This window comes from Balaenoptera physalus (genome assembly GCF_965194825.1).
Source record: "Balaenoptera physalus genome assembly, chromosome: 20".
In the NCBI taxonomy this organism is placed as follows: Eukaryota; Metazoa; Chordata; class Mammalia; order Artiodactyla; family Balaenopteridae; genus Balaenoptera; species Balaenoptera physalus.
This window is the reverse complement of record NC_138901.1, coordinates 61,664,705-61,736,187: the sequence shown is the minus strand read 5'-3', so window position 1 is coordinate 61,736,187 and position 71,483 is coordinate 61,664,705. Positions and strand designations below refer to the sequence as shown.

Here is a 71,483-nt window from a genome sequence, read left to right as displayed (position 1 = left end):
CCTGTGGTTGCCAAGTGGGAGAGGGGTGTGGGAGGGATGGAGTGGGAGTCTGGGATTAGCAGATGCAAACTATTATATATAGATGGATAAACAGCAAGGTCCTACTGTATAGCACAGGGAACTATACTCAATATCCTGTGATAAACCATCATGGAAAAGAATATGAAAAAGAATGTATATAGGGCTTCCCTGGCGGCGCAGTGGTTGAGAATCTGCCTGCCAATGCAGGGGACACGGGTTCGAGCCCTGGTTTGGGAAGATCCCACATGCCGCGGAGCAACTGGGCCTGTGAGCCACAACTACTGAGCTTGCGCGTCTGGAGCCTGTGCTCCGCAACAAGAGAGGCCGCGACAGTGAGAGGCCCGCGCACCGCGATGAAGAGTGGCCCCCGCTTGCCACAACTAGAGAAAGCCCTCGCACAGAAACGAAGACCCAACACAACCAAAAATAAATAAATAAATAAATAAATAAAACTAAAATCAATGGGCCATAAGGTGAAAAAAAAAGAATGTATATATATGTATAACTGAATCACTTTTCCATGCAACAGAAATTAACACAACATTGTAAATCAACTATACTTCAATAATAGAAATTAAAAAAAAAAAAAAAAAGAAGCACGTGTCAAAAGTTGAGTCTTCAGTTAACTTTTTTTTCTTTCCCTGGTTCCCCTCAGATTTGGCTGAACACGGATGAGCATCTCACACCCTGAGACCCCAGCTCCCGGCGCCCGGCATCTTTTCTCAGGAAGAATCAAACGGGTCCTAAAACATGGCGTGGCCTGGGCAAGAAGCAGTAAAGCTCATTCTTTCCCAAATCAACCTCAGCGCCCTGCCTCTGCCCCGCAGTCCTCCCTGCCAGCTGCTTTCAGTTTTCTGCACCTACAGGGTCCCCAGGCAGAACTCAGGGAGGGCTGGTTCTCACCAGGGTGGAGGGGGACGAAGTACAGCTGGGATGGGCAGGCAGTGGCCTCAGCCAGCAGCCTTCCCCGTGGGGTGACCGTGTACCCAGCCGGCCCACCGGGCTCTGCGGCCCAGCCGCTCTCCCGGTGACCGCGGGCTTGCATGGGCCTTGCCCCCAGCTCTCTGTGTATCCTTGATCTCAGTTTGCTTTTCTGGCCCCTGACCCTTCCGTCAGCCCAAACTTCAAGTGTTATCAGGCTCTTTTGTCCTCATCTCCGCTCTGTCCTGATCGCCTCAACTGGCTGTCAACACCACACAAACGCAGAAGGACAGGACATTTCATGTGGTCAATTGAGTGGTTAACAAGAAAAGAGGTTGCTTTTATTATTATTTTTTTTAAAGCGAGTAACTTGTTTAACTTGCATTGGTCAACCATTTGACCTAATCGACTCATTGGTTCCAATGGTCAAGCTGATAGAATTGGGTAAATAAATGGGAAAGAGCAGAGCGGTTCAAGGCCTCCGTCCTCCCCTCCTTCTGATCTGAGAGTGAGAAAAATTGCTACCAAAGAAACAGAGTTTCCAAGCTCGTGTTGTCAACAGGCCGTTTTTATTTCATGAAAGAGAGTCGTGTTCGGGGAAACACAACTTCATCTTCTCTGGGGTTTTAAAAACACTCTGTAAACCTCTTCTAGAAAACAAAAGCAAATTTCTCCTGAAGGCTTCCATGCTTTGGGTGGTTTGTTAGGTCTTTAAAAATTATCTCAGTGAGGAAATAAATAGGTCATCCTGAAACCACCTTTAAAGTCGTGGTTTTAAAAAACCATCAAAGAAAAATATAATAACAGTGGAGGGCAAAAAGTGGAGGAAAAGTCCAGAATTCCACTGGCCTCGTGCTTATGTGCACATATGTACACACTTTATCATATAGACTCACAAACAAGGCTTACGCATCAGTGATCTAAAAAAATTGGGACTTAATCCCCAAAAAGGAAAAATAGATTTTACTTTCATTGTAAAATTCCTTTTACAATGAAAGTAAAGGCATCTAAAAGCTCTGAATACAACCAGATTGATTATTTTGACAAAAGAGATTCATCAAAGTAATTGAAGAGTTGAGGAAATTTTTAAAAAATTTACACCCACATTTCAATTTTTCTGGAAGGTAATTTGACAACATTTATTAGAAACCTTAAAAATATTCATTCTCTTTGACCAAGAAATTGCAATTTTAGATATCTATACCAAGAAATTTTCAAAAATTCAGACACAGGCTAATCCTCAAGATATTCACTGCAGTATTGATTAAAGTAACACAGACCTAGAAGCAACTTACATTCCAATAGTAGAATTGGACATAAAAGCAAATTATGATATATTCATGCTATAGAATATCATTTGGCCATCAGAATTATCACGATGAAAAAATTGTAATAATGCTCCAAAAATAGTGTTAAATAAAATAGGATGTTACTGCACAGTTGGTATAATTTCAACTAAATATATGAGAAATACACACACATGTGACCTTGATATTCACAGATGACACATCCATGATGTTCACAGGGATGGGAGGTCTGGAAATTTTGTGTTTCCCCAACTTTACAGAGAACAGAATATTTCTAGTAAAATGAGCGTACTCATGGGTTGGTTGGCGAGACTCATTCACTCAATTAGTATGTGATTCAATCCTGCACTTCTGTAGTTTTACAACTCACTACATGCAATGCATTTTCAGGAATATCCAAGGATAAGGGAAACTAAATATTAAATTGATGACTCAAGGACTTAGCATATACATGTGAATAAAAAGGATTGGAGGGAAATTACCCTTAAACAAGGCATTTTTCTTGAGAGTGTTATTATTTATAATATATATAACATATTTAATTGCTATTATTTATGATAAATAAAATATATAAAATCACTATGCTTACTTATAATAAATATATATACTATATATAATAATCACTATGCATAATACATACTATATAATATGTTTCCTTATTGTCTCTAGTAAACTTATATCATTCCTATAATTAGAAAATAAATAATATGTTTTTAAATGTATCCACGTGTAAACCATTCCATCATAACTGCTCAGCCAGTCCAATGAGAGCAATCTAGCCACAATCAGGCTGCCAGAACCACCAAAAGTTCCAGCATGAGTTTCTCACCTGGTATCCTGCATACTTCAATAACTCTCAGGATGATGATAAAAATTGATAGGAATTACAACACCAAATTTCAAACTTTTCTTATAGTATATAAATAAATACTCAAGAAATCGTATACTCAGACTCCATTTATTTGGAATTTGAAATAATCTTCATCCCCAGATGGGGTCAGTCACCCCATGAAGCACTTATCCTAAACTCTTATAGGCATTTATTACAATTATAACCAGAATTTGTGTTTGTCTAGTGTCTGTCCTCCCCTCCCCCAAAAATGAGAGCAGAGAGGGTACCTGTTTTGGGCACTGCTGTATCCCTAGCAGGAAGTCGAGGTGGCACAGCAGACACTGCCAGTGGCCGACCCCACATCACCAGGGCCCAGATTCCTGCAAGCTGACAGCTCCCCATCTCAAGAAACTGCTTCTTTTTATTGAGGAGTTTGCTGGAGGTATGCAAACAAATTAATGCCCCCAGGGGTAACTCTCAACCAATGAGGGGTGGGAATAAATGCCCCGCCCTCCTGGCCTGTACATAGACAATTCTTTCTCGGGTGCCCACAACATGACTGAGCCCCGCCTTTCACTGCATGCCTCTCCCCCACTCCCACTTCCGGGGTGACCTCACAGATAAACCACCTGCACTGCATCCTTGCCTCAGGCTCTGCTCTGAAGTGAGCCCAATGGAGACACTTGGCTCACAGTTGGTTTTCAGTAAATATTTGTTGATTAGATGGACGAGCAAATAAATTCTCACTGTGCCTGGTTTGGGATTAACAGTGTCTGGCAAATCCTTTTCTCACAAACAGTGTGAAATTATTAATATAAACAAGCCTGTGGTAAACAGAATCAATACAAAGAAATTTAAGGACAAAATTGCCTCTCGTTTTCATAGAATGATTTGATGCTATGTATAAGTTATTTGTATTACTAAATAAAGCAGGTCCCCCCCAAATCCAGGCCATAGTATTGTAGCCATATTTTTCCTGGTAACGGAAATAACCATTTCATCCAGGAAGAAAGCCACCATTTTCAAAGGACTACAGTAGTCACAGTATATTTTTGATCTCCCTCCTTTCTGAGCAAAGAAAGGTCATGGATTAAACTAAATTTGGGGTAGGAATCACATAGGTCATTTTTGACTAGTTACACATCATTAGGAAAATACCTTCAGCACCCCTTTTCATGAGCCTCCTAGATTTCAACATCTGTGAACAGCTGGACAAGCCAGCTGAGCTGGGATCAGTTCTTATATGGCCAAATGTAAACAATCACTGGGACACTGATTAATTTCTCAAGACTCAAAAATAATTAAAATAACAATAATCTCTCACCCACACACTCCCCCATTTTTACAACCATTTAGCGGGGAGGCGGTGGAGCTCAACCGTGAAATTCTGTTCCCGTTACTGCCCTGTAGCTTGTAACAGGGTGCACCCTTGAGATTCATTAGGAGAAAAGATCCTCGTGTTAGCCTGTACCTACAAGCTGGGAGCCAAACATGCATACAAACCCCGGGGGGGTAAATGTCCCTGTGTGAACTTACGCAGGAGAATATTTAAGGGTAGATACCCCAAAGAATTGAAAGCAGGGACTCAGATATTTCACTCCCATGTTCATAGTGGGCAAAATGTGGAAGCTACCCCAGTGTCCATCGACAGATGAATGGGTCAACAAAATGTGGTCCATACACACAATGGAATACTATTCTGCCAATGAAAGAAGAAGATTTTAACTTGCTTCAACATGGATAAACTTGGAGGATGGGTGCTAAGCGAGGTAAGCTAGTCATAAAAGGACACATACTGTATGATTCCACTTTACAAGGTCCCTAGAGGAGTCCAAGCCATAGAGACAGAAGGTAGGATGGAGGTTGCCAAGGGCCAGGGGAGAAGGGGATGGGGAATTAGTGTTTAATGGGGACAGAGTTTCAGTTTAGGAAGATGAGAAAAGTTCTGGAGATGGATGGTGGTGATGGTTGCACAACAATGTGAATGAATTCAATACCCCTGAACATACCCTTTAAAATGATTAAAATGGTAAGTTTTATGTATATTTTACCACTAATTTTTTTAAAAAGAATATTTAAGCACACACCTCCACACTAGGGCTTAGAAACTCAGTGCTTCCAGGGACCAGGTGAGTGTCTCCGGTGGTGCAACTGACAGGCTGTCTGGGTCCGTTCAGGCAGCTATAACAAAATACCACAGCCCTGGGTAGCTTTTAAACAACAGAAGTTTATTTCTCAAAGTTCTGGAGCTGGAAGTTTGAGATCAGGGTGCCAGCGTGATCAGGAGAGGGCCCTCTTCCAAGTCACGGACTTCTTGCTGTGTCCTCACCTGGTGGAAGGGCCGAGCAGCTCTGTGGCGTCTCCTTTATAAGGGCACTAATCCCACACATGCATCCTTTCCCCATGTCTTGCCCTGTGCCTCTCTTCCATCCGGCAGTTCCTATGGGAAACGATATCCTTTTATAATAAACAGGAAATTTAGTAAGTAAAATCCTTCTCTGAGTTCTGTGAGCTGCTCCAGCCATTTAAGTGAATCCAAGGAGGGGGTTTGTGGGAACCTCCCATTTCTAGCCCGTTGGTCAGAATCCCAGGGGACAACCTGGACTTGTGATTGGCATCTGGAGCGAGAGGTAGGACAGTCTAATAGGACTGAGTCCTCACCTGTGGACATGATGCCATCTCCTTGGCGGTGCTGGAAAACCCACACCACACACCGGAATGGGTACCAGAATCATTTTACCTCTCAACAGAGTGTCACCCGCATGAGGTCAAGGACCACATCTCAATCCCCCACTGTCAGAATATCGTTGGTCATCAATAAATATATTCTGAATAAACTTATTAATTAAAACCTTTTAAAAGGCAGTATGCTTTAAAACTCTTTAGTAATTACATATAACTTAAGTAATTGTAATTGTACTCATAATTTAGTACTTTTCTCTTTAAAATTAAATGGTTCTGAATCATGGATTGATCTAATCCTGTCTGTGCACCCAGCTTGAGGAAAGCTCATTTTAACTTAACTTGAACCTTTATTTTGACATGAATATTGTGAAGAAAACTTTAAGGCTTCAGCACTAATTGTGTGTCTACTAATAAACTTCGATCGTGGAGTAATCTGTCATCAGAAGAATTTGAAGGAGAATACAATGTAAAAAAATCCACCAAACGAGTTGAAACGGAATGCTTTCTGAGGCGTGGAAAGAGGCAGGTGACTCAGGGGGGCTTCATTTAGGTTAGAAGCCTTGAAGAATTCATTGGCGTGCATACCTTTCGTTTATAAAAATAACCATCTTGAAAAAAGAAAGAAAAAAAGTAAATCAAGAATTTAAAATAAGAGAAAGCAGTGCACGGATAGAGGTGAACACAGGGTACTATTGGTGGCCCGTAAAAATATGTCATGGGGGGCGGGGGGCAGAAAGACTGTCCACAAAAAAAGTTTAAGAGTCTAAAGAAGTGAGTGAAATAATTCACTACTCAGAGGCAATCACTACAATATATTCTTCTTGTATGACACATATTTTAATGTGTTTTAAATAACTGAGGTAACGATGAAGATACAATTTCACATCTTACTCTTTTCCACCTGATACTGCAGAAGAACCATTTTTCCCGTATAACTATGGCTAAAAAAGAGAGAAAGCAATTCTTTGAAGTCTTTATAAAGGTCATAACCTTTGATTCTGTATTCACTTACTAATCCTGTTCATATCTAGACTAAGGAAATAATCCAAAATGGATAAGTATTTATGTACAAAATTTTCATTGAAGCGTTATTTATAATAGTAAAAAATTAGAAACAGGCACAAATTCCAATAACAGGAAAAAGGCAAATTATGATAAATCCATAAGATGGACTACTTTGAGGTCACTAAAAATTATGTTTTCTAATAATGCATATTGTTAGGAGCATGTTTAATGAGTACAAATTTTCTGTTGAATAAATAAAGCAGGATACAAAATTATATATTTTTATCGTCTTTATGTTATACACACATAAATTTATATACAACTATGCACAGAAAAAGTTGAATATATGATCCTTTAGGTGTTCACCACGCTTAACTCCAGGTGGTAGGAATGAAGTGATTTTTATGTTCTCATTATATTTTTCTATCGTTTCTAAATTTCATGTAATAAGTAGGCATTAATTTCTTTATCCAGGTGGGGAAAGATAATATTTTAATAAAGTCTCTTGATTGAGTTAATGCACAAAAGTCATTAGAAATTTTTTTAAAAACTTGGATAATTCTACACTATACATGAATGATAACTGTAAATAAATCATATTTGTATGACAGTCCTTAATTAGGTGGAAATAGTATTACTTAAAAAAACTTTCTTGGGTTAAGTTTTAAAGCTTTTGATTCATAAATTCCAAGCTAAGTACTAGAGCTGTCAGGCCCTTCAAATCAATCACTGTGTATCTGGACCTTTTTTTTTTTTTCTTTATGACAGTTTTGAAATGTTATTTCACCAACTTAGGGACTGGAGATGATCAAGATGATAAAGAACTGGATTTTACAAACTCTTCAAGTCAAAATTTATTTTTTCAGGGATGTATTTATGTTTCTTGCCTCCAAAACAGGGCAGTCCATTCAAAGAACACCCTGAAAGAAGGAAAGATGTTAATGGCCCATGAGAAGTTTGAAAGGATTTCCTAATCTGTAGGAGAGCTTCAAAGTAGGCCAACCCACAAGGCCATGGGCGAGAGCAGAGCCAGGAACGGGGTCTATCCGGTGAGCTGGCCACGAAGGAGGGAGCAGCTCTTGGCCCCAGGGATGCACTATTTTTGCTTTTGAGCAGGCGAGATGAGGGGAGGAGATTTAGGAAAGAGAACCTAGAGTTTAGCTGGGGGCATGTTTTTATCTGAGATGCTCAGGGAGACGTCCAAATAGGTGCCAGGTAGGCAGCCGGCTGGAGGAACCTGTGGCTCTGCGGCTCAGAGGCAGCTGGACTGCGGTGAACTTGCCTGCGGTACCATCTTCTGCTGGCCCCTCCGGAACCCTCTCGTCCCTCTCCCACACACTCCATGCACGGCCCCACTGATCAGCCTGCAGTTCCCAACTGGCCGGATTCCTACCCATCTAGATCTTTGCCATGATTCTCTCCCTCTGCCTCCCGACCACCCTCCAGCCAATCACCTGGCTGCATCCTACCGGATGGATGGGTTTGACCCTTCCCTTCCCCCACCCCCAATCAGGCTGGTCCCCGATGTCCTGCTTTCCCACAGCTCCTCCTCATGGCCCCCTTGTCACACTGCGTTGCATCTTCGCCTCCCCCAGGAATTACTTGAAGCAGGACATGTGTCTTATTTAGGTTGTGTCCTGAGCAGTGGTAGGCACTCAGTAAATATTTACTGAATGAATGAACTCATCTCTGCCCCCAGCTTCTTCTTGCTTCAAGTCACATGGAACAGCGTATCCCAAACATGTCTCTGAACTTCCCTCCCGTCAGACGACTCCCCTTCCCAAGAATTTCCAGAGTCTTCTGTTGCTGACTGCTTCCCATGGAGACGTGGTGTCCTCCATTGCTACTTCTTCTGCTAAATATATCAAAAGAGAAAGCACACAAGGTCTAGATGTTTTGAGGCCAGGATTCCATGGAAGAATGATAACAGCTTCATCTTTATCTTTATAAAGATATAAAAGAGCCTCTAGCACCTGCACAAGTATGAAGGCTGAAGGAAGGCTCATCAGTGCGTTCTACGCACCCTTCTCAGGACACTACGCCCTGGGGACCTCAAACCCCTTTCAGTTCCCAGAAAACAGACTGTTGGATGGGAACAGACTATCCCAAGCTCTCAAAGGAGGAATGCAGGCTTGAGCCCACAGATATGTTACTACAGCAGATCTTGTGCTATCTCGTGAGTACTTTATCATCTTTCACCCCCAGTAATAATAAACAAGAGTGGGAATGAAAAAATAAAACTAGATGATAGTGATGGGCACTGTCGGTTTAGATGAGCTTTTCATAACTGAGAACGTGACCCCCGGGGGAATCTTCCGCCTTGAATGGCCCATCAGTGCCCTTGAGGGAGTCGGTTGTGTATTCAGTTGTGAAGGATAGGAGAAATAATTACGGATCCTATACAGAGTGCTGGAAATACATTATTGAACGTGGAATCGAGAAGGGAAGTTGCATTAGGGCTTTAAAGGATTCTAGCTCTCTTTTTAAAATCCCTTATGATATATAAGTCTATCATCCCACTCTTAGGCGGTTTCAGGAACATGTTAGCGATGATAGCTTGGGGGCTGCCCGACAAAATAGGACACGGCAGAGTGAGGGAAGCCAGACAGCCACGGCCACTGTTTGCAATGCTGTGAGATCGACATTCCCTTAAAGGAGACCCAGAGTTATAAGGGGTGACCGCTTAGTAATGGACTTGGTAAAGATCATGGGACAGGGGAAAAGGTACCTGAATAGGAATCCAAGCTCTCCAGTTTTAAAAGGAAATGAAGTCTATGCCCTAACACGGTGGTTCTCAACCTTTAGTAGGAATCAGAATCATCTGGAAAGCTTCTGAAATGCGGAGTTTCTGACTCAGTAGGTCTGAGATGGGGCCTGAGGATTTACATGGCTATCGGCTTCCCAGGGGACGCTGACATGGCCCAGGACACACACTTGGAGAACCAAGGCTCTCAATCTTGGCTACATGTTAAAATCACTTGGGGAGGGCTTCCCTGGTGGCGCAGTGGTTGAGAATCTGCCTGCCAATGCAGGGGACACGGGTTCAAGCCCTGGTCTGGGAAGATCCCACATGCCGCGGAGCAACTGGGCCCATGAGCCACAACTACTGAGCCTGCGCGTCTGGAGCCTGTGCTCCGCAACAAGAGAGGCCGCGACAGTGAGAGGCCCGCGCACCGCGATGAAGAGTGGCCCCTGCTCGCCACAACTAGAGAAAGCCCTTGCACAGAAAAGAAGACCCAACACAGCCAAAAATAAAAAATAATAAATAAATAAATAATTTTAAAAAAATCACTTGGGGAGCTTTCTATTTAATTTCATTTTATTTTTTAATTTTTTCAGCTTTACTGAAATATAATTGACACTTAACATTGTGTAAGTTTAAGGTGTACAACATCTTGATTGGATATGTTTATAAACTGCAAATTAGGGACTTCCCTGGCAGTCCAGTGGTTAGGACTCTGCGTTTCCACTGCAGGGGGCACAGGTTCAATCCCTGGTCGGGGAACTAAGATCCTGAATGTCACGCAGTGTGGCACGGCCAAAAAATAAATAAATAAAAATTAATAAAATAAAATAAATTGTAAATTGATGACCACCGTTGTATTAGCTACCACCTCTATCCTGTGCCGTAATTACCATTTCTTTTTCTGCGGTAAGAACGTTTAAGATCTGCTTTCTTAGCAACATTCAAATACACAGTACAGTATTATAAGCTATAATCACTGTGCTATATGTTAGATACCCAAACTTTTTTTTTCTATTTTTTGGCCACGCTGCGTGGCATGCGGGATCTTAGTTCCCCTGACCAGGGGTTGAACCCGTGCCCCCTGCAGTGGAAGCGTGGTGTCTTAGCCACTGGACCACCAGGGAAGTCCCCGATACCTAAACTTTTAACTTATAACTGGAAGTTTGTACCCTTTGACCAATATTTCCCCATTTCCACCATCCCCCAGCCCCTGGCAACCAGCATTCTGCTCTGTTCCTCTGCGTTTGCCATTTTTAGATTCCACATATATGTGAGATGACACAATATTTGTCTTTCTCTGTCTGACTTATTTCACTAAGCGTAATGCCCTCAAGGTCCATGCTTGGGGAGCTTTTTAAATACACCAGTGTCTGGGCCTCATCCCCTAGAGATTCTAATGTAATTGGTCTAAGGTGTGTTAGAGCTTCAGTAATTTTTAAGACCTCTCTCAGTCATTCGAGTATTTGCCCAAGCTTGAGAAATACTGCTCTAAACTGTGCCATCAGGTTAATGAGTAGATTTTAGGTCCACTTTATTACCTTTCTGTAGAAAAAGCAAAAAACTGATGGGGTGAGGGGCAAAGTCAGGTCAGCACTCAAGGCCCACACATATATCACCTAGTGGCATACTCCTAGGTTTGAAGAAACAAGTTCTATAAACTGCAGGCTTCTGAAAACCGGGTGTTAACAAGAGACTTGTCTCTAGACTGACCAGCAGCAATCTTCCTATTTGGAGGGGCATTCTTTTCACTACCTTTCCAAAATGCTATGCTGGACTCAACACCAAAAAGCATGAGCAATCATTTCCTCTTCAAGTCTCTTCCAGCCTTCATGGCAAGATGCACATCTCAGGTGAGTGCTAGTCTTCAACAGGAGTGACCTTTGCTGGGAGCAGTGGATAGCTTATGGCCAACGTGGCTTGAGTTATATATAACTAGAGATTACTAGCGTCTCTTTGTTTTCACTGTATCTACGTTTTTTATTATTACCTCCTCTTTATGGCAAGAGGTAATGGCTATTCACCTAAAACTGTAATATGTTTCCTTTTTAAATTGAGTAAAAGTTTCAGTTACATAAAATGAATTAAGTCCTAGACACCTACTATACACCACAGTGTCTATAGTTAACAATACTATGTTGAATACTTAAAAATTTGCAGAGTGGGTGGATCTTGTGTAAAATGTTCTTACCACAAAAAAAGTAAATAAGAATGGTGGGAGGAAACTTGTGAAGGTGATGCATATGTTTATGGCATGGATGGTGGCATTGGTTTCATGGGTGTATAATTATTACCAAACTCATCCAGTGGGATACACTAAATATGTACACTTTTTGTATGCCAATCTCACCTCAATAAAGTGGTTTATAAAAAAGAAAAAAAAGAAGTCAGAACTCTTGGGTTTGAGCCTTAATGTATCAACTTAGTGTCGGCTATTTTAAAACGCAACCAGAGGTGTACCAAATGAAAATAAATCTCAATTGAAAATTGAAAAAAAATTAAGTAAAAGAATGAATCATATGTTTAAAGTAGTAAATAATAATCCATAACGGTGCAGGTGGTGTGCTATGTCAAGAGAAAACAGATACGGAAATGCCCTCTCGTCCAAACCCTTTTCCACTCCGTCCCAAAGACAAGGAACTCCAAATGACAGACGTGAGAATACTCTGAAAATGTGAGAAGGGAATGCTACCTTCCCCCAAATCACCAGGCAACAGTGCCCTGCTACATGGCACCCATAGTGTGACACATGCCCACGCACGACAGCCCCTCACACCCACCCTGGCCAGACCCTGAGGCACTGAAGTTGTAGCACATGGCGTTCTTGGGGTCCCATGGACAGTCTCCAGGGGGCAGGAGCTCGCTCACTGATCTTGCAGCCTTCAGAGTCATTGACAAAAAATCTACCCCAAATACTTGCAGGCTATTTGGATTTTGGATCAAATCTTTTAAAATACAAAAGATCGGCATGCCTTTGGAATACCTTTGTGTGTGTGTGCACGTGTGTGATTAGTTATTCAACCAAATACCATCCCCTTGCCCATCCACAACATATAATAAAACACAGAATTACCCACAAGTTGGTAAAATATATTTTATTTGTTCATAAAAAGAAATAGTATGAATTACCAGAATCTCATTTTCCTAGAAACATCTTTCTCTGTGTAAAATTAATTTGTGTTATACATAGGACAAAATATTTGATTTAATTTTTTTTTCTTTTTGTACATATTGGTTATTCTAACATCCAGGTTATAGAGGACACACTGCTAGAATTTGCAGTATTCCAGGTTACTGGGCTGAATGAAACTCAGTCATAAATTAATGTTACAAAAGTGAAAAAAAAAATCTAACCACACCTTGAAGTTTTACTGACCATCTTTCTTGATCAACTAAAAAGAAAAAGGACATTGACTTCCATGTCAGCATTTTAGACACTATGTGTTTCTAGTTTAGCGGAACCTTCTATTTTCCTTTCTCATGAAAATATCCTGGTAGGATCTGAAACTGTGTTTCTCCAAAGGCCTATAAGGTACCTGTCACTCAAAATGACTTCAGAGGAGGATACCATGAAGAAGACAACTTCTCTTCCTTCATCTTCCAATTAAACGTTTATGATGCAGTCACTACACCTAAACACCCTTCCAGGTACCACTTACCAAGTACGGACACCTCAAAGACAGCATGGGCTCGACAGGAACAATAACAACCTCCAAATTTTTTGTTAACCTTTTTGTTTGTTTTTAAACAAACTGAGCGGAATCAAGTACCCCATGAATATCAGAGCTTTTCCTGTAATCCGGAAGAAACCCAAAACGTGTTAGGACAAATTGCCAAACCAGAAATGGTGTTTGTCTTCTAGCAGCTAAAAGGTTAAGTCGGTGGTCGTGCAGATGGCTAGAACAGGAAGAAAGTCAAGGCCTAATTTTATGTATCGCCCAACTTCTCCAGGAGGAAGACACGTGTGCCCTGTAATAAGTATCACGCGATGGGGGTGTAACCTTGGGGCCGACGCTGAGTCAGGAGCCGTCAGGAACCGTAAGCCGTCAGACTCCTCGGAAGAGATGCACAGGAAGTCTGATTTATTTGTCTTCCACAGAAAAACTCGCTCTAGTCCTTCAGTGCTAATTATCGACATCTGTTTGGATTCAAGGATTTGACCCAGAATAGAATCTTGACTCACTTCAGTGTTCATGACTAAATGACCCTCCTTCTCTCTGAGGATTTCCTGTTTCAGTTTTAAGGCAGGGAATAAACAACTTAATCGAAAATGGTCCAGCTTAGAAAGACAAGCAGGGACCTGGAGGGGAAGGAAAAGTTCATGTGCATCTCCCCACTGCTTTGTGGCAAACGCTTCTCTGAACTTTTTTTGCAAGTTGACATCACACACAATGTCAGAGCACGGGAGTGCACAGAAAGCGGACAGGGCCGGATCGGGTGGCAGATGTGGGCTGGCTTTGACTTTGAGCGATGTTATGCTGTAACGGAAAAGAGGTGTTCCCAGTTTTATTTCTAATGAGCCTTCTGATTGGAGAAATGCACGATCAATTAGCACCCTCATGAAGATGTCTTTGACACCCAAGCAGCAAGAGGGAAGAGTCATGCCATGATTACGGGCGTTCCCCTAAGTGCAGGTTCTACACGGCTTGGCAGAGGCAGTAACAAAGCTATGAAATGCACACAGCATCTCAGGAATGCACAGAGCTCCCGCCTCCACGTCCCCGTGCCCATCCTTCTACACCTTAGCTTTGCAGCTAAGCGCTAACTAGCTACGTCGGGGCTAAAACTTGTGGGCAAAGACAGACCAGATTATCAATAAGACATCCCGTAAAGACCAGTGTTTTGTTTCACTGGCGAGCGAGTTATCCCATAGAACATACCAAAGTGCCCTTTGTAAATATCACAACCCAACCATTTGGACAATATCTTCCCATATATTCCTTAGTGAAAGTAGAACACAAATGACAGTTCTTTGATATTGCTATATGGTTACCCAACTGCCACTAGCTGGTCATCACAAATGACCCCTCCTCTGCCCCCTCCACGGAGAGGTAGGGGAGGGCATTCTGCGTCAGCAGCCACAGTGCTGGCACCCCTTCTGCCAGGGCCTGGCTAAAGCAAGGGACAGCGGCACAGGCTCGAGCGCTTACAGGCAACACGGGCCAGCGTTCCCAGTCTCTTTTTACAAGAGCCTCTCCTGGTTCTCGCTGTTTGGCTGTTGGCTACAGAGCGTGTTGTCTGAGATGAGCTAGGAATTCCAGGGAGGGGAGTTCCAGACACCAAACAGGGGCTGGCTCCGCACCTAGTGGCACCTTGGTAGACTCAGATGGCGTGGGATGAACCTGACCCCTGCAGGTCTCGACACCCGGCACCCTTGGTTCGATCCGGTGGCTCTGCTGGCCTAGGGGATTCTTTGGTGTGTCAAAGCAGAACCGTCTGCCTGGAGAACGGAACACGATGCACTCGCATGCAAATTAGAAGGGATCGTCTTTATTTCTAAAGCAGCAGCCGAGCATCTCACACACGGGACCTGCAGAAGTGGGGACTGATATTTGCATACACTTCAAGCCGGTTATTGAACCAGGGATGGGGCAGAAGATGAGGCAGGGGCACCCTTCAGAATCAAAAGGTAAAGTCAAGGGCCCTGACAGGCAGACTCTCAAAGGATGTGGAGGTTCCTGCCAGGGTAGTGATTCCCCTGTGTGCTGAGCGGACTTGGGGGGAAAACCGAGCGCTGTGGTTTGGAGTCTACGCCCTTGGATGTGTCAGCACGTCAGCGAGAAAGCTGCTATGTGAAGGTCTGGCGGCCCAGAGCTCCCAGAGGTGCCCAGGCAGGAAGGGAGATGGAAGCTTCCATATGAGGAGGTGGGCAAGTGCATCCAGACAGCGATCGAAGGCTGCATACCCGTAACAACAAAAATCTCAAGTTGTGCTTTTCTTCTTTTTAAATACAATGGGTAGAAAGAAAGAAAAAAAAAAAAAAAGGAAGCACCATCCATTGTGAAGACAAGAAGAAAATATTAGAAACACTTTGGAATGTTAACAGATTATGTGACTCTCTAAAGAGCGTGGCTAGGCAGCTTAGTGAATTAATTGCTTATGAATTAAAAATAAATTATTATAAAATAGATTTCTGTACATTTTACATACATATAATCTCTCTCAATATTTCCTAAGCCCCGGGTAGGGGAGGCGGGGGGTGGGGGCGGGAGGGTCTGATCAGTCCCAGCCGAAGTCGTGGCCCGTCATCTGGTAGAACTTGCGGTTGAAGGGCCGGTAGAAGTCGCGCAGCCGCCGCAGGACCTGGCCGTCGATCTCGGGGTGGGGTCTGCCCTTGGTCTTGCCCAGGCAGTGAGGGCGGCCGCTGCCCTCGGCCTTCTTGAGGCAGGGGAAGCCCTTGGTCTGGTTGAAGTAGAAGTGCTTGTCGGAGATGATGCGCTTGAGGCCCAGGAAGTCCTGCACGCGGCCCAGCTCGCCGGCCGGGTCGCGCACCAGCCGCTCGCCGCTCACGAAGAGCAGCTGCCGGGCGGGGAAGTGGCGCAGCCAGCGCTCCAGGTGCTCGGCGTACAGGCCGATCTGGATGGCGCTCCACGCCCGGTCCACGAGGCCCGCCGTCCGGTTCCTGAAGGCCAGGCTCTCGAAGCTGGGGATGTCGGGCCGCTTGGACAGCGTCTGCGTGTAGTCCGAGACGGCCCTGGTCACCGGGTCCCGCACCACCACCAGGAGCTTGGTGTCCTTGGACATGGCCGAGATGCGCGCGGGCGCCTCGCGCGTCACGAAGTAGCTGGGCGTCTTCTCCATGGTGATCTGCCCCTCCAGGGTCCTCGGCATCAGGTCCCTGGGCGGAGCAGAAAGGCACGTTAGAGCCTGAAGACTGAGCGCCTTCCCCTGATTGCCACCGCGAGCTCCTTCCCGGGAGAGGGGGGGTCTTACAGACCCGGAGCCTGAGTTGAGGTACCGACCGCTCCACTTATTAGACGTGTGACCGTGATCGCGGAGAAGTCACACAGACGCAAGGCTGTGCACCCCTGCTTCCTCGTGGATGCACTTAATGGGAAATAATAATACTACCGATCTCCTACGGCTGTTGTGATGATTAAACGTATTAATATACCTCAACAGCTTAGAAAAGTGCCTGGCATAGGCCGGGAGACTTGTATGATATCTATCTTAGCATAATTTAAACATAACTATGTAGGCAAAACTGCTATAACCTACAGGAAAGATAGGACATGATATCTGGACGAAAAAGCAGTTCTGTGTGGTGATTAGCACTAAAAATCACAGGAATCAATGATGTAAGACTGAGCCTGATTTGCTCCCTGAGTTTCAGCATCCGAATATGTGAAACGGGAATGATTTCCACCCACTGCATTCGGTTGTTGCGGGGTTTGTAAAATGGAAGCATTTAGCTTAACATTTAAGCACCGTGGGCTTGGACATCAGACCGCTTGGGTTCAAATCCCAGCTCGGTCACTTATAAGCTGTCTCATTTTCAGCAACTTACTTTCTGGCCCTCTCTCCTCAGCTGTAAGAATAAAGATGATAATACCAACCTTATGGGAGTTTAATGAGGATTAAGACAATTAATGATCACGATATGCTTTGAACGTGCCTGGCATACGTTATATATTCGATATTCACTAGCTGTGGCTACTACTCCGTTATTATGATCATTATGACCGTGTTCAGTACACAGTTTACAGCACACAGTAGGACCACGCTGAGCATGCGTGTGTACACGTTGGTGTGTGTACATCAGAAGGAGATGTGTTTCCTAATCGGACACTAAGTAGTGGTCACAGATGTACAATCTTCCATTTGCTATGGGATAGAGATTTCTGATTGATTCCAACCTGGGCCCAGGAATTGGAAAAAAGACAATTTCCACATCATTTTTGACCAAATATTTACCTCTCAGTAGGACATTCTGAACTTCCAGCTTCAAGCCATCCCTAATCTACTGAGACCAAAATCCCTCTAGGGAGACATTTATAGAAATGACGATATAAACTCTATTGCAAGCGGCAGAAAGGGCAACGGGTTCCTCCTTCATAGCAAGTTAGACGAAGCAGGCTTCTCCCCGAAGGGCTGCCTTGCAGCCCTGCAGCTGCCCCCGGCTTAAGTTAAAGCTGGATTGACCCACTTTGCCCATTAACCACTTAGACAAACATAGCCGTGTTATCAGGCTAATGTGATGAAGGATTAAAGAGGGGCCCGGCTCTCAACTTATTTTGCATTTCACTCAAAAGCAGGTCGAGTTTGCTCAAGTCCGAGTTGTTTCCAGTGTTCAATCATTTGCACCTAGACTGAGTCTACAAGAAAGGGTTTAATATTCAGCATCCAAGTGCTATACCGCTATGACTGAAGGAAACCCAACCCGCCAAGTTCTCCAGGGCCAGGGCAGATGGAGTGGGTTTGGGGTCTGTCTTCAGAGGGTCCGTCTGACCTGGCGTGGGCGCCGAAGTCCAGCCTCCGGTCTGAGTCTCAGCACCCCCTTGATTGAGGGATGTGCCCCTCACCTGTCCATGCCTCAGTTTTCTCATTTGATCCGTGAGATAAAGGATGATGCCCACCCCCCAGGGTTCCTGGGAGGCCTGTGACACTCCTTGTGACCAAGCCTGGGTGCCAAGGAAATGCTGTCAATTCCCTTCTGTTGACAGCGTCCGGGAAAGGGTGTAAGGAAGCAAGGTCTGCACATGGAGACTGGTCACTCCCTCGGATCTACCCCACAGAAGGGCCACGGGGACGGCCCCCGGGAGCGGCAAAGCTGCAGGAACAGCGGACGTGGCTCTCAGCCTGCCTGGGCTCCAGAACTGTCTCTGAACTATTGCGGCCTGCGTCCCCTCAACGTCCTAAAACAAGGGCCTGGTGGTCATGGGACAAAATGGCCAAATAAGAAAGCGTGTACCAGGACTAGCAGAAAAGGATGGGAAATTCTCACCGTCCTCCGGTCCAAAGGCACAGCCCCCTCGGCCATAAACAAAGGATCCTTGAGCCGTGGGCAGATTCTTGGGTTGGACCACCCACCGGTCACCCTCGCCATCCTGGGGTACCAGCTCCAAGGGACCCCGCCTCCCCAGGATGGTCCAGAGTTTGCACACATATGTCAGAAAGCACTCAGACTTTCTCTGATTATCAAATAACAGCCGGGGAAATTGCTGACACCAAGCCTCAGCCCCCGACCACCGCAGGCTCCACGGTCACTCTCCTCGGGGCGTACTTGGTGCAGACGCCGAGGAGCTGGTGGGTGAGTGCACCACGGGGTTCTCCATCACTTCGGCAGGTGCCTTCCGAACCCCTTCTGCCGGTTTCCGGGGGCACTTCCGTGGTGGGGGGGAAGGGAGCCGAATACGCCACCCGAAATATGTCTCTTTGGCATGAGGGTTATTTTAGGCTGATTATTTTTAAGAAACAGCAGACGTAGGAAAGCTCTGAAAACCAGTGAAAGTTACCCTTTAGTAAGAGAAGTGTACATGTATAAGGGAAATGTAAGAGTGTCTTCCTCTGTGTACCAGGAAGAGAAGAACAGGTACGTCTCTAGAAACTCGTATCCGGAGTTAAATCTGCCTAACAACTGTACCCTTATCTACTGGGCTTTTCCCCACCACCTCCCAGAACTGGCCTCCCCCCTCCAAAATCTTGTCTTGTCTTCAGCTGGAGATGGCGTTTAAGATGGCGGCTTGGGCCATTTCTAAGAGCTGCTCAGGTTTCCTGGGTATCTCCCACATACACAGGAGGTACACATGTTCTTAAACTTGTTTGTTCTTCTTGTGTTGCCTGTCTTAAACTTGTTTGTTCTTCCTGTGTTGACTGTCTTTTATTACAGGGAGTGAGGGGTCTCAGCTCTAGAAGGGTGGAGGGAAAATTATTTTTCCTCCCCTACCCAGGCCCTGGGCTCAGACAGAGCTGGGCATCTCCCCAGCACAGCCCTGTGGGCCCATCCAGCGGGGAACACAGCACGGCCCGAGAAGTGTGCGGGGAGCTCCTGGCAGAACCTTCCGGGCGGTTACAGGCAAGTCCCCTTTCTCGCCTTATCAGCTCTTCTCCCACACCCGCCACCTAGTCCCAGAGCAAAGCCCTTACCATTCACTTCCTGGGCCCAGCTTCCGCCTCCCCGCCCTTCACTGGCCGGGCTCTCCTGTCCCAACACTCAGGACCTCTCGGAGCAGAGCAGTGGCTCAGAGAAGAAACGACGTGGCCGAGGGTGACCCCCGCACGTGGACCCTGCGTGCCCATCCCTCCAGAGGCGGCTCCAGCCCCAGGCTGGTCTCCTGAGCCAGCAGGGAGGCTGCAGCTTCACTGAGCAGCTCACCAGGAAAGCCAGTTTCCCAAACTGACAGTCACAGCTAATAATTATGCGGCGCTCTGGGGCTCCCAGAGAAACTCTCACACACACCATCTGATCTAATCCCTCGCACAAGCCTTTGAGGAGGCATTGCCAGGCCCCAACTTACTGAGGAAGGAGCTGGGGCTGGCAGGGAGGGTCCCCGGCCTCCAGGCCGAGAGCTGAGACCCAGAGTCAGGTCCTCTGACGCCCCTCATCACAACCTGCCCCAGCCTTCTTTGTTTTTCTTACTGTGATGAAATTTACAAAGAGCCACACACCTGTCCTCTCTCTAAAGAGATAACCTGTATTTCTTCTTCTCATTCAGAGACTAGCATCTTAATAATAGGTATTCCAGAGCCAGAATCACACGCCTACCATCATGATTGTTCAAAGATCAGTCAGATTTCGAAACAATGGATATCTCAGGGTAACACACGCCCGCGGATAACTGCATGGGAAGGGGCTGGGAGGTCAGGACGGGGCTGCGAGGTCAGGACGGTGGCAGCAGCTCCTTCTGCCAGCACCGTCCCCCAGCCCCCTCCTCCCCTCTTCCACCACGCGGGCGGGAAGGGACACCTCTTCAACACCTGGCACGTCCCCCATGGGTGCTTGTGAAGACAGTGGGGTGCAAGTCTCAAGAAGATGCATGCTCACACCCACCAGAAGCTTCCCTCGGGACAAGCCGAGGAGATACTGAGCAGAGGTGTCAGGTGACCCTCACGACATTCAGGCCTGGGGATGACCAGCCCGGTGACCTTCCGGGAGCACCAGGGCCCTCTAAGAGCTGGGCCACGGAGCAGGAACTTGGGAAACTCACGGTGGGTTTGCAGGGGGCGTTTCAGGCTTTCAACGTGTTTCATGAAATTCACAGGAGAGTGATGTGCCTCTCAGTGGCGGCCAGATTCACGCTGGATGCCAAGGGTGCCAGGAATTGGACGCCTGGGCCCAGCCCCAGCCCCACCAAATCAGGCCTGTGTGGGTGGGGTCCCGTCGCGGGAGTCTCTCCAATGATGCCAACCTGCAGCCAGACCGGAAATCGTCCCCTGGGGCACCTGTGGACCTGGCAGCTGCCGTGCACTTCAGCCACTTATTCTGCTGATGCCATGTGCACCTACTGGGGCTGCTGGGTGGGGACAGAGACCCCCATGGTGAAAAAAAATCGAGAAAACAATCCGGTGAACAGAACAAAAGTTGTTCTGCTAATCCAAGGCATGATTTGAGTCAAAGGCCTGGAGTGAAGTCTAGAGAACTCGGAGTCATACCCTCACCGCTGAAAGCAGACCATGCCCCAGAGTGAGTGACGGTGACGCCCCGGGATCTACAAACCACAGAGAAGGAATGTAACAAACAGAACAAACAAAATACAGTCAGGTTCAATGCAAATAAAGAAAAGGATGTTTGTTGCCCCTAAATACATGCATGTGTGCATACACATAGATACACACACACACACACCACACACATACACACTACAGAGTTAATTATCGAACACAAATTGGGCTCCCAGTAAAACAAAATGAGGCAAACTGAAGGAAGTAGAAGAAACGTAAGGTTGTCTCTACTCGTGTGCATAAGAGACTAAAAGATGCATCTACCTCTTTCCTCGTCCAAAGTTAGATAATATCAACATAAACAGAAGAAAGAAAAAAAACAAACAGGTGAAGAATAGTACAAGTCCCAAATTATCTGATTTATGCTTTTGCCAAACTCAGGGCTTAAAACAAAACTAAGTTCTCTTTATTTTTAAAAACTCCAATGAAACTAAGATGAGTTGATGTCAAAACGACCACTGGGCCATTTTCCTCTTTCCTAATCTTGTGGCAGGTTGACACGGAGGGTGTCCAGAGTCAGGTGTGAGGATTTAGAATCTCAGCCCCAGGTCCGCGCTGACCTGTACGGGGCTTCACCAGACTCAGGAGCGGCTGAGAGGTGACCTGTGGAGCCAGCCTCCCACAGGGGACTGACTGTCACGGGCTCTGCAGAAGCCCATCCTTTACAGCTGATCATCCCAAGTCTCGATGGGGCTCTGATGTGTTACTGCTGGGAGCAGACTCTTAAAAACAAACCTTCGGGCCTAAATGCGTAGGAACTTTGAATGAACCAGAGAAGTTCTAAAAGCCTTATAATTCTGATGTTCTCCAGTAGCAAAGGTAGCCCTAATTTTCTTTTTCTGCTTCTTTTCTTTCTTCAGATGGCACGCCTCCTCCCAGGGTCCAGCAAGTGAACTTATTGTTTGAACTGGCAAATTACACAACAATAAAGAGGAAGGTTATTGAAATGTGTGTAACCCAACGCACTACAGCCGAACAGATGCCAAGACGTTGACACAAAGCAGATGATGGAAGTGAATGAACTTGAACTTCAGAGAGGGGACAAGCTGCAAGCCACATTGCGTTGGGGTGGGCCCATCTCCCCCTTGGATTGAGGAAAACTAGGAAGAGTCAGGGAAACATCCGGCCCCCTGTTTCCCTCTCCTGGGGGGAGAATGACCTCTTGCCTGGTTATGCACACTTGCCACATATGCACACTATTATAAATAAAATAGATAACCAACAAGGACCTAGTGCAGAGCACAGGGAACTCTACTCAATATTTTGTAATAACCTATAAGGGAAAAGAATCTGAAAAAGAATATAGATAGATAGATACAGATATATATGTATAAGCAAGCCACTGTGCTGTAACCTGAAACTAACACAACGTCGTGAATCAACTCGACCCCCATAAAAAGAAATACCCGCACGTTTCCTGACCTCCAACAGCAATCTTTTTTCTTAATTCTAAAAATCTGCTTTTTAACCTACATACAGTAAATAATCATTCTTGGTGTCCAGTTCCATGACTTCGGACACATACATAGAAATCTTTAACAACCAGCATCACGAACAAGACCCAGACCAGTTCTATCACTCCCAAATCTTTCCCTTGTGCTGCCCCTTTCCAACGAAGAGCTTAAAGCAAACTCCTTCCACAAGGCAAATCCCCTTACAAATAGCCCGAGGCTGCCCAAATCCTTGTTGGGAGGAAAATCTTGATTGAAAAGAGAAAATGGTCAATAGAGACTCAGACATTTTGACATCACAGATCTATTTACTGTTGCTTTAAAAAAAAAAGAAGAAGCTACAAGTTTTCACGAAGGTGAACAACCCTGGCCACATTCCTGCCTTTCCAGGCCTCAGCGTCCTGGTCTGTGAATTAGCACTGAAGAGGAGGTCGCATTCTGATAAACTGCTCTGAGGACAATCCCACTGTGGTGTCAGGTTGGTAACCGGCCAGGAAGCCGAAATGCCGCAATCACTTTTAGCTGTTCCCAAAGCCCACGTCCAGCCCCTGAGAATTCAAAAAACAACAGAGCAGCCAGGAGAAACCTTTACACCCAGAAGAATCAGTATTTCTAGGAAGGTTACACCTCTCCTCCCCACCCTGCAAACAACTAAATAAATAAACCTCCACAGTCCGAAATCCACGTGGGGAATAAGGATGCCCCCCGCCTTTTGTTTTTGAGCAGCTGATAAACTCGCAAGTATCAGCAGCAAAACTCAAAAACACTGGGACCCCCAGAGATGCAGGGAGAGGTGGGGCTGAACAGGTAGAGCACAGAAGATTTTTAGGGCGGTGAAAATACCGAGTGATACCGTCATGACGGATACGTGTCATTATGTGTTTGTCAAGCCCACAGAACAGACATCTCCTGGGGTGGGCCCTGCTGTAAACCATGGACTTGGGCGATGATGACTGATGTGTCAGTGTAAGCTCATCGTAACCAGTGGACCACTCTGATGGGGGAAGGCTGTGCTTCGGGGGGAGCAGGAGGCCTATGGGAATGTGGTTGAACCCCAAATTCATGCGCCGGTGCTCGGTTTCTGGAACTCTGCGCTTTCTGCTTGATTTTGCTGTGACCCTAAAACTGCTCTAAAAAAATAAATAAATAAAATCTGCTTTAAAAAAAAAAAAAAAGGCAGCAACCCCGAACAACCCTGAGATCCCCTCTCTCCTTGGCTTCCTGTCTGTGAAGGCTGGTTTCCTCCTTGGGAAGAACGGGGTCGCACACCCTCGCACCCTCAGCCCGGGCCTCAACGCAGGTGCAGCATGCTCATGGGGACCCTTTCCTAACCCTCACCTTCCTCTGCGGCTCCAGTCGAGGGCTCTCCCTGGGCTGCTGGGATCGCGGCACCTGTGCCTTCGTCACCTGTGACCACTCAGGAAAAAAGAAAACCCTTTCCTCCCGGGGAACACTGAGGGCTGTCAAAGGTAGCACATCTTAACCTGTGACAGGCAAGATCAGGGACTAAACAGCCAACTTCCTGCCTTGAAAGTACATGCCAGAAAAACTCAGAAAACGAACAAAAAATAACAAGTCTTCTTTTATGAAAGGACGCCCTTGGGTTACTGGGATCTGACTGCTCGGCTGCCCAAGCCCCTCCCTCATCCTTTCCTCCTCCAGAGGCCTGGTCCACCCCGCCTGGTCCCCAGGGAGGGCAGTTAGGCTGAGGTTAGCTGCGTGCCTCAACCTCCCCATCACAGAGGTCAGGGAAGCACTCAGCCGGCTAACTTGAAAAGGGCAGAAGGGCAGCTGGGGGGTCGCAGGGAGGGGACATTGCCAAGGAGCAAACTGCAAAGCTGTGGACAGTCCTGAAGGTGGCAGACACTGGCAGGTTCGGGGGCGAGGAGAGGGCACACGTCCCCAGAGGCTAGCGGGCGCTCTGGAGTCCCCAGGGTCATCAGAGTCCTAATCAGAGGGGTTTCTGCAGTGACAAGTGTGCGGGAAGCTGGTGTCACCTTTTCTGAAGGCGGCTGTGCTCACCACGATACCACCGATGCCACACGGCTGTCACCTTCTCTGAAGGCCCATCTACCAGCCCTGAACATGCACCGCACACTCTTCCCCGGGGAGGTGCCCTTCTACCTTGTGACCTTATAAATTACAGTGGACTTCGGGGGGAGGGGGTGCAAAGACAAAGGTCCAGCCTTGTAGCTTCCATCCCGACAGAAAGACGAGACACCCAGGGATGAGAAAGGAACTCTTCCTGTAAACTTGACTGTGGACAAGGAGACACCGGCGGCTCCTGAGACTTGTAACTCGAGCTGTAAGTTGTAACCCTGGGAAGTTTCTTCTTTAAAGCAGTTTTCTTCCCAGGGGAGGAGTGGGGGGTGGGGGAGGGAAGAAGATGGGGATCAGCTCAGCCCCTTCTTATCTGGAACCTTCTTCCTTTGTAGGAAGTCTCTGAGCCCACCAGATCGGAGCTCCCCTTCAAAGGGCCACATCTCCATAAATAATTATCTCCATTTGGGCGAGATGTTTGCATATCAAAGAACTCCTCTGGGAGGGTCTCAAATAATTTAAAATGAAATTGTAAATAGTCTGTTGCTCTCCGCGTCTCTCTGGTCCCCGGAGCAGTTGGGCTCCGGAAGTGATGTCATTATTCATTATAAAGTTTACTGGGTCTTTTTTTCTTTTTTTAAGGTAATGGGTAGGAAAGAAGACAAATAACAAAGGATGGACTCCCCCCGGGTCCCCTCCTCGGCCAACCCTCTCTCCTTTCTCCCCTCCCAGCCCCCAACCCCACTGCAAGGATTTGGCCTCCATTGTCCTAGAATTTCAATACTGCCCAGAAAATGAAAAGCCTTTGAATGCCATAAGGGGGCGGGGCTCAAAAGAGCATCTCACTCCTCTGGGTCAACTCAAGATTCCTTTCATTTTGGCAGAATCCTCTGTTATAGACCCTGCTTCACAAAGGCCTGAGTTCCTGTTCCTGGAAGGGGCTGGGGGGCTGGGGGGGGTGGAGGGAGGGTTTCAATTAAAAGCTAATAGCCTTTTATGTCTGCGCTCCGTGGGGCGTTGCTCGTGTTTATTGGACCTCACTGTGTGCGGGCACAAATCATGTGAAATCAGAGTAATCTGTGTCCCATTTCCTGAAAAAAAAAAAAAAGAAAAAGAAAAAGAAAAAAAACTTTTTTCATCAATAGAAAGAAAGAAAAAAGGTTCTCTGGGAATCACACTCCCTAGAAAGTAAAATCAGCCGTGCCATTGGGCAGAGGCAGGGCAGAGCAGAGGACCCAGAAAGGGGAGAGTAGGGCACCAGAGGCAGAGGCGGAACGGCTGCCGCCGAAGCAGTTCTGCTCTTTCCTGCTTTGGCAGATCCTTCCCTGTGTAGACCTGACCTGCTCATCAGGGATGAACTCTGACCAGTGCGGGCTTCCCGTCTGGAACCGGCTCCTTTTCCCTGGGGCGCTGGGAGCCCCAGCTCTGCCTGGGTTACCTGCCAGGCAACAAAGGGCCAGCCCTCAGGCTGTTACACGGGCTGGTGTGTGTCACAGGCTCCGGTAAATCCTCTCCCAGCTCCCTGCTTCATACCCTGTGCCCTTGGCAACGAGGTGCAAATGTTTGTAAACAGGCCCTTACTCCAGAGCTTCTGAGCCATTCCACACCGCCCATCAACACAGCTGGACGAAAGTCACTTCCCCACCAGGGAAGCACCGCCCCCCGCCCCGCTTCTCCCAGGGCAAGGGGAGGGGACTTCCTGGCCCAGCGAAAGCCCAGTGGGCACTGGGCACATGAAGCCCTGGGCTCTGGTTCCTGCCCTGCCACTGACAAGAGCCTAAGACCTTGGACGAGGCACTCAAAGCTTTGGGCTCAGTTTCCTGTGTATAAAAATTAACGGACTGGGGGACTTCCCTGGTGGTGCAGTGGTAAAGAATCCGCCTTCCAATGCAGGGGACACGGGTTCGAGCCCTGGTCGGGGAACTAAGATCCCACATGCCACGGGGCAACTGAGCCCACCTGCCACAACTACTGAGCTCTCACGCCTCAACTAGAGAGCCCGAGTGCCGCAAATTACAGAGCCCACGCGCTCTGCGGCCCGCAACTAGAGAGACGCCCGCGCGCCTCAACAAAAGAGCCTGCATATCACAACTAAGACCCGACGCAGCCAAAAAATAAAAAATAATAAACAAAATAAATATTAAAAAAAAATAATGGATTGGTTTAAAAGGGTGTTCTTAGGCTCTAAAATTCTATACGGGGACCCTTACAATCTCCATCTCTCCCTCCCCACCCTCATGCCACCTCCTCCTCCTCCAGCCAGCCATAGGTTGGCACAAGTTGGTAAAGGAGAACCTATATAAATATTTGATGATTGAATTGGTACAAAGTGTACTTCAAAGTGCACCTTGGGGGTACAGATCAACCCCAAGAGTGCAATTCAGGTGGAAGTCAATGTCAAGGGTATCCTAAAACTAGGCACTCACTCGTTAGGCAACCTGGTGTCTGGTGGAATAGAAAGGAAAGTAGGGTTCAAGGTCAGGCTATGTGTCTTCATGCAAGTTGCCTAACATCTCTGAGCTGTCTCTCTGCATTTGTAAAATGGAGATATTTGTCCTGCTTTAAAGAAAAAAAATGAGACTCAAATGTAGTTCATATGTGAATAAGTTCTTAAAGCAGCAAAACCCTTCCTATGGGTAAGGTGGAATGAACCCCATTTATGCCCCCTCTTTATTATCTCCTTTGACTTATGGCTCTAGATAGTAGGGATATTTCTAGGGAAATATTGTTAAGGAAAAAGAAATTCCTCATTGGTTCTTAAATTCAAAGTCTCCTGTAAAACAAATATTTGAAAAAGTCTCCATTTCCTGAAATTCTTCACTTGTGCTAGGAAAGATCCCATGTTTGGACCTTCCTTCTTAGATCCCTGGTAGGACCTTGGAGACCAAGAAAAACCAAACTCCCCTTCTTGGGTTGACATCACTTAACGGATGTGATGATCCAAGCCAAAGAGGAGCAGAAAATGAGGCAGTCTTTCATATGAACACATCCTACTTTGGAGGGTTCTTTCTTTCTCTCTCTCTCTTTCTTTGCTTCCTTCCTTCTTTCTCTCTTTCTTTCCTTCTATCCTTCTCTCTTTTCTTCTTTCCTTCTCTCCTTCCTTCCTTCCTCCTTCTCCCTCTCTCTCTCTCTTTCTTTCTTACTTTCTTTCCATGGCACAGAATGAGGTTTACATGAAGTAAAACAGCCCGCTTAGGGGCAGGGGTCCGTCTCTGGCTGATGATAAGAAACAACCCAACTGCTGAAACCAGATTCACAGAATGAAGAGTTGATAGAATCCATTACCTTCCTGCCTCCTGACTGCAGGGACAGTAGGAGTTTGGGATGAGAGAGAAATCCCAGTCAATCCTCGACTTAAGTCCAAGACAATGGCTCCATCCCTCTCCCTGCTCGCCTTCTACTTTACAAACAGAACTCCACTTTATGGTTATCAGTTGAAAAGCTGATATAAAGTATAAAGTAAATTAGGTCAATAAAAACCCCAGACGTAAGTCTGAGTTAAGCTAAACTGAAGGGAAATGAGAGCAAATAAACTTCCCTTATCACAGGCTTTAAATAGCTCGAGAACATTTTAGAGAAGAAAAGAGGTACTTTCTAGAGAACATCCTTGGGAGTGTATAAACCTGGAGACACTGCTGACAAAGAAAACCCTGCAGTTTCTTATTTGCACGCCGATAATCAGCAGCAATTATTTCTTCCCAGTTGGTCTGACCTAGTGCTTGAAGCTGATCGGAAGGTGTCTAGAGAAAGGAAGTGACATGGCAAGGCCGATGGAAACTCTGAAGACACCCATCAGGACTTCCCCGGTGGCGCAGTGGTTAAGAATCCACCTCCCAATGCAGGGGACACAGGTTCAAGCCCTGGTCCGGGAAGATCCCACATGCCACGTAGAAACTAAGCCCGTGTGCCACAACTACGGAAGCCCATGCGCCTAGAGCCCGTGCTCCGCAGCAAGAGAAGCCACCGCAATGAGAAGCCCGTGCACTGCAACGAAGAGTAGCCCCCGCTCGCCGCAACTAGAGAAAAGCCCGTGCACAGCAACGAAGACCCAACGCAGCCAAAATAAATAAATAAATAATAAACAAATAAATTTATTTAAAAAATAAATAAAGACACCCATCAAAGTGCCCTCTCTCCTACCCTTTTGGGGATTCTCAGCTTGTGAAGTACGGAAGCTTCCCAAAGCCAGTTTTCAGGAGGAGAAAGTCGCATCCATTCATTATCACGGTCACCATTTTTTATAAAAACTCAGTGCATCTGTAACAGATTACTATATAAAGTCCAACTTGCTTGTGTGTTTCACGTCCAAAGATAGGACAGATGGCAAGTCTTGGAGGCTGAAGCTCTGCTCAAGTGTTCTGTATTACTTGAGCGCGTCTCATCAAGATTGTTCAAATTCTACGAGAACTTCCTGATAGACGGTGAGTCTTAAAATTTCCAGCGATTCTTCTGTGCTTGAGACAAAGCGTTCCCTCCCCCCGCTCCACAACTCGCACAAGGGAACAAAACTGTAAGCGCCAGGGAGATCAAATAACCAAATGGTTAGTGAGAGGGCTGCTGAGAATTACAAGCAAGATTAGCCTTTTACCCCGCATTAGCCCCAGTGAAAAACTAACCCTGTAACTATTTTTAAGCCCTAATGACGATTTCTAAGATCAACATGTTTGGTTGAATCTTATGGCCCGCCATGTTTTGTTCTGTATTTATATGGACGGTGAATTGTAAAGATTTTTATCTTCAAAAGAAATACAAGAACAAAACCCAGCAAAACATCCAGCATAGGAAGCACTGGAAAACAATCTGCTGAATGAACACATAAATGAATGAAGAATGAACACATAAATGAATGAATGAACACATAAATGAATGAAGAATGAACACATAAATGAATGAATGAACACATAAATGAATGAATGAACACATAAATGAATGAATGAAAGGAAATGAACTAGCAGTGCTTAAAGCTAATGACTAGAGGTCACAATGCAAATATGTAAAGAGAATTGGGGGCAACCTGGGATAAGAAGTTACCATGCGGGCCAGGTTTGAAAGTGGTAACCATCTCAGGATCCCAATGCTCAAAGTAGTTAATTCTAGAGCGACATTTATATATCATCCTACCCACTATACTACGTGACACAATTACATTACGAGGCCGTACACATAAAGAAGGACTTGACCGTGAGTGCTAAGCTACAGCAAAGAACAAGTTCCTTATTTCACCTGTGGGACAGAAGCCAGCCATGAGCGCCTCTCACTTTCGAACTTTGGATGCACCACCTCTGGGGGCCGGTAATAAACCACCTTCTCTCAAAATGATAAGTGGTCGCTGTTAACAACAGTAAAAAAAAAAAAAAAGACTCTAATAAGCTGATGTCTATTCATTGCCATTCTACTTATTATTTTGCTTAAATTATTAAAATTCATTTGCATTCATCAAATGATGGTGGGGTGAGATACCCCAAATGTCTCCCCCCTGGGTCTCAAAAAGAAAACAGACCAGGAATGTGGACGTAGTCTCTCTCATGGATGGTTAAGGAATCAGTGAAATGGCACGTAGCTATCATTCACGGGGATGATTCTTGCCCTCCAGGGGCTTACTGTGTATTTGGAGAGAAATTCCACATCCAGGAATTTTGCCAGTACATATTGCATTGAAATGTGGAAAAGAAGCACCCAGAAGTCATGTCCTTTGGGACATCTAAAGCTTCCTTGAGCTGGTCCCAAGGACAGGTGGAAGTGAAGACATCAAGAACAAAAGATACCCGAGTGCAGGAACATAAGACAGTGATTGAAACATTGGGCTTGGACTGAAGTTTGTTTGTTTGTTTGTGGAATGGTGAGAAATAAGGCAAGAAAGATTGGAAAGCAGGCTGGAGTGGTCCCCTTTCCACTCTGCTCAGCCCTCCACCCCTGCTTCCCCGACATCTTCCCAAAAGCCGAATCTAGAAACCTTCACAGCTTCTCAGGATGTTGAACATGACGTTCAAGCTCCCTGCCCAGGTGTCTCCCCGCTTTTCCCCAAGGACATGCTATGTCCCCTACCTTCCTTTTTCACCCTTCACCCCAGCCACGGGCAAGCAGAGTCCTCCTCCTTCTAGTACGTTCCTATGGCACTCATTCCTTCCCCAGGCTGGGCTAGCAATTCTGCTCCCCTCTTAGGACCACCACCCTCCCGGCAAATACACATATGCGCGTGTGCACACACACGAACATTAGCATAACCTTTCTCTAGCTGCTCTTATAGACTTCGAGGGGGCTGAGGATTGGGCTCTGCCTTATTCGCACTGTGGCCAAAATACATGGCTCTTAGATGAATGAAGGGTAAACGAACAAATGCCAAACAGAATTTGGATTTGATCTCAGAGGCCATGAGAAGCCACATCAAACGTGGGAGGTGAGTGGCTTCAAGACGTATCAGGAGTGGGGGAGACTGTGCTTCCCAGCAGCATATTTTAAATAGATCTGGGCTTTTAGCTGATGATAAATTCCATGAGGCTACTGAGGACTGACACAAGAAGATGTAAAGAAATTTGGAATAGGCAGAAGAGATCACTGGATATCTCCAGCGGAAAACTGTGCCGTGTGTTATCTGGAGCTAGCCTTTTTATTGCCCTCGAGATGTTTTGCAACTCTGTAAATTATAGGCAACAACATAGCAAGGCAATGTAAGTCTTGACCACAGGCATGCATATAAGTGCTTTCTGGTGGAACTTCTGTGGGTTTCCTTCTCCACCTCCCACTACGTGGAAAAAGCCAGTTTCCACCTATTTGTAATTCATCTCAATGCTCCTTTATGTCAAGGAAACTTAAGTTCTTTTGACTTCTCCTTTGGACCAATGGTAACATCTGTCTGGTTCTCATTAATATTGGGTTGGCCAAAAAGTTCATTCTGTTTTTTCTGTAACATCATAGGGGAAAACCCGAACCAACTTTTTGGCCAACCCAGTAATAAGTAAAATAAAATCCTTCACGTGATCATTAAAGAAATATAATCCTTAACATTATAACTGGATGGGAGTCCTGATTTTACCTTTTGCTTTTAGAAAATTACCCTTTAACAAAAAGGCTGGATTAGCCATGTGCTTTTTATAAGAGTGCTATCCAAAAGAAGATGTGGTGCATAACAGACAATGGACTCAGCCATAAAAAAAGTCATTTGCAGCAACATGGATGGACCTAGAGATGATCGCACTAAGTGAAGTAAGGCAGAAAGAAAGACAAATCCCATATGACATCACTAATCTGTGGAATCGGAAATATGACACAAATGAACTTATCTACGAAACAGAAACAGACTCACAGACATAGAGGACAGACTTGTGGTTGCCAAGGGGGAGGGGGTGGGGAGGGATGGGGTGGGAGTTTGGGGTTAGCAGATGCAAACTATTATATATAGGATGGATAAACAACAAGGTCCTACTGTAGAGAACAGGGAACTATATTCAATATCCTGTGATAAACCATAATGGAAAAGAATATGAAAAAGAACATATAGATATGTATAACTGAGTCACTTTGCTATATCGCAGAAATTAACACAACACTGTACATCAACTATACTTCAGTAAAATAAATTAAAAAAATAAAATAAAAGTGCTATCCACGCCAGTGGCAGTTACCCCCCAGCATCCTCTTTATATAACCCCCTCCCCAACTTAGTTCCAGAACAGTCATGCTTTCTTTTGAGCAAACAGCTTGTTTGAGTGATTTGTGTACCTGAGGTTTGTCTGTCTGTGAAGGCTGCCATGGAGCTGAGGGTCATGTCCACTGTCATTTGAGAGACATTTCTTAGGCCAGTTCCTGGCTCCATTTTATGGCCCAACTATTGATTCTCCTGTCTTACTCTCACATGTTATGTGTTTGTGGCCCTTTCGGTATCATTCAAAAGCCACCTGGAGTATGTGTTCAAGAAGGGCAGATACACAATAAATGCAGTTCCGCAGATCTGAGTGGGAAAGCGGTGTTGGGGTGAAAACGACAGAACGGCTGATTCGAAGACACGCAGATGGAAGGAAAAAAGAAAAGCTGGTAACAGGCTAGAGACGAGGAAAGACCTTCAGTTTTTAAGCAAGATGTACTGAGGGCGGGGTCCTTCTGCGTTCTGAGTTCACCCACGGAAACTGTAGCTTCCCACACAGTGTTCAGGGTGAGAATCAGAATATAAGGTCGGTGTTCATCCCAGAAATGTTATAAACAAACGAGGGTTTAGGTTTTTGTGTCCGTATGTAAGAAGCGGAAATGGAGAGAAGGTGAGCATCACCCCAGTTTCTAAGCTAGAACAGGGTTTCTGGGTCCAGGCAGGCCAGCCTGGGGTGGGGTAGGAGCCTTCCTGGGAGGCCAGCCGGAGGCCGGGGGGCCGCGAACAATGGCTGCCTCTCTCTGAGATGCTCAGCGCTGTTCTCCATTCACCCACAAAACCAAATAAAGACCTTTAAGCTGCTACTTTCCCAAATGAATCCACTTCCAAATCCGGGGCTGGGAACACGCAGCACTAAGCCCGTGAGCAAACACCAGCTAAAGGAGAGAACAAGAGACACCCTCTCGGCTGCCCCATTAGCACGTTTGGGAAATTAATCAACGCCCCAACCCCTCCAAGGACGTGGTTTCCCTGGGCTGGCTGAGTGCACATCGATTAACTTCTCACGGGGAAGCAGGTAGGATGACCAGGTAACAAAAAGAGGCGTGGAATCAACCCACTATATAAAGGTGCCCAGAGCTGATGCCCCAACCATCTTCTTTTATTCTTTTTTTTTTTTTAATGGAAGTATAGTTGATTTATAATATTATAAGTTATAGGTGTACAACATCACGATTTAGTATTTTCATAGATTATACTCCCCTTAAAGTTATTATAAAATATTGGCTAGATTCCCTGTGTGGTACAGTGTATCCTTGTAGATTATTTTATACATAGTAGCTTGTACCTCTTCATCCCCTTCTCCTATCTTGCCCCCCGCCCCCACTGGGAACCACTAGTTTGTTCTCTGTGTCTGTGAGTCTGCTTCTGTTTTGTTATATTCACTAGTTTATTTTTTAGATTCCACATATAAATGATACCGTAAGTATTTGTCTTTCTCTCTCTGACTTATTTCACTCAGCATAGCGCCCTCTAGGTCCATCCATGTTGCTGCAAATGGCAGAATTTCATTCTTCTTTATGGCTGAGTAATATTCCACTGTATATATACTGCATCTCCTTAAGCTGTCTCCATGAATCTGGAATTCTAAGAGATTTCTTTACAAGACAGGGTCTGTCCAAGGAAGGACCCCCTTTCCTGGGGCCCCGCTTCCTCTGAAGAGAGAGGGCTTTCCTCTTACTCAGAACAGAAATGGGGCTTGTTAATGATCATGACAGAATGTTACCCTCACTGACAGGCTGCAAGTCCCAGAGCTGTGCCCTCAGAGCGGGGCGCTCCCACTTTTAGGGGTTACAGAGAATTTGGGAAAAGGGCTGGGTGCTAGAGTGCACATGTGCGACGTGCATATGAGCCTCAGGACCCAGGTTCAGGGGGATTACAGACCCGCGGGGGCCGCCCACGGGCCCAGGTAGAGAGCCCCGAGATGGCTCACCAGCAATGCGCCAGACGCCAGCCAGCTGCTCGACCATCAGAAGCCCGGACGAGGTGGTGTGGTTAGGTGGTCAGTGTACTCAGCACGGTGGACACATGTTCTCCATCCACCTGTGAGGTCAGCATCACAGTTAGGACCCCCAAGCTTCGCTCACCCCCCAGTGCTTTGCCTGAACTACCTCCAAATGGGATACGCCTCTGTGTTTTAGTGACATCGATATGATGAGCTGGCATGACAGTGGTCTGCACGTGGTCCTGTAAAGCCACAAAGACACACTGCCCACTGGGATGCTCAACAGGAAAGCCAGTCTGCCTCCAGGCAAGAATGACTAGGCCTCCTTGTGATCAGAAGACGCGTCTCTCTCTTCCTTGGCCGTTACGAGGTCAACTCTAAGACCCGCGCGCGGCACTTCATCCACCAGAAAAGACTGGGGACCCAGGCTCTCCGAGGGGTGTTTGCTCCACTTTAGAGCCAGGAGAGTGAGGCTGAGGGAGGTTAGATGGAGTTGCCCCAAGGATCCAGCCACGGCAAAGCAGGGACTCGGGCTTCAGCAGGTTCAACTCCGAATGTCACGTTCATCCCGGTTCTCAGCAGTTCTAAGGACCTCCAGGATTAACACGCTCAAATACAGCAACCGTCTCCCCAGACCCATCTGACCCATCTATTATCACCTACCCCCTTTCTAAAGAGGCGTCCATCTCCCCTCTTTTTCAGGCAATAAAAAAATAAATAAATGGGGAATTATAAGGGTAAAAATTATAATGGAATAAACATAAATATATATATATAAACATATATATATGGAGAGAGAGAATAATTTAGAAAGTGAAAGCTAAATGTCTCACTGGTTCCCTGCACTTATGCCCTTTTGCCTTTATTTTAGGAGTTCATTTTTCACCCAACCCAACCGAAACAAATGATCACAAAACTGAAAATCATCAGACGAGCCTTCCCCAGGCACAGCCCTAATTCCTCTGTCACTCTTCCTATTCTGTATCGCATGCTTTAGCCCTGGTTTTTTTCAACAGTATTTGTCTCGTAAAGAAATCTCTCCAAAGTCCAGTGTCCTGCAGGAGGAAAAGCACTCGCCCTCCAATCCTAGGACCAACATCACAGACCAGGGCAGCTCTATACAGCTCGCCCAGAAGGCTTTGCTACCCACCCTGCTGGGGCCAGGGAAAGAATCAGAATTTCTCACAAGGTATTTTCAGGTATCTCGGACAGAGGAGCTGACCTGAGTCTATACCCGTTCTGCCCTCCTTCTTCCCTTTACACAAACCAGGTGTGTAGAAGGCAAAGCGAGCTGGTTCTAAATGTCCAGAGGGCAGAAGTCACGACTCAATCCATCTTTAGAAGCAGTGAGACACAAAAGCTGTGCCAGGCTGAACAATCCACTCCAACCAAGAAAAACAGGCTGATAAATTAGTCTTGGGAAGCCACCGAGCAGAGCCCCCAAGAATCAACTCAATAGGCTGCCTCCTGTTCTAGCCCATTAACTATTTGAGATTACCATCATGCGGGGAGTCGCCTGTCAGCTGGAAATTAAATTAGCCTGGCTATAAACCAGGAATGTCAAGTGGAAAATATCTGATGAGCGATCCTGGGGAAAAACTCCACCACCAAACCCCACCCCGCCAAGCAGCAGCCTTCCATCCTCCAAGCTGGGTCCTTCTGGGCAGTGTCTCTTCTGAACGATAAGAAGCACAACACAGCCAAAGGGGTGAGACTTTCCTGGTTCTGGCTTTCAGAGAAAAGCACAGTTCACTGGGGTCACTCCTAGTAAAACAGCCAAAGAGGTGGCCTCATGAGACAAAATGGTCAGAAATGTGGCATTCAGAAAGAGACGGAGTAAGAAATGTTCAGATTAGAAAGAAAGGAAGGGGGAGGGTGAAGAGAGAGGATGGGGGCAGGGGATAAACACACATGTGCACCCAGCATCCCTGGGGATGGTCTGTGCAGAGGCATACGCTCCAGTGAGGGGGCAGCAGGCCCTACCTGCACCTTCAGAACAGGTGTGTGCTTGCAAAGCTACCTTGTAATTACCAGGTTTGGCATTTGGCTGTGGCAGCCAGGCCCCGAGCAGCTTCTAAGATTGTTGGAACCCAGCATCCGAGGGGCTGTTGCTGGGCAGGTCCTCGAGCTGAGAAGTGGAATTTCTAATTACACGGCATTGGGCTCTACCCTAATGATGGGCTCCATCCAGGCAAGCAAAAAGCACCCAGCTTAGAGGATGTGGGTCCCCGAGCACATCCCAAGAGGATCCCAGCCTTTGCCTATTTTTCTGGGGGGTGGGGCATATTCTCTGATCACCAGCAAAAGCAATTCCTATTTCACACTATTCAGTGGCACTTTGTAAATCCCGCTTCCAAGTTGAGATGCTTGAGAGAGAGAGGAAAGATATATAATGAACCATACTAGTTACCCTTTGAAGTCATGATGTTAAAGGCTCACTCACCAAAGCCCTCAGTCCCCCTGACGCTGTCCCACTCGCCTTCTTTTCTCCCCTGCTGGTCCTTCCCTGCGTCCACGACACTTTTTCACATAAACCTCTTTGGCTTTTCACATGTGTTCCTTCTGCCAAGAAGACTCCCCCTTCCTCACTTGGTCTGTACACGAACTCCTATTCATCCGTCAAAACCTTGCTCTGCGTTACCTCTTCTCTGAAGCCTTTCCAGGAAAGATCCTTCCCCACTTCGACAGATTTAATCACTCCTTCCTCTGCAATATTTCTTTGCCTTGAGCATCCTTCTCTTTTTGCCTGTATCACGCACTGCACGACTGTATTTAGCCATCTCAACCCCCGACTTCACTCACGAGCTCTGTAGTCAATATGCATGGTGTAGTCCAGGCACTGTCCCCGCCCTCATTTATGGAACCCCCAACTGGCACCCCTTTACACTGAGAACACACTAAGAACACAGAGAGCTTCTTCTCTGCCCCTAACCGGCCCTCTTTCTTCGATCTCTGATCACAGTGACTTCTCACAGGGACGTGATCCCATCTCCGGGGCCCCCAGATACCCTTTCTCTTCCTTCCGGTCTCTACCCAATATCACCTCTTTAAAAAGGCCTAAAATAGCCCTTTTCTCCCATCATCCTCTCTCCCACAACTCTCCATCCCCTCTCTCTGTTTTATTTCTCTTCGTGGTTCTTATCACTGCAGGAGACCTTCTATTTTTATTAGTTTGTTTGTGTATCAGTCTCCTGCCCATCTCCCTAGTAGAATGTAAGTGTCAGGAGGGCAGGATCAGTGTTCATAAAATAGGCACTCAATAATAATCATGAAATGAATAAATCTCTGCATCCCCAGAGCCTGGCACAGAGTAGCTGCTCAATTAATTGACAAAATCAGTATGTAACTCTAAGAAGCAAAACTGACATCAGTGGCCATTGTAGTCCAGGGACACCACGAGCTGAGTGAAATCAACTGGATTCGTCCCCAATTCTCTGTCCTCGCTGCTGGTTTCCAATGGACACAATCCCCAGGGGTGTCCATAATGTCTGTTTCCCCCAGGTTGTCCTCTTGATAGGCTCCACTGAGTAGAGAAAAGACAAAGGATTTTACTATGAAGACAAAACAGCATCAAATCTAAATTAGAATGTAACTGACAAGCAACCAGCAGCTGGAAAATTCTCTACGGAGGTCACGTGCAATAAAAATAAGTGGGACTGACTAACCCAAGCACACCGCTGAACCTGAATGGTGCAGTCAGGTGGGGAGCATCTTTACCTGCAGCCCAGACCGCTGGGTCCACTAGTGCTGGGTCCACAGCTCCAGCTCCTGGGGCCCGTCCCCCAACACAGCTGGGGGCTGAGCAACCACAGAGGACGCACACCCACAGGTGCCATGCCCTTGCACTTCCCATCCCCCCCAACCAACATCTCCCAAAGACACCATCGGGGGTAAGATGAGGTGGCTTTGATCAGAGGCCTCAAAATGAATGCAAGCTTAAGTCTCGAAGAAGCTGGCACACGTTTCTCCCTGGCAAATGCTCCTTTAACAGAACACAAAAAAAGCCAAGAGCCTGTTCCGTACTTCTGTTTCCAGCTGGGACTGGAAGAAAACAACCCTAAAAATGTGAGTGACAGAACATTCCACCAGAGGGGACAGATGGGGAGAGACAGGCCCAGTGCACAGGGCCCACCCCCGCTCACACTGGCAGCCCCCTAACCGGGAGCCCTTAGCCGGGCTCTCCTGAGCTCACCCCTCGGCCTCTCGGATCTGTTTCTTCTAAACAGAAGTAGCCCCCGGATCTAAGGGAAATGCAGTTCTAAGCCGGGATGGATCAGTAAATGCCACCACTTCTATAAGCTAACATGGGAGGCTCCCAAGCTTAACTGAGTTCCTCCACGGTGAGTGATGGGACTAGAATTAAACCGCTCTGGGGATGCTGGCAACCGGGAGCCCAGCGTGCTTCTCTCAACTTGCCCCGGATTCTGAGACAGTGGCCAGGGTCAGCCCCAGGGAGTGGGGGCCACGGGCATCTTTCTCCCCTGGCTTCCTCTGCTCGCTCAGAAGTCCCCCCCCAGAGGAATGACAGGGCTCTCCCCGACCCCCAGCAGAACTAGGGACCAGAGGAGGAGGCAGGTGGCCCTGCCTGCAGGCTGTGGCCATCTGCTTCTTACCGGCATCCGGAGCCCAGCTGGGACCTGGGAAGAAGGGCTCTCTTTCCCCCAAAGCCCTGTGGGACAGTCATTCAAGTCACCCAGAGAGGCAACAGGGAAGAGGGGTGTGTGGGTTCTGTCACGAGTGAGGAGGCGTGGCCTGTCCCTTCTCCTGAGCACCATGGGGACACATGCTTGTCCTGGAATTCCAAGAGCCTCATAGAAACCATCCAGTGGGGCTGGGTGTTGATCACACCAGAAAACCATCTATACGTTTTCTTGCTTTCTCTGCCTTGGAAAGACCGAACCATTTCCTTTTCCTCAAAAATACATTCATATGATTCAAACGCATAATTCATGTCACGTCTGAATTTCTTCAGTATGGGAGGCTCTGCTGCCCCAAAAATCTTCCAGTGAGCTGAAGACCCATCCTCAACATAACATTCCACCTCCGAGCTGGCCTCCTGGGCCCTCTCCCCATGCCCCCGCATGTCCCCATCACTTGGCCAGGCCTTGCTCTGGGCCTTTCCCACAGAGCTGCTCTGCTCTGAATCCTTTTATCAGCTTTCTGGGACAATCAGCCAGCCAACTCCTATCCATACGTCAAAGCCCAGCTCAACAGTGACCTCTCCCCTTTGGGCCCCCTTCTCTCTGCTCCCATGGCATTTCTCACTTTGTTCTATATTATCTCTCACTATGGCCCCTTGAGCAAGATCGTGAGCTCCTTGAGGCGCCTGATAACGGGTTAATATCTGATTCTCCCAAGTGCTTTCATACTGCTTGGCCCATCCCAGTTGTTCCAGACTGTCTGGTGGATGAAATTAAATCACGGAGGAAGGAACGGTAGACTCCACGGTATCCCATTAGGACCGCCATCTAGACGCTCTGGTCACGACTTGGCGAGAAGGCCGCGTCGTTACTGCCTGACGTTCACAGGCCCCGTAGGAAGAGAAGGTGGGTATTAAGTGTCCTGGTAAAAGATACGTAACTTTATAGGAGAGGAAGTGTGATAAGAATGAAAAACTAGTCGAGAGTACACCATCCAGGACCCCACTCTGGTGTGAAACTGTTCACCTCCAGACCGTGGGAAACACCTTAGCCAGACACACCCCCAGACCCAGAAGCGAGGTGAGGGGGCCACACAAACAGGAGTTCGGATTTCGCCAAATACGAGGAAGGGTCCTTGCTAAGTGTGTCAGGAGATAACAAGATCGTTCGAGCAAGCAGAGTGCGTGGAGGGGAAATCCAGATTCTCCTGTAACTTAAGTTTTGTACAAACAGGTAAACTAATCCCCCACCTCTCTCTGTAAAAGGTTCCACTCATCTCCTTTCCCAGCGACACCTAATCTGAAAGTTTCCTTCGTTTCCGGTGCTGTAAAACTAAAGAACACTTTTCAAGTGTCCCCCCTTGGCCCCGACACAAAGAGGGGGAAATGCATGTTTAAAAAAAAAAAAAAAAGCGATTGGCTTTGTTTGCAGCTCAAGGCTGCCAATGTTTCTTCGCGGCCCTGCTGTAATTTCTCAGGATTCCGTGCAGGGCGAGCAGTCAGCCTGGTGTGATGATAACACGCGTACAGACCACGGGGGCGACCCTGGACCAGGCAGGGTGCAAAACAGCTTGGCCCCTTTATCCAGCATCATCAGACATCCTGCTCCATACAAACAGCACAGAGGCGAGTGCTTACCTTTGAAAAGAGACATAATAATCTTCTTGGAAAGCTGAACCGGCAATTAGCCTGCTGAGGGAGCAACGGTGGAAGCCCAGCTAAAGAAGCTCGTAGCAAGACCCAGCTTGAAATTCTCACCCATCATCCCAGGAGCAAAGGGGGTGCAGACACAATACATTTGAGGTGATGTCCCAGTGGCACAAGTATGGGATCTAACTCCCAATAAGAAGGGGCGGCTGGGACTTCCCTGGCGGTCCAGTGGTTAAGACTCTGCGCTTCCACCGCAGGGGGTGAGTATTCAATCCCTGGTCCGGGAACTAAGATCCCACATGCCGAGCGGCCAAAAAAAAAAAAAAAAAGAAGGGGAGGCCTGTTCCAAGGGGTAAAGGTGGAGAGACAGAGCCCAGGGTCAGGGGTCAAACTCTTGAACTGCAAGTGACCTTGGAGACCTGTTCTGATAACGTGCCCCACACCGGCATTCGACAAACACCCCTCCTCGGGTTATCAGTCGGCATTGAAAGAAAAGAGGATTCTGTACTCGGGGGAAATGCTAGGTTCAACACAATTAAACAGATTTGGGGGGTTTTCTTTGGTTACAGTACTTATCAGGGCCTTTAATGTGCTAACATGGAACCATTTTTTCTACATCACCTATTAATCTTTCAGAACTTTCTTCCACTGAAGAAACTTGAGACAGCGCTTCTCAAAGTGTGATCTGTGGACCACCTGCCAAGGGTCCTCGAGGAGATAAAGATAAGGCCTGAGAGTAGGCGTTTAAAGCTATTATAAGTCCTTTGGCTACAAAATCCAAGGCCCTGATCAATGAACTCACAGGGCAGGGGATAGATCAGCGTGGGTGTTGACACCAAAGAGATAAAATGACTTGCTCGAGGTCACAGAGTGTCCGTAGCAAGGAGCTGACCCTAAGGGTTGCCGACAAGAGGAGGCCACAAGGAAGTAGAGTCTGTTAAAGAACTAAAAAAAAATTGTAAATAGGAGAAACATCCATTAAAAATCATTGATGATGGTGATTCTGACTCGAAATGGCACCCAGCCAACAGAGCTCCGTGCTTCCTCTCCCAGGACCCCTACAGAGGTGTAAAATGAAAACTAAGTCAAGTCGAAAAGAGGCTAATGCCAACATCGGACGAGAATGTCCATGAGGAAATTCAATCCTGAAACAGCACACACCTGAAGGAAGGGGGGACAGGTTGTAGCCCCCCACTGTCTGGCATTGAGCTGGACCAGGCAGGTGACAAATGAGTGAAGCAGGCCAAGTGTGAGACAATAAGGAACAGTGGAAACTGTGTCCAAGGAAGAGAAGATGCCCCCGGTCAGACACAGCTGTTCTCCAGCCCCAGCCAGCTGCTGCCATGAGAAAGGCAGGCCTAGAACTGTCAGATCCCTTATCAAAAAAAGAAAATCGGGGTGGCGGGTGGGTGGCAGGGAGGAGGGATAGTTAGGGAGTTTGGGATTGACATGTACACCCTGCTATATTAAAAATCCAAGGACCTACTATAGAGCACAGGGAACTCCGCTCAATAATCTGTAATAACTTAAATGGGAAAAGAATTTTAAAAAGAACAGATACATGTATATAACTGAATCACTTTGCCGTATGCCTGAAACTAACACAACATTGTTAATCAACTATACTCCAATATAAAATACAAATTTAAAAAACCCCAGAAAATCTGCACTTGTATGTGAAATCTCCAAATCTGTCAATATTGGCAATGAATTTGCATGTTTTTAACACCTTACCAATATTCAGTCAAGGATTTCATTTATATTAAGTCCAACAATAGGCAAACTAATCCGTGGTGGTAAAAGGTAGGAGAGTGGTTATCCTTGGGACAGGGACGGTATTTGGAAGGGATCTTAGGCACGGCTCTGGGGACTCTGGAACGCCTGTTACATGGGGATGCGGGCTGTGAAACTTCATCAGGGTGCACACTTCTGATTGGTACACTTTTTTATAGGCATGTGAATAAAACTTTACTAAAATACATACATATAGGCCAGATATATAGGTAAAATAATATGGTCTGTATTTTCTTCAAATAATATAGAAAAGAGAGAATACAGCACTTCCTGGAAATGATGGAGGGAAGTCTTGGGCAAAGTAGAAATTAAGGCCACACCGAGAGGTGATTGAACCAGTGGAATTCCTACAGATGCTGCGATTTGTCTGGAGTTTCTCCCTATGTGTGGAGAGACATGTTAACCGATGCCTGAAGTTAGAGGACATCATCATAAGGACCAGCGCACACGGGGCTCCTGGCATGGGTCAGGGCTGGTGACCAGCAGGGTTGGCGAGCTATAAGGTCCGAGTTCTGGGCGAGGGTAGGAACTCAGTGGGCCAGGGCTGCTCTGGGATAAGACCTTCTCCTGCCAGCTGCTGGGGACACTACCAAAGTGGGTGTCTGCACAGCGGGGGGAGAGGGTGTTTAGGGTGTCAGATGACACAGCAGATGAAGAGACCATACAAAGTGAGTGGAGAGGGTTTCAGTATCATCTTGAGAACTAAGAATCTGAGTGTCCTGCTCATGGCAGGGTGGCTTCCAGTGACAGGCGAGAGGAGAGATGGGCTGGCAGACGAGGAGATGGAGGGAGCTGAGGTCAGAAAAGGGGCATCAAATATACAGATCCCATCGCGGGAGGAAGGGCTCCAGGGATGATGCCAGAGCCCCGGGTCGGTGCAGGGGTGATGGGCATGAAAACTACCAGCCTCAGTGCAGACATCCTTGCAACAGAGACGGGGCAGAGAGTGAGTGTAAGTTGGGACAGAAAAAGAGAGAAAAAACTATAATCTTGGGGATATTTTATATGGAAAAGTCTGTGTTTCGGGGGAGGAAAGAAACAACAAAAGACATGGCTTAAACTGGTCCAGAAGGAACATCATGTCACATTTCAGCCACGGAGAGAAGCTCCATGTTGTAGAGTTTGAAGGGCCCTCAGGGAGGCACTGGGTTCAGGAGGCTAAGCCACCTACAGATACAGCTGTATGACCTTGGCCATCTCTGTGAGCTCCCCTTTCCTCCTCTGCAGAATGCGGAAAATCACACAGGAAGTATCACTGCTAAGATGAAATGCACGCTGGCCACTGGCCTGCACACCACAGGCCTCACTCGCTAAGGCGGAGCTATCTTTTTTCCTATTACATCACCTAGAAACTGACATTCCCTCTCCTTCCTTCTTCTCCTTAGCTCTCTCTCTGGAAGGTTCCCGGAAAATAAAATACAAAATCACATTTCTTAATTTTGACTATTGAATATTTTATCACATGAACTCTCATCTCCTTAAAATGGTTTTTAGATGTATTAGTGGTTCAGCAGGACTAATGGTTGTCTTTAGCCAGTGCCGGACTTGCTTTGAGACCTCTTTGAGCCTGTAGAGTTTAGTTCACCGACTAACGGGGCACTTCAAGGACAAGTTCACATCTCTTGAACCTCCTTGGGACCTCAAGTGCTGCCCGGGAGAGCCCTTGCTAAAAGTAAGTGCTCAAACAAGGCATTTTTAGGGCAATGATACTTTCCGTATGACACTATAATGATGGATACGTGTCATTATTTATTTGTCAAAAGCCCTAAGATGGGTAACATCAGGCGTGAACCCTGATGTAAACTATGGATTTCGGACGACAGAGGTGAGCAGTGTAGGTTCATCAATGGTAACAAATGTGCGGCTCTGGGGCTTTAGGCTGAAAGCAGGGAAGCTGTGTCTGTGAGAAGCAGGACATATATGGGAACTCTGTTCAATTTTGCTTTGAATCTAAAAGTGCTCTAAAAAAATAAACTTTATATATATATTTTTTAAAATAAATTTAGTATTTATTTATTTATTTAGGCTGTGTTGGGTCTTCGTTTCTATGAGAGGGCTTCCTCTAGTTGTGGCAAGCAGGGGCCACTATTCATCGCGGTGCGCGGGGCCTCTCACTATTCGCGGCCTCTCTTGTTGCGGAGCACAGGCTCCAGACGCGCAGGCTCAGTAGTTGTGGCTCACGGGCCCAGTTGCTCCGCGGCATGTGGGATCCTCCCAGACCAGGGCTCGAACCCGTGTCCCCTGCATTGGCAGGCGGATTCTCAACCACTGCGCCACCAGGGAAGCCCAACTTTATATATTTTTAAAAGCTAAGTGCTCAACAAATCCTTGCTGGAATAGGTTAAAAAAAAAAAAAAAAAAGGTCAACGCGATTTATAAGAATGACTGACTACAGAAAAAGACTTTGGTCACCTTTCCCTTCCTCCATTAAGTATTTCAAATCAATGACAAAGTGATAGACCTCCCTACCTTGCTCTCCCACCCCTACCACACACATTTGGGCATCTATCTGTAAAAGCTCTTCGGTGGGACACGATGTTTACTTCTTTGTGTATCTGTGTTAACTGGCAGCACCAACATATACTAAGTGTCTGGAGGCTGGAAGTCAGATGGAGGGCACCAGGGACCCAAGGACCAGCACACGTGAGAGGAATGGTTGGGCTGAGCCAGGACGGGTTTCCAGCCAGAGGGGTGAGGACGGGGAGGGAGACGCCTTTCCGCTGGGGGGTGGGGCAGGCACCAGGAGTGATCTGGAGGTTACTGTTCTCTAATTGTTGGCTGGGTGTGTCGTCTCCCCCAGGGAGACTACTTTAATGAACATGGGGACCAAATCCTGCATTTCTTCAACATCTCCTGCAGCAACAAGCAATATCTTAAGTGAGCTTCCTGCCCTTTTAAGACAGGTCATCTCCTGCACCTCCGAAAAAACTTCCGTTGGACAAGGCCGCCTCATCCAAATCCACAGCAGAACTCTCAACGCCACCCCGTAAAGCCCACCCCGAGAAGAGGCATTTTCGGGCTGGGATTCTGCCTGGACAGCACTAGGGGAGGGTCAGCTGGTCAGTGCCCCCTCCCCCAAGCTGGGGGAGCAGAAAGGCGGCTTCCATGTTGCCCCGGGAGCCATGCGTTACCACGCTGGGTAGGGGCAGAGGGAAGGAGGGCGGGCGCCCAGGGAGTGCGTGTCTTCGAGGACCCTAGGGGAGCAGCGGGGACGGGCTGCGGAGGGACGGGCCCCCGGTCTCAGTCGAGCGGAGATTCAGGAATCGGAAGGGGGCTGAGAATTATTTGCTTTTCCTTTCCCTCCTCTCCGATCCGTCGGACTCTTTCCCACTTTTTCTCTTCATCCCGTCACTTAACGGATCACATTATGGGAACTAACCTATTTTGGGTTATCTATTTAATTTGCTAAATCGCATTTTGAGTACCCTTTATAGAAGTGGGTGAACTGAGGATTATATATTTCTTTCCGCAAAAGAGAAAAAGGTGAGGAGGGGGGCTAAGGGGCGGAGGGGGAGAAAGAAAAGAAACGTGCTGATTGAAAACTGACCCCACCCTCTTCCGCGCCCAAAATAAGACCCTAAAAAGACAAAGCTTCCACATCCGGCTCTGAAGAATTCATTCATTCAGACCCACATCCGACGCCACGGTTGCAGGGACGGGAGAGTCTGACTCCGTCCTCACTGCTCCACCCACAGAGGCAAACGTTCAGAGAAGAGACACAGAGATCAGCAGATAAGCCGGCCTTGGAGAGCGGCTCAGCATCCGCTCGCCTCCCGGAAAGGATGCGCAGCAGCTGGGAAGCCCGGCCTGGCCCGGGCGGGGCGCGCCCCTCTGCCCGCCCCTCTGGCGGGGCCATCGTGCAGACGGGCTGCCATTGGTCTCCTGACAGCTGCTAGGGCCAATCAGCGCGGAGCCGGGCCCGCCGGCATCACCCTCTGCGAGCGCGGGATGCCCGGCCCAGCTGCGCCCAACAGGTGAGGCGGGAGCGCGGGGCTCGGCTGGTCACGTGGTCGCGGCTGGCGACCCGCGGAGCGGAGGGGCAGCCAGGCCGCTGGCCCCGCCCCCGACACGAGGCGGCACCGCCATCTGCCTCCTCGGACCAGATGCGGGGGTCCCACGCGACCCAGGGGCCGTGCTGACTGGTCCCCGAGGCATGCCCGCTGCGGAGCATGTCCCGCGCCCTCGGGTGCGCGTCGCCCACCCTTCCAGAGCCGGGGGTCCGCGCGGACGCCCCTCTGGCTGCCAGAGAGCAGACACGTGGCCCGTCGCGCCTGCTGGGCCATGTTGGACACTTCTGTCACCAGTGCCTCCCTCCTGCCCCCATTCATTACGTCGAGTGTGCGTGAAAAATCTGCTTCTTCTACTTCTCTTAAGCCACTGTGTATGTGCGGGTTTTTTTCACTCTCCATTTGTTGCCCCAAGCTTCGTATTGCCCAGAACCATCTTTCAGCATTTTGTGGGTTTCTAAGTAAGTGTAACCCTGTTAAGTATTGTGCGGCAAAGATCTGGGGAAAAAGCAGGGATTCTGAATCATGTGCCCCCAAGTTGCTTGCTGAACGCACATGGAATCATTCACAATCTAGTCAGAGGGGTTTAAAAGTGACCCCTTGGCACAAAACAGTCTAGCTTGGGCTGAAACGCAATTTACAAAACCAGAGTCTTATTTTAACACATTTGCTATAGGTACTTAGGGACAAAAGTATTTTATGCCAAGAGTTTATCTGTTCTGTAACAAATGTATCAACTTAAAGTCACAGTGAATACGTATGTGTATACACACATACATACTTTTAAAATGCAGGTAGAAAATATAAATGCCTTGCTGGCAGTACTCTTTATACCAGCTCCCTCTCCCCAGATCTGGACTCCTAATTTTTAAAAGCAGCTCTCTTTGAGAGGCAACAAACTGCATTCCAACTTTGCTATTTTAAAATGCTTCATCCAGGACAAAATGAAGCACATTTTCTTAATGCCCCAGTAACTTAGGCTATTTTTAATATTTTTCAAGTCACAGAAATGTGTATTTAAAGGAATAATTTCAGATATAATATAAAGGAAACCAATGTCACTCTTATCTATGTACAGAGAAAATTAATGGGGGATATTATTAGCACTAGCAGTATTTTCACACAGTCTCTTGGCTGGAATGAAAATTATGTATTATCACATTAGTAGGCTAGTAATTGCTGCTCCTCACATCCTAAACTTTTCCCCAAATCTAAAATCAGAAAGAGAAAGGAACATATGCTAATACCAGTTTTATTTGATGTTAGTTTTATTTTGGTATAGTTTGAGAGGAATAGGAGAGCTCTAACAAGGTAATCTTTTAAATATATATTTTTTTAATGTTTCATGCTCTACTCCCGAATAGTTTTCAAAGATATCAGTATCTTATTTCTTTTCGGTCATGGTAAATGTTTTCATTTGAGGTAGGTAGCATATTGTACTCATTACCCTTGAAAATATGGCACATACTTGGGGAATTCATTTTGCTGGGATTCCTGACTATCTCGACAGCCTAGCACTGAAATTTCCCGTACTGTCTGAAATCACTGACTGTTAAAAGAGAGAGGTAGCACCCTATCTGGAAACTAAGTCTATTCACAGCAAAGGAAGTGCTCATTATGCTGTGCCTTTTAGAGTGGACTTTTTGTGTTTCTGTCAATCAACTTAATTTCCATGTTCATAGAATTGAGAGCATAAAGTATTGAAAAACTACTGACATAGAAAGCGGTGAGCAGGAAGCCTTGGTCACGTATTTCAGTCCTGAAGCTTTAAATAAATGCCACTTCCCTGATTCATAACACTAACCGACTGATGAATCTTTATTTTTTTTTTTTAATTCCTGGTGTGCTTTTAATTCTAAATAATTTTAGTGATTCAAAGGCTTATCTTATATAATCAGAAAACCTTATGTTCTACAATGTTTTCAACAAAAAGGTACATCAGCATAGATATTTGAAATGAGGTTTTTTGTGACATATTGATTTTTCAAACTATCTAAAAGCTTTTCTTCAGACAAAAAATAAACACACCAAACCAGAAAAAAACAGAAGCTGTGACAGCTCACTTTAAAATGGCAAGTAGTACAACTTTAGCTGGGAAAAATATCCTTTATAAATATTAGTCTATATTAAATTGTAAATTTTCAATAATCAGGCTCCATTAAAAAAGCAAAATCTAGTTTAGTAGCTTAGTCAAATTGCAGTATTCTATTTTGATATTTATTTTTTAAGACATGGGCTGCAACCTGATTTTTAGAGACCTGTTCAATAATAGCATATCATCTGGAAGATAAGTGTAATTTAATTCATGCACTTCAGCATTTTATTCACCTAAAACAAATAGGTTGCTATTTAATATTGACTATTTTATTAACTCAGAGCATCTGGGAAAACACTTATGATTAGGTTAATTTATGTTATATTTTCCCCTCAACTTGTAAAAGATTAATCAACCATTTTATGGTCTAATTTAGGTGCCTAATTGAAAACAGAGTGCAACACATGCTACACTGTCTTGCTAATAAATCTTGACAGCTTTGTAACATGATGGTTTGTATTTCAAATTGTTGCATATAAATGTAGATTTTTGATCTTCACCCAGCAGCCTGAAGTGAGCTGCATACTTGATTTAAACTCCTGGACTGAAAAAATGCAATTACTTCAAAAAGGATTATCCCCAATCAGATCTTATCTTAAATTTCCCTTAGGGAAGACTGAAACAGTCTTTGCCACCAAGTTTTTAGAAATAGAGTAGGAAAAGAGGGGAGAAATTAGTTTTCTCAGCATTTGTTAAATTTAAAATGTAGGGAAAGTTCTCTTTTGAGACAGAGATTTCATAAGTTACTGGGTTTTAGATTCTAATTCTAAAGAGCTCTATCCAAGTGTTAGTTGTAATTTTTGTAATTGTCTTCTGGTTAATAAAAACAAGTTTTCAGTCTTGATTTGAAGCACTGTACTTTTTTAAATGAATAAATTCATTCCAAGAGCTTTTGGAACATCTCATTTAACCCTGTATTCTCCCATATCTCCCAGCCTTAAAAAGGACAAATAGAAGACAATAAATTTACTCTCCGTGGGGACCCTTGCCATGTTTTCTCAGCCTTTATACTTGAGGATATTTTTGTCATTTTAATGACTCCATTGATTCTCACTGTCCTGTGCAGGCAGAGAAAGGAAACTGCCATGGTGATGTAATTATCCTCACTCTGGTTATAAACTAACTTTGGATGCCCTCACTATCCTGTTCTGGAGCTGGTCTTCTTTTAAAGTAAATGACAAAGTGAGCAACCTTCACTGAGGTCACTGGAGGTGTAATAGAAAACTCAAAAAAAACACCAAAAAACAAAAACACAAAAAAAACCCTAACAGCTCAGTTTTGAATTCATCATATATGACCAACATCATGTTCCGTCATTTAAGCAAGGGAGAATGGCCCAGAGTGACCTGTGGAGCAGGACTGCCTGGGTTGGTGTATCAGCTTTGCCACTTTCTACCTGTGAGATCCTGGGCCAGTTGCTTAACCTCTCTGGGCCTGTGCTTCTTCATCTGTAAAAGTACCTACTTCACAGGATGGTAATGAGGATTAAATCTGCTAATCCTGTAAAACTTGAAACAGTGCCTGGCACATAGGGAAAACATTCAGTAAGTGTTAGCTACCAAGATTATTAAACCAAACTCACACACACACAGCACTTTTTTTTTTCATGTGGCCACAGCATTAAAGTGTCAGCTTAGTTTGTACAACCAAAAATGGAAAGGACAGTCAAGGTGGGGAAGGAGTTTCTGCCACTGTAAAGTCTAAGGAATATTTCTATATAAAAAAATAGTAATTACACAATATTTGGCTAACTTAAATCTCAAAGTGAGCTCATTAAATTTGTGAAAATCTACCAAACTTAAGCCAAATCAAAAAGAGAAACTTATTAAAGAATGTATATACTTAATTTTAGACCATTCAGAGTTTAAATCAATGTTGAAAGCCTAAATGTACCGGGTGGGTGTTTCTCCATCTTGGTATGTGTGAGGTTCTCCTGAACCACTGGCGTCTGTTTCTCAGACACCATCACCCCCTGCAACAGAAGGTAAGGGCCCGTTTAAACGGAAGTGCTCATAAGCCACTCCGTGGGGTCCTCATAAGTACCTGCTCAGTTTGGGAGGCCTGATTCAAGAGTGAGCTGGGTGATGAACTGGAAAAGTAAACCCCGAAGAGTTTTCATCCCAGGCTAAAACAAACTCGGGTTCCAGGGCAGATGGACCGTCTGATTTTTGCAGCGGGGGAAGGCAGCGGCAAACCGCCCACCCTCTGGCCAGTGGCGGGTCAGCTCCGCGTGGCCACCACGATGGGCTCCATCCCACCGCGATCCCTCCCGTTGGGGCTGATGGGGTCTAGTTCTGCCACGTGGAAGGAACTACAATCAACTTGGGAGACTTCAAGCAAATCCGCCCAGGCCCTGGGTTACTGGTTAGGCCCGGAGCCGGGCTGTGTATCAGTCGATGAAACTTACTAACCACTCGTTCAGACATAGGCAAGATTTCATTCTCCAACCGACGACGACGCTGACCCTCGGATTCAACCATCCGTGCCCGAAGTTGTTTAACGCCTTCAAGATGTCTCTCCTGTCTCCTATTTTCTAGCTTTGAGGATTTGCTTTAACTACTTGTTTCTGAACTGCAACTCTGGCTAATTACTATTTATACTCTTCTCCAATCTGCTGCCTGATTGCACAGATGAAGCCGAGCAGTGCACCTCTGGCGAGCAGCTGGGCTGGGCCCAGCGGACAGAACTCTGGGGAGAGGGGGGAGGAGGGCGAAGGGTGTTCCCTGGACACCAGATTTTAGGAAAAGCCTTCTGGGTCAGGCTTCTTCTCCGGTGTGTCTGTTTTTCAAGTTAAAACGGCCGCCTTCAAAATAATTAAGTCCACACATTTGCCCAGACATCCAGGATATTCTAAATTAATTTAAAAGTTGTAATTAAGCAGATGGTATTGAAAAGATTCTTTTATTCTTTTTTCTTTAAAACAAAAACAAAAACAAAAACAAAAACCCACTAACCCTGCGGCCACGCCCGGCGCGGCTGGAGCAGCCCGGGATCGCAGCTTCGGGGGCGAGCCGCTGCGTTTGCAGTTCGCTCCTCCAGCCGCGCGCTCCACGGGGTCACCGCCGCGGGCCCTGGGCCTCCGGGCCCAAACAGTCCGGATCATCAGGGTAGGGAGGTGGCTCCGGAGGAGGATGCACTTCCCGCTCCCCGCAGCCCGGCCAAGCCCCAGCGCCCCCCAAGCCCAGCCGCCCCGCGGGCCGCGATGCGAGCGGCCCCGGGCGCCGGTCCCGCCCGCCCGAAGCTCCCGGGCTGCGCGCCCCACTGCAGGCGCGCGGCCAGCCTTTCCAGGGCGACTTCGTTCTTTATTCTGCGTTGTTGAGTCAATCAAAAGGAACGTGGCAGGTGGAGGGCGGCCACCTAAGAGACTGCGCGAATCTGCCTGTGGTGACTTCCACTGCCCAACCCAGGTGCTTCTAGAACCGCCCGACATTAAGGATTCAGTTCTTTTCCTGCCAGTTCCTCCCAGCCCGGCCCCCACTACGTCTGATCTCAGAAAATCCCCGGCTGCCTCAGGCCTCCGGTGGGTTCTACCTGGACGGGCGCTAGTTACAGCCTGACGTCCCGGCCCCCGGCATCGCCCTCCGAGGAGGAGGAGCGGTGGTGGCAGAAATAATGACAACAATACGATCGATGACAATAGCTGGCAATTAGAGAGGCCCCCATCTGCCAGCCAGGCACCTGACCCGCGCGTCGGAGAACCGGGCCGCCCATTGCACAGGTGAGAGCAGTGAGGCCCGCGCGACAAGCCAGCTGCCAGGGCCGGGACGTGGACCCAGGCTCGGGCTCCAGAGCCCCCATTCGCAACAACCGGTGTCGAGGGCCCGGGGACAGTGGGAAGGGTGACTGTCACGGCTGGCTAAACCTCGAGACTTGGGCAACTCCTGACAATAATAAAAACATTAGGACAAAAGGGAGAGGGAGGGCGAGGCTGGGAAGAGAGCGGTTTTAATCCGCTCGGTCAGCCCCCTTTTATCCTCCAAGCTCTCCCGGTCCCCGAAGAGGGGCTGCGGGCAGGGAATGGGGTTTGGTTCGACTCTCCCCTTTTGTTTTCCGAAGTCTCCACCCTCTTGGAGGCTAGCTGGGCCTGGAGGGGTGCCGGGGGCTCGAGGAAGTCATGTTTGCGGGGCTCGGAGATGGTGACCGCGGAGAAGGGGTGGGGACCGGTGGCCGGGCCCCTGGTTGGCGACGAGATTTCCCAAGGCCCGAGTCTGGACCGCGGGCCCACCCGCGCCTCACCGAAAACTCGAGCGACCCAACGGCTCACCCCAAAGACTGCGGGAAGCCTTGAGCAGGGGTCGTGATTATGACCCCGAGGGGCCCCTGTCCGTTTGGAACCGAACCCACAACCCAACCGGAGAACCGACTTTACAGAAGCCCCGACCTCTGGGCAACCCGCATTTCTCAATCAACGGGCCCCGAATATCCTTTGCACCCCAAAGTGTCAAGGGCCCGCGGAGACACGCCTCCCTGCCCTGGCTCTCTCAGCACCCCGGCCCGGGAGGCGGAAACGGGAGGGCCGAGTCCCGGGCGCCGCTAAGCCTTCAAAGCCGCGCGCCTCCCGCCGGCTGCAGTGCGCGCCTTTGCCCGACAGGGACCAGCACCGCTCCACGCGCCGCGCGCCCGCCGGCTCACCCTCCGGAGCCCAGGCTGCCCGGCCGCGAGCCGGTCTGACCCCCTTCGGAAAGTGAACAGACTCCCCGCGGCCCCCCCAGGCAGGCCGGCGTTGCTCTCACCCCATCCCCATCTGGGCAGCAGAAGCTGCTCTAGAAGTTGGTCTGGGGCGGAGATGGCGACCGGCGGGGCGCAGACCGTCCCGGATCCGAGAGGAAAAATAAAATGCGAGCGACGCTGGCTGGATTCGTCTGGGCCGCGGCCACAGTTAGAGGGTCGCGCGCTCCCCTGAGCACCGTCGCAGTCACTGCCCTCCTTCTTTTAGGAGAGATCGCCCGATTAATCTTAGGGCACCGTGGGCCGCTGAGCCCCCAGAGCTCCTCGAGAAGTTTCTCCGGACTGTGGCGAGAGCGGAGCCCAGCGCACCCCGTACGTACCGCGCTGCGGGCCAGCACCGCGCGGTCGTTGCTCGGCCCCTCCCGGACCCCGGTGGTCCGAAGCTGTACCCTTGTCACTTCCACCAACACATGCCACGTCTCCCTCCTCTCCCCGTCGGGATCGCGGCTGGCGCCCCAGGCCCCAGCCCTGGCCCTGCCGGGGAAACTCACCGGTACCAGGCGAGGCCCTTGTCGTAGCTGCGGTCGAAGAAGTGGGGCTCGGCGCCCACGGCGCGCACGTCGGGGTGCACGCGCAGGAACTCGAGCAGCGCCCGCGTGCCGCCCTTCTTCACGCCGATGATGATGGCCTGCGGCAGCTGTTTGCTGCCGGACCCGCTGAAGAAGCTAGAGATGGGGCTGGGGGAGTCCGGCGCCTCGGGACTCTGCTCTTCCTGGCTCGTGGCGCCCTCGGCCGTCTCCCCGCCAGGAGCCAACTGGGTGGCTGGCGCCGCCGGGAACGGCAGCCTCGAGGGAGGTCCGTCGCGACCTGAGGCCAGGGCCGGCGGGGCGTGGGCGGCGCGGGACCCCGAGCCCAGCAGCAGCAGCCCGGGCGCGGCGGCGCACGAGCCGGCGCACGAGTACAGGAACATGTAGAGCCAGATGCAGAGCATGGCGAAGAGCAGCGCGAGCTTCCTTCTCACCGGTGGCGGGGGCGGCGGCGGCTGCGGCAGAAGCCGGCCGGGGACATCGAGGCAGGATCGGCTGCCGCTCAGGCGCTGCCCCATGCGCTGCCCGCGGGCGCGGCGAGGGGCATGGCTCAGCACATGGCGCGGGTCCCGCCGGAGCCGTGAGCGCGGAGAGAGTTCCCTGGACGCCGAGTGGTTCGGCTTATTGCCCCCGCGCGCCCGCGGCCGCCGCTGCTGCTGCTGCTCTTCCCCAGGTGGCGGCGGCAGCTGTAGCGGCGGCGGCTTTTGACATGCTGCCCGGAGGAGCCGCAACTGGAGCGAAAGTCGGGTGGCGGCAACTGCTGGTCGGGGGCTGCGACGCCGCGCTCGGGGCCAGCAGAGCGCCGCACTCCCGCGCCCGGGCCCCTCCAAACGGTGCGCGCTGCACGGCCGCTCGCCGGGGCTGCCTCCCCGCGGTCCTGCGAACCGAGCCTTGACTGCAGCCCCGGCACTTCCCCGCGGAGGCTGCAAAGTAGAACTGCGCAGGAAGAGAGCCGGGGACCCCGGCAGAGTGGGCGGGCCAGGCCACCGGGAGTGACGGGTCGCTCCACCTACCAGAAACACGGAGCACCATGCAAATCCAGCCGCTCCGCTGAGGGTTCGACAGCCAACCGGCTCACGGAACGTGGGGGTGTGGAAAGGGTTTGGGGCGGTGGAGAGCAGTCGGGGGTTGCTATTGGCTGAGAGACAAGAGGCGGGCTCCGAGAGGCGGAGCCAGGGGCTGGTGACAGGAGCAGCTGGAAGGAAGGACGCTGGAGAGACCTAGCGCTGCGCCCCGGCTTCCGCGCGCACTTCCGCACTTGCTCCCCAGGAGCCAGCCTTGGCTGCAGTTGTCCATGTGCGGGGACGCAAGTCCCCATCCAGATGTTTCGTGGGCGGAATCGTGGTGTGTGCGTGTGTTAGAAATAGGGAGGGGAGTGGAGGAGCGAGAGTCAGGCCGGAGATGCCCGCCCACCCCACGCCGGGATTCGGAGGGGGGACCCTTCCGGGACTGGCACCGGTTTAGGAAGTTTAAGTGGAAATCGCTGTCAAACTTTTTTTTTTTTTTTAAGTCTTTGCTTCTTATTCTTTGCCAGGAGTTGATCTCTCTCCAGCTGCCGGTTAACTGGGGTCGGTGTAAACCATCCTCAGGAAAAATTCTTCCCTCGCTTCCCAAAGTGCCGAGGAAAGAAAAGTCGGGAGAAAAAAGGGAGAAATTAACAGAGAGTTAAAGGCTGGGGGAAATTTTCCTGGTCGAAAAGTGAGTGTGAAAGTCACGTGTAGAAAGTTTTGTCCGGATATGAGGCTGTTGAGGACGTTAGGTGAAGAAAGTGTTCTCCCTTCCCATGAATAAATATCAAAGCCAACATTCGCCCTCATTTAGGAGACGGTTCGGTTTGCTGACCTGTTACACGAATTATTAGGTGTTGTTTTTTTTACCACCGATGTTTTTTTCTAAGTCAAACGTCAACTCGGAGCAAATCGATCCCTGAGTTGCACTTCAAGTCCACTCCAAGCCTCTCTCCCGGGTTTTCCTCCGCAAAGTGACCCTCCCGGGCGGGGCGGGACCGCGCTCTGCTGCATTCTTGCCCCGCGTTCCGGTTGGAAGCTCGGGTGCTCCAGTCACCCCGGTGGCACTCAGGAAGTTCTGGATGCCGGCGACCCGGAGGGGCCAGCGGGCCTCCCACGCCTGGCCCCGGGCGGTTCCGGGACAGAACGTTCCTTCCGATCCCGACCCCCGCGCGGCACCTGGCTGAGCGCTGCCCCCGCTACCTTCCCGGTCCGCGCGGGCGGCGGAACCACCAAGACCCGGGCCCCCTGCTGCGCTGTCCCCTCTCGAGGTAGTGTCCCGAGTCCCGCAGTCCCGCCCCGGGCCCGGTTCCCCTCCGTCGGGAGCACACCGAGGAAGCCCGTAGGCCGTGAGGATCTCTGATCGAGAGAGGGGGCGGCGACCCGGGAGGGTTCGGGTGACCCTGCGGCCCCCCACCGGGCCCCCGCGCCCAGCTGTGCTCCGCGCGACCTCCTGGTAACTCTCAAGCCCAAGACATCTTCTTATAGAATGGCTGAGGGGAAAATAATTTAGGAAGAGGATTTCCTCCTCCTTTTATACTCGCAGGGAAATTTTCTTTCCAGTCCTCTTTTCCCCTCTCTTTCTTCGGAAGTGATTTATCTACCTTTAGTTTTTTAATTACATTAAGTTATTATAAGTTTATTTTAAACTTCTAAAACATGAGAATATATTTCTGAGCGTTAGCTTAGCCCGACTTTTTTTTCTTTTTAAAGCGACAGGGAAAATGTTAGTGTCTCCGAAGGGTTTCTTCAAATTCACATTATTTCGGGGGGAAATGAAGTCCCTCCTATCCGAAGGCGGCTTAGAGTTTGTGGACTTCTGTGGGTTTGGGGGGAGGGGAATAGCGGTTTATGATTTGTGCGTGTTCAGGCGAATGTAGCTCCCACATGGCTAACTTCAGGCCTGGTTGGGTGTGAATGCCATGGTTTAAAAAATTTTTTTTTGTTTTTTTGATAATCCTAACAAAAATGGTCCCTGTCCTGCGGGTTAGCAAAATCCAATGTAAAAGAAAAAAGAGTGAGCGAGTCCGCCGGCTATATTTAGGACTTTTTTTTTTCCGGGGGTGAAAGGAAGGAGAGAGAGGAAGCAAAGACATGGGCATCGGAAATTGCCCGGAGAGTTCCGCGGAGCCCAGCGCCCCCCGGGCCAAGTCGCCGCCCGAGCGCTTTCGCCACCCGAGCGCGTTCGGCCCCGACCGCCGAGCAATCGGCAGCGCGCAGAGCTGGGCTCCGCGGCCTGATGCGCACGGTGATGCGGCCCTGAGCAGCGCCCGGCGGACCGTTACGTGGGGCAGGGCGGGGCGGGGCGGACCTGCACCGTGACCCCGCGCTCTGACCCTTCCGCCCACTCGGCTGGACCGCTCGCTGCGCTCTACAGAGACGCGCTCCGAAATCTCCAGGCGTGGGGGCCGCTGCAGGTTCTGCGGAGGCGCAACCCGAGGTCAGCCTGTGCGGAGCTGGTGGCGAGGCTGACCGTGAACCCAGTGGGAGCCTCTGCCCGCAATCACGGCTCAGCAGTCAGGGGCGCCCCACGCCCGAGCCTGGCCGTCAGCAGAACGCGGCCACCCAGACCCGGAGAAAGGGTTCCCTTGGATAAACTTACTCAGAAGTTTTGCCCTCGGGAAACCCGCAAAGGAGCGAATTGAGTTTGAGCACAGCTGTAGGGTTTACGGTTTCTTTCGGTTGGCTTGTTGCGCTTACCTATGGGGTGCTCGCCTCGGGCCTCGGTCGGGCTAGCGTGGCAGGCAGCCCCTCTCCCTCAGAAACGCACAGGCCGCCCCAGGGGCCACCGCCTGTCCCTCCTCCCCCAGGTCCTGCTGCCCACGACCCCCGTCGGGTCACTCTCTGGCCCTAAAATTCCCCGCCTGGAGAGTAGGCTACTTGAGCCAAAAGACGCCCGCGATCTCTTCCGCCTGAAGGTTCTCTGGTTCTGGGCTCGAGCCCCCGCCACTCCGCCCACCGACCCTCCAGCTCCCCCGGCGGCCGGGCCCCGCAGCTTCTCGCCGCAAGGGTCGCACTTTCTGGGCTGCCTGAGCTGATGGCCCGGAGCCCGGTTCCCGTCACCGAAACCCGTGTCCCCCCCGACCCCGCAGCGAGGCGGGCTCCGGGTTGGCGACTGCAGGCTCGCTCCGCCCTGTGCCCCACTGCGCCCAGATGCCCGCCCGCAGGGGTCGCTCCGACGACTGCGGCGGTGGGGAGACGGTCGCGGCGCCCCAGCACCCAGAGGAGGGAACCTGTCCCCGGCGCGCCCCGGACCCGCCCTCTCCTTGCAGGGAGCTGCCGGCCTGCGGCTGGCCAGGCAGACGCGGGATCTGACTCCGCGTGGCCTGAGGGCGCCGCCGAGAGGAAACCCTTTCCCAGGCTGCGCTCCAGCTGCACCTCGGGGACCGTGTGCCCACCGGGCTTAGTTGGACCCATCGCCCCGCGACGTCGCAGGAGCGCGGCCGTCTAAGAGGAGCCCTCGGCACACCACAGAAGAGGGATGGTGGCTCTTGTCTTATGGATAAAAGAAGTTTGGTGCCCGGATTGCTTTGGTGGCTGGTGTCCAGAGGAGTCAAGGTCGTGTGCTGATTCCGGCTCCCTGGCCCTCGTGGCCCCCTGCTCTGGGCCACAGCTTCCCTTGCCCTCGGCCAAGGGGCAGGGCGTGGTGGGGAGACTGCAGAACAGATATTTATGCCCCAGGCTCCCTCTCCGCTGGGTCATCAAAGGCTGGTGGCTTCCATGTCCTGCAAGACACAGCTCCTGTTGGGAAGTCCTCCCACACAGCCTTGCTGTCACCAGGTTCTGGAATGGCTGTCCACCTGGCCTCTGCGGGCCTAGGGTGGTGACGACACCACCCCTTTCCAGCGCCAAGGCACGTGCCCTCCCTGTGTTCTCCCCTCCAGCATCTTTTAAGTAGTTGCCACATTACCCAGCGGGAGTGTGCCACGTCTTTCCTGCCAGGACCCTGACTTTGGTACGCCAGGGCTGCATTACTTTCTCTCATCTGGTTCCCAACCAGTTACCGGCTGTGTGACTTTGAATAAGTTCCACACCTCTTCTGAGCCTGAGCTCCTCTCCTACAGAAGCCTTCAGCCCCATCTTCCTCCCTTAAGCTCTCCTGGCTGTGGAAATACAAGGCCAATCCTGCCTTCACCCTTCTGGGCCTGAGCTGCTGAGTTGCGGGAAGAGATCGTGCCTTAGGGATCATTGGTCCTGTTTCAGCTTCCCCACCACAGCCTTCCACGGGCACATAAGGGCGCAACTCTCCTAAATGTCCCCAGGAGGCCCACTTCCCCAGCTCCTGAGACAGCGTTTCTTACCTTTGATCCCTCCAGCGTTTCTCAAAGCCTCTTTGAGAACGTAGATGCTGATGGGGATTGTCTACACCTTCCTACCACCAGACATCCACGCACATTAGCACTCACCCAACTCCTTCCTACCCCTCCTTCTTCCCTCTCGTTGCAGTGGAAGAAGCTGCGGGCCAGCCTGACACACAGTGACCCCCAGTACTGCTCTGGACCTCAGCCCTTCTCCCCTCCCATCTCCTTGTCCCTGACACCAGTCTCTGCTGTGTGGACACGGATGTGCCAGCCAGACCCCGTTAGCGAAGGACGCGTTGCCCCAGCTGCGGGCGTGCTGTCAGCACATGGCCTCCGGCTGTCAGCACCTCCAGACTGAGGGCCGGAAGTCACGCCCCTTCCCAGGAGGGCCCCATCCAATGACGGAGCAGGGAGAAAAGGCCTGGTCGTCCCAGCAGGCTCCCGGCATCTCTGAGGGCTTCCTGCCCAGTTGGCAGAGGACGTGGGGCCGATGTCACAGCTGGGATCGCCCCCTGCCCAAGCCTTCCCCCTCCTCCTTCTTCTACAGGTGTTGGTCCCAAGGGCATCGCCCAGGAACCCGACCTGACCTGTGTCCCTCCCTCTCTACGGTATGGTTCAAATCAGTATCCAAACATACTCCTATGTATATGTATATAGTGTATATATATATTTGTTTGTTTGTTTTTTGCTCCTTTTCAGAGCCAAACACGTGCAGGTTCTACTTTCTCACCTCTTATTTCCTCTTTATAATGCCAGTTATTCTTTTCTAAAAATATTTATTTATTCATTTATTCATTTATTTGGTTGCGTCAGGTCTTAGTTGCAGCATGTGAACTCTTAGTTGCGGCATGCATGTGGGATCTAGTTCCCTGACCAGGGATGGAACCTGGGCCCCCTGCATTGGGAGCACGGAGTCTTACCCACTGGACCACCAGGGAAGTCCCATCTTTTTTTTTTTTTAAACAATGAGCAGCTTATGCATACACTGAAAAATCTGTAAGAAATACAGAGTAGAGTATGACTCTCTAACCCCGATCCTCAAGTTTCTCTCTCCAAAGGCAACCACTGTTGCTAAACATTTTATGCAAATACAAGTAAACAAGTATACATTACTGTCTTTTTTTTTTTTTTTTCAAATGGGAGCATTAATAGTAATGCCATGATATGGGGTGATCATTCCATGTCTGTGTGTGTGTGTGTGTGTGTGTGTGTGTGTGTGTGTGTGTGTGAGTTTTTAAAAATGCTAACTATAGATAACTTCCATTTGAAAATGAAGGAATTGTTGAAGTAATAAATGTCTCTTTATCCTTGGGAGTATGGTTTCCTAAAAGATTCTGCTAAAGTTAAGAAGAAAATAAAAAGAAAATAACTTTCTAAACTACGTATCTTACTTCTAGACAGTGTTTATTGACTCCTTGCTTTGAGAAATAATTAACACACTTATAGTTGCTTTCACCCTTTCTAAGTTAAAAAAAAATTAACTAGTGTATATTTCATGTTGTCAAGAAGAACAGACACCAGAGAGCTCACACACACTCCCCCTTTCCTCCTTCCCACCCCCACTCCCCCCAAGTGAGGACATGGCAGCAGGTGGCCGTCTGCAAGGCAGGAAGAGAATCTTCACCAGCCACTGAATCGCCCGTCACCTTGATCTTGGACTTCCCGGCCTGTTGCAGAACTCTCACAGTTCCAGGATGGTGAGAAAACAATGTCTGTCATTGAAGCCAACCAGTGTATAGGATTTTGTTACAGCACCTCGAGCTGACGAAGACACCCTGCTTCCCCCGGAAGTCAAATCCAGTGGACATGCTTCTGTCTGAATTTTCCATGAGGTCTAAGCAGCATTAGATTCAGCTGACCATTGGGTCTTCCTTGACACTGCTCACGAGCCACCAGTGTTTCCCCAACACGCATATAAAATCCTCACCCTTTACCCCAGCTTACAAACCCTGCCTGCTGCAGCTCTACTGACCTTCCCAGCTCATCTTGTTCTACACTCCAATGACCATGACAGCCCAGCCACACTGGCCTTTATCAACTTCTTAAATATCCCAAGTCCCCCCTCCCACACCCATCACATGCCCTTTGCACATGCTGATTCCTCTCCTTATAATTGCTCTTTCCCTCCATTTTGCATGACAGGCTCTTTCTAATCCTTAGTTTTCAGTTTAAATATCACACCTTCAGAGCCCTTGTCTGATCATTTTATCAAAAGTAGGTCTTCTAAAATAAAAAAAAAAAAAAAAGTAGGTCTTCTTTGAGCTCAGCTCCACTTTGTTTCTTCCCAGCGCTTTCAGTAATTTATAACTGTTGTCGTTATTTTGTTTGTTCATTCACTGTATCACTGTACACCCCACCGCCCTTGGCTAGGAACATACTTGCTTTGTTTATCACTGAACACCTGGCATAGGGCCCTGGGTAGGCTTTCAATGCGTATTTGTTGAATAAATGAATTAGTCCGTAAGGACTGAATTAAAATGCATATAAGGTGTCTAATAACGTGCCTGACACATTGTACAAGTTTAGCAATGATTAGATTCCACCTCATTGAGAGTGCGGTTATTTCTACAAAGGTGCTAGGTGTTATTGGTGAAAATTTCAGCAAATTCCCATTGTTTTTGGAAGAAAAAATAGATACACTTTATGGAACCCTTGGAGCAGTGGTTCTCAAAGTGTGGTCCTTGGACCAGCAGCAGAAGCATCACCTGGGAATTTGTTAGAAAAGAAACCCGAAACTCTGGGGGCGGGGCCCAGTAGTCTGTGTTGTAACAAGACTCCCCGGGTAGCTTCTGAGGTGTGCCTGAGTTTGAGAACCATTGCCTTAGGGTATTTTTTTGTTTTGTTCTCTTTTTATTTTGAATTGTGGTAAAAATACATAACATAAGCTTTACATCTTAACCATTTCTTAATGTACAGTTCAGTAGCGTTAGCTACATTGACACTGCTCTGCAGCCAATCTCCTGAAATCTTTTCATCTTGCAAAACCAAAACTCTGCTCCCATTAAATAATAAGTCCCTCTTCCCCCTCCCCCCGGCCCCTGGCAACCACCATTCTACTTTCTCTTTCTATGAATTTGACTACTGTAGGTACCTATTTAAGCAGAATCATACAGTATTTGACCTTCTGTGTCTGGCTTATTTAACTCAGATTATGTCTTCAAGGGTCATCCATGTTGTACCACGTGTCAGAATTTCTTTCCTTTTTAAGGATGGATAATATTCCATTGTAGAAACCACATTCTGTTTACCTATTTATCCATCAATGGACAGTGGGGTTGCTTCCACCTTTGGGCTATTATGAATGATCCTGCTACGAGCAAGGGTGTACCCATATTTCTTCAGGACCCTCCTTTCAATTGTTCTGGGTATCTACCCAGAGGAGGAATTGCTGGATCCCACGGTAATTCTCTGTTTCACTTTTTGAGGAACCGCCGTACCGTTTTCCGTGGCAGCTACTCCATTTTACATTCCTACCAGCAGGGCACGAGAGTTCCACTTTTTCCACACCCTTGCCAACACTTGCTATTTTATTTTTTCTGATAGCGGCCATCCTAATGGGTGAGTTCACCGTGTATCTTTTTAATTTGCATTTCTCTAATAATTAGTGTGCTTTAGAGTACTTTTACACGTTGATAGGATAACCTTTTTGTAGTTTATAGGCCCTGTTTATAGGATGGCAGAGTACCTGCAGCAACACAGATGGGGAATTTTCAGTCACTTCAACGTTTAATATTAAATGTAGAACCTAAACCCAGATTCCTTATCAATGCCCTTAAAATCCTGACCTATCTGTATTTTTCAGCCATCAAAATGGGACCTTTTTTTTTTTTGTCCCACTTCCACCATCACAGCCGTAAAGGCTGACAAATCAGGTCTGTACTGAAGCCCACCTTCACAGACTGCTCCTTCCTTCAGGCAGAGAGAGACAGCATGTCTAGAAAATGGTAGAAACCGCACCCAGGAGTGCAAATGTCCTACAGTCAATCGCTCAGGGGACTGAAAGCGCTTTTGAAGTAGCAGGTGGCAGCCTGAGAGCCTTTGAACCAGATCCGCCTTACTTACTGGCTAGAGAGGAATCCTGTTTTAATCGAAGAGAAAATCTTTGGAGGTATCTGGGAGCACCAGTGCTTCTTATAACTTATCTCCCAAAGGTCTGTGTACAGCTCTCAGGTATTTCAAACCGGTCCCTCTTCAAGAGACGGGAAGCAACGGGGTACAGTGTCGTGTGGACTCCAATGTCACATCCACTTCACTATGGACGCTTTCTCCTCTTTCATTTCCGACCCTTCTTTCCCACTTTTCACTTTCTCCCTCTGGAGATCACCTTCGTAACCTATTCTTCATCTCCGATTCCCAACAGTCCACAAAGAGGCTGAAGTAACAGATAAGTGAGTTTCCCGTTGTCATAAATGCCGCCGGCCATTTCCCTGGCTTTGCTAAGTGCATTACTGGAAAAACTGGCCTTAGGAGGAAGATGGGTTTCCTGTTGACTTCCATTAGTGCTTGATGAATTTCTTAACTTTGAGCCTTTGGGAAACCCGTGTGAAATAGGAACGCCTGGTACTTTTTGTGAAGTAAGAGTATGAGTATAAGATAGTGATGCTGACTTCCATCGGCCACCCGTGACAATTAGTTATGATATTGAAGGTGGGCTTTGTCTCCATAGGGGTCTGCCCACCTCTCAAAATTCCAGGGGCCAGTATCAGACTTTCAATCCCGTCTCCATCTGAAAGGCGCAACAGCACAAAGGTGAATCTACCTAAAAAATGAGGTTGGTTTGTAAAACCCAGAGCTGCCTCTTACTTGGTTTCCCTAAGACTGTGTCCCGAGGCGGTTACCAGTATGTTGAAAGTAACACACTGTTCTGGAGTAAAAGCTCTTTGTGGAAATTGTTTGACCATCAGTGTTTAAACCAATGAGTGTTTAACCTGCTGGCTCTGCTCTGCCCACCTTGATTAACTGCACTCACCAACACTGATTTCTACCTGTCACTCTTCCACTCGAAGACTTTCCGTGGTTCTTGGTTGTGTGCACCTGTGGTTCTCAACTCTGATTTCATCTGGACAAGGCTGTCTGCTTCTGTCACCTGCCATCCTAGGGCTCTTTGAAAAGTTACTAATGTCTCTGTGCCTCAGTTTCCGTCTGTAAAATGGGTTGGTAATGCTGTCAGGGCTTAGAGCAATGCCAGACCCGTGCTGGCATTCAAGGGATGCTGGCTCTCCTCATCACATGTAGATAAATGACTGTCACACCACTCTCCCTTGCCTCAGTGCTCGCCTCTGCTCCGTAGCTCATGATGGCCCGTGATTCTCACATGAGGAAGTGGAGGGGGGCACCTTCGGAACCTCTGGGGCTGAAAACACACTCAGATGTTCTGATCTAACTCACTAGGGGGCACTCTCCCGCCCTCCACCCCCACGGACATTCCCTCATGAGAATCACGTGAACGCCTCCTGTTCAGATACCTGTCCTGAAACTTGGCCGACAGTTTAGACCAAGCCTGGCCAGGTTAGAAAGGACTGAGAGGCTGAGTGAACAGGAAAGCAGCAGACGCCACTCCGGGCTAGTGGGTCGCTGTTGCCAGATCTCCCGATTTTTCCCAGCAAAGCTAGAAAACTGGACCTTTATGTGAAATTGCCTGCACTTTATATGTTAGGAGATTTTAAAAGTTACATGTTTGAAATAAAATTTAAGAACAGCCTTGGGGGTCATTAATATCTGAGCCAAACACAGGTAGATCAGACGGAGGAAATCCAAGTGCCAACCTCTGACCTTTACAAACCCCTGTTCCTTCCAGAGAGCTCCTGAGAGCAAGAGAACTTCTGACTCTTGTTTACAGACGCGAACACTGATTTTCAGCAAAGCGAAGGTCATCTAAACCGCAGCAAAAGGGGCCATTGATCCCCCACTGCCTCCTCCCCACCACGCAAGAGCCTCCCAATCCAGCCCCCTTTGGGAGACGCCCAGACCGCTTGTGCACAGCTCACATACCCCTATTTGCACACATCGCCATCCACACACCAACTCTCCCACTTCGTGTAAACCCTCCTCCAACCCGGCCCTGGCGCCGGGCACCGTCCCAGACTGATAGTCGGTGGCCAACGAATTGTTGCTGCTCAAAGTAATTAAAGTAATTAAGCACGTTGGGTTATTGCATTAGAGTAATAGCTTACTTAATGGCCACTTAAATACTCTGTAATGTCAGTCTGTGGTCTGCTTTGGAGCCCCTAGATTATAAAGTAAGTGAGTTTCTGGATTTTTCACTAGCTCAAAGCCTTTGCTGATTCATCTATTCATTCATTTATTTGTCCTTTCTTGAGCTACCCCTGTGGCTAGGCCCTGTGCTAGTAACAGAAATGCAGTCCATGCCTTCATACAGCTCACAATCTCCAGAACCATCTTGATAGCTTTAAGTGTAGATATTATAAAGGTATCTATTTATTATAAAAGTGAAAAGGACAGATTAATTTAATACATGGATACGCAGGGGGAATTCAGTTGGAAACTGAGACAGCTGTGCACAAGGAATCTCTTCCCCCTCCCCAGGCCTCCTATCTGGTGGCTCAGAAACAAATAGTTATTTCCTAAAGCAACCGAGGAAGCCTGAATGATTCCTGCACAGAGTTGGCACCAGAGGAGCAAAGATCCAGAAGAGACCTTGCTGAGCCTTTGCCCCATCCAGGAAGGAATTATTGACCTTTGAAGGTAGCATTTCGTGACCTTCCATCTGTCTTTGGCCTCAAGGACTCCTGAGTATAAACACAGGTACTACCTAAGTAATGATTCAAGCAATTAGATCCCATTGGGTTAATTCCAGAGAGAGTTTGTTTTGGTGAATTCAGGCTTGCCCTGCAAGAAATAATAAAGGGACTCTTTCAGGTTGAAATGAGAGGATGCTGGAGAGCCACTTAAAGCTGGATAAACAAATAAAGATCTTTGATAAAAGTAAATACATGGGCAAATATAAAAGCCAGTATTATTGTTATTTTCTACATGTTTTAAAAGACAAATGCATAAAAATCAACGTAATATGATGTTGGACACACAGTGTATAAAGATGCAATTTGTAACAACAATAACATTAAAGAGGTGGGTAAGGAGTTGTATAAGAGCAGAGTATGTGCTACTGAAGTTAAGTTGATAGCAATTAAAATTAGATTGTTATAACTTTAAGATTTTAAATGTGTCATAGTAACCATGAAGAAAAGATCTATAAATATACAAAGAAGGAAGTGAGAAGGAAATCAAAGTGTGTCACTACAAAAAAATCAACTAAACATAAAAGGAGGTAGTAATGGAGGAAATGAGGGACCAAAAAATCTATAAGACATACAGAACACAAATAGCAAAATGGCAGATGTCCTTCCTTATAAGTAATTACATTAAATGTAAATGGATTAGACCTTCAAAAAGCAGATATTGGCAGAGTGGATAAAGAAAACATTATCCAACTATGTGCTGTCCAGAAGAGCCTCACTTTAGATCTAAAGACACAAATGGTTTGAAAGTGAAAGAATGAAGATATTCCATGCAAATAGTTAAACCAAAAGAGATAGTGATATACTATCATCAGACAAAATAGACTTCAAATTTAAAAACTGTTATAAGAGACAAAGGAGGACATTATATATTGATAAAAGGGTCAATTCATCAAGATGATATAACAGTTAGAATCATATGTGCATCAAACAACAGACACCCTCCCCCCAAAATTGATAAAGCAAATATCGACAGAAGTAAAGGGAGTTATATAGTGATAGTTGGAGACTTCAATACCCCACTTTCAATAATGGATAGAATCATCAGACAGATGACCAATAAATATGGAAATAGAGGATTTGAACAACAATATAAACCAATTGGACTTAATAGACATACAGAATACCCTAGCCAACAGCAGCAGAATACACATTTTTCTCAAGAGCATGTGGAACATTCTTAGGATAGACTGTATGTTAGGTCACAAAACAAATCTTAGTAAATTTTAAAAGACTGAAATCATGCAAAGTATCTTTTCTGGACACAATGGAATGAAACTAGAAATCAACGGTAGAAGTAAAATAGGAAATTTCACAAATATGTAGAAATTAAACAGCACATTCTCAAACAACCAATGGGTCAAAGATTAAATCATAAGGGAAAGTTAAAAATACCTTGAAACAAATGAAAAAAAGAAACCAAAATGTACAGGATGCAGTAAAATTATCCCTTATTAATACTGATGCAAAAATCCTCAATAAAATAATAGCAAGTGAATTTAGCAGTATATTAAAAGGATTATACACCATGAGCAAGCAGCATTTATTCCTGAAATGCAAGGGTGGTTCAAAATATGAAAATTAATCAGTGTAACACATTCCATTAATATAATGAAGGAAAACTAAAAGTAGAACTACCATACGACCCAGCAATCCCACTGCTGGGCATATACTCTGAGAAAACCATAATTCAAAAAGAGTCATGTACCACAATGTTCGCTGCAGCTCTATTTATAATAGCCAGGACATGGAAGCAACCTAAGTGTCCATCAACAGATGAATGGATAAAGAAGATGTAGCACATATATACAATGGAATATTACTCAGCCATAAAAAGAAACGAAATTGAGTTATTTGTAGTGAGGTGGATGGACCTAGAGTCTGTCATACAGAGCGAAGTAAATCAGAAAGAGAAAAACAAATACCGTATGCTAACACAAATATATGGAATCTAAAAAAAAAAAAAAAATGGTCATGAAGAACCTAGGGGCAGGATGGGAATAAAGACGCAGACCTACTAGAGAATGGACTTGAGGACACAGGGAGGGCAAAGGGTTAGCTGGGACAAAGTGAGAGAGTGGCATGGACATATATACACTACCAAATGTAAAATAGATAGCTAGTGGGAAGCAGCCGCATAGCACAGGGAGATCAGCTCGGTGCTTTGTGACCACCTAGAGGGGTGGGATAGGGAGGGTGGAGGGAGGGAGACGCAAGAGGGAAGAGATATGGGGATATATGTATATGTACAGCTGATTCACTTTGTTATAAAGCAGAAACTAACACACCATTGTAAAGCAATTATACTACAATAAAGATGTTAAAAAAATATATATATAATGAAGGAAAAATTTTTAAAAACACTCATGATCATATCAGTTGATGCAGAAAGAACATTTGACAGAATTCCACACACTTTCATGATAAAAAGCACACAATAAACTAAGAATAGAAAGGCGCTTCTTCAACATGATAGAGGCTATATACATAAAGCCCACAGCTAACATCCTAACCCTAGTCCCTTCGAAGGGAACTCAGGGCACAGCTGTACGGAGTCACAGCTTGATTCCTCTGGAAAACAAGGCTTGAGGCGAGCAGCAGCATGCTAACAATCTACTGGAGAGGCACAAGCCCACAGGGTGCGGACCAGCGGCCATGGGAAGTGAGGCCAGGGAAGGAGAGAGGAGAGGCTGTACTTGTGGGCGACTTGGAGAAGAGCTTGGAAGAGGTAGGCAGCCTGGCTCATTAGCCTTCTTTATTTTTATTTTATTTTATCTTTTTTTTTTTTTCACTAGCCTTCTTCAGAAGAGTGGAAGGAGGTCCACAGGATGGGACGGGGGTTTATCTACCACTGGTGGGGGTTTCCTCCTTCTCTTGTCCCCCATTGGTCAAGGTCCATCAGTTGGGAGTTATTTCCTCAGGCTTCCCAGATTGCATCACCTGGCCCTTTGTTGGCTGCAGCAAGCAGCTCCCACGCCCTGCAGCATGCTGTGTTTTTCAGATTTGGAAGTTGGAGAGGTGCAGGGGTCTGAATGGCGGTCTCCCAAAAGGTATGTCCACCTGGAACTTGTGAATGCAACTCTATTTGAATAAAGGGTCTCTACAGATGTAATTAAGGTAAGGATTCTGAGTTGAGATCATCTTGGGTCAGGGCGGGCCCTAAATCCAATGACAAGTGTCCTTAGAAGAGGATGACATGGAAGAGAGGCCAGCGAAGACAGAGGCAGAGGCTGGAGTTTTGCTGCCATGAGCCGAGGGATCCCCAGAAACTGAAGGAGGCCAGGGGCCCATCCTCCACCGGAGGCTCGGCAGCCAGCCAGGCCCGCCCACGCTGGGACCTCCAGGACTGTGAGAGAATAAACGTCGCTGCTTTAAGCCACCAAGTCTGTGGTCATTTGTTACAGCAGCTCTAGGAAACACATCCTGACAAATACACCGATGGGACTGTCCACAGAAAGACCGGGAAAGGAAGAGGGCAGCTGCGGAGATTCGAGGTGAGCAAATGTGTGTCCCATCCAGCTCCTCCTGCAGACCCGTGTGGAGGGAACAGGGGACCTAGGGACGCAGGTCTGCTGGCAGGTGGGGGTGGGGTGTGAGGCTGGACCTCCAGTCGGTGGGGAGGCTGAGGGCTGTCAGATCAAAGGGAGTCACCGGTTCATTAAAAATGGATGCTGTTGTCCATGAGGATGGCGGCAGGGGATGTGGAGAGACAAAGCGGGATAAACACAGGGTTGAGATGGTCTCGGGGGCGGGGGGGAAGCTGAGCTCTCGTGGGAAGGGCCTGTGGGCAGGGATTATCTGGCTAGTATTGAACAGATGAATGGCTGGAGTTTTAGGTGCTGATAATGACATTGAAAAATGTCCCCCAAAGATGTCAGGCCCTACTCCCCAGAAACTGACTATTACATAGAAAAAGATGTGATTAAGTTAAGGATGTTGAGATGGGCGGGCTAACCTGGATTATCTGGGTGGGATCTGGCTAAGGATGTACATGTCCTTCTAGGAGAGAGGTCGGGGGTGGGGGAGATTTCACACACACACACACACACACACACACACACACACACACACACACAGGAGAGGGCTGTGTGAGAAAGGGGGCCGAGACTAGAATGTGACGGTCACAAAGCCACAAACCAACGAACACCAGCAGCCACAAGAAGCTGGAGGAAGCAAGGAAGGATTCTCCCCTAGAAGCTTCGGAGGGAGGTTACTCCTGTTGACACCCTGATTGCAGCCCTTGATACCGGCCGACTTCAGACTTCAGACCTTTAGAACCATGAGAGAACACATCTCTGTTGTTTTTAAGCCCCCTAGTGTGTGGCAATTCGTTACAGCAGCCCTAGGAAGCTAATACAAATGGGGAGGAAGTCAGGGCTGATTTGGCCCTAAGTCATAGCTCCTGCAGGAAGGAGGGACCAGGAGAACTTAGGGGCACGTGTAGAGGAAAGGAAAGTGGAACGGACGACGAGTCAACTCCATAAACAAGTTCTGTAGCAGATGCTGTTTGACGCCGTACATGCTCACCCTTGAAAAACAAGGACAGAAGTACGAGGTATTGAATGCCCAGTACAGATTTCAGGAGGAAGCAGGGTGAGCAGAAGACCTGGGTCCCCTATAGGAGGCGCTGTTGAGTGAAGGTGAACTCAGGCGTCCAAACAAACAGAAAAAGACCTGCGAGGAGGGGGCGGTGGGAAAACAGAGCCGGACACCCTGCGGGGTAAACCCGCACGCCCGCCCATACCCCACGTGCGGAAGCATCGCCGTTCTGTTTCCAGTCTTGCTCTACTTCAGAGCGGCGGGCTGTGTCTGCTCGGGGCCAGAACCGCTGGGCAATTCAGGAAAATCATTCGTCGGACAGTTCAGTGGGGCAGCGCAGGGCGGAGCAAAGCGTGCGAATTACTTGCTCCAGTCCTGTCCCCGGCCTCCCTCACCAACTTCGGAAATGCCAGGAATCGTACCGCATTACAGACGGGAACTCGTAGAGGTGGGAACAGACCCCTGCCCGGGGGCACACCCGAATTCAAACTCGGATCTGTCTGCCTCCTAAATGCATGATTTCTCCATCAGTGTGTGGAGGGAACGGACATATGTGCTCTTTGAAATTTCTGAAGCAGTCGGCCTGAGATAAGACATGTGTCAGCATGACTAAGACACTTGAAAAGAGCGAGGGAAAATCTGTTGAGAGCCACCTGCCCATATTAGAGACCAGGGGGATCCATGGACCCTCTGAAATAGTCTGCAAAATTGTACAGGCCTGTGTCCATTTTCTAGGTGGCAAGGGCCTCACCTCCTACGCCTTAAAATACGTGACTCTTGCTGCTCTAGACATAGGACACCATGCCGGGCTCTATGAGTAACCGTCAGTCTTTCTAAAGCTAATGCTAGTTGAGTGCCCATAATCCACAGACAAAGACAGTGCTTTGGGAAGAGGCTACAAAACTGACATATAAATATGTTTGTTCTACTTCTCAGCCCAGGCAACATCTGTCTGGGCAGTTCTGGTCACACGTAGGTATGATATAAAGATATAAAAGGTGCCCCCCAAAAGGAAACCCAGAAGTTACCAAGTCATTCACAACTACATAAAGACTCTATCAAAATTCTTTAAAGCCTTGTGTCTACATGCCCTACTCGTCTCCCTGAGACTTTCTAAACTGCTAGGAGCCCTTCTCAGTGAGGCGACAAAGGTTAATTAACAGGGCGGCCCCTCTACATCAGAGACGC

General features: G+C 48.0%; 1 protein-coding gene across 4 annotated transcripts; it reads right to left on the bottom strand.

The window, feature by feature from the left end:
• Positions 1 to 14,984: 14,984 nt before the first annotated feature.
• Positions 14,985 to 55,240, bottom strand: LOC309650253 (heparan sulfate glucosamine 3-O-sulfotransferase 3B1). Of its 4 annotated transcripts, XM_082441427.1 has the most exons (4): positions 37,617 to 37,752; positions 34,239 to 34,348; positions 29,890 to 29,995; positions 14,985 to 16,352 (listed from the first exon to the last, which is right to left on the bottom strand). In XM_082441427.1, exons 2-4 carry the CDS (start codon positions 34,273 to 34,275, stop codon positions 15,734 to 15,736), a joined length of 762 nt encoding a protein of 253 aa, XP_082297553.1. In that variant the 5' UTR covers positions 34,276 to 34,348; positions 37,617 to 37,752; the 3' UTR covers positions 14,985 to 15,733. The 4 variants fall into 4 exon arrangements, with proteins under 4 accessions (XP_082297553.1, XP_082297551.1, XP_082297552.1 ...); XM_082441425.1 differs by lacking the exons at positions 29,890 to 29,995; positions 34,239 to 34,348 and adding an exon at positions 53,655 to 55,240 and having other exon boundaries at positions 37,617 to 37,773; XM_082441426.1 differs by lacking the exons at positions 29,890 to 29,995; positions 34,239 to 34,348; positions 37,617 to 37,752 and adding an exon at positions 53,655 to 54,902.
• Positions 55,241 to 71,483: the final 16,243 nt, after the last annotated feature.

What these genes read in the sequence shown, in the direction of transcription:
- LOC309650253 (XM_082441425.1), bottom strand. Translation starts at nt 54,208, where the DNA reads ATGGGGCAGCGCCTGAGCGGCAGCCGATCCTGCCTCGATGTCCCCGGC. An exon ending in AAGGGCCTCGCCTGGTACCG is followed by an intron (nt 37,774 to 53,654) that starts GTGAGTTTCCCC and finishes TTCTCTACTCAG; the next exon opens with TGGAGCCTATCAAGAGGACA. An exon ending in GGACTACAATGGCCACTGAT is followed by an intron (nt 16,353 to 37,616) that starts GTCAGTTTTGCT and finishes TGCTCCGCCCAG; the next exon opens with GGACCTGATGCCGAGGACCC.